At 49.7% G+C, this 51,994-nt stretch overlaps 1 protein-coding gene across 2 annotated transcripts; it reads right to left on the reverse strand.

Moving 5' to 3' along the window:
* Positions 1 to 6,331: 6,331 nt before the first annotated feature.
* BMF (Bcl2 modifying factor) lies at positions 6,332 to 26,337 on the reverse strand. 2 transcript variants are annotated; one of them, XM_045531502.1, is made up of 5 exons: positions 26,224 to 26,337; positions 25,715 to 25,842; positions 23,314 to 23,610; positions 21,677 to 21,837; positions 6,332 to 10,260 (listed from the first exon to the last, which is right to left on the reverse strand). In XM_045531502.1, exons 3-5 carry the CDS (start codon positions 23,603 to 23,605, stop codon positions 10,159 to 10,161), a joined length of 555 nt encoding a protein of 184 aa, XP_045387458.1. In that variant the 5' UTR covers positions 23,606 to 23,610; positions 25,715 to 25,842; positions 26,224 to 26,337; the 3' UTR covers positions 6,332 to 10,158. The 2 variants fall into 2 exon arrangements, with proteins under 2 accessions (XP_045387458.1, XP_045387538.1); XM_045531582.1 differs by lacking the exons at positions 25,715 to 25,842; positions 26,224 to 26,337 and adding an exon at positions 24,373 to 25,663.
* Between the last annotated feature and the right edge of the window lie 25,657 nt (positions 26,338 to 51,994).

The following is a 51,994-nucleotide window of genomic DNA, read 5'->3' on the forward strand; positions in this document are numbered from 1 at the left end:
AGGAAACTTGACTTCCTTCACAGCTAACATAGGCTACTACCCATAAACTGAAAGAAATCTTTAGGGTAAAAACAAAAACACGAGTCCTTCTCAACAAGGACACTGAAATGAATCAGCCCAGACCTCCTCTCCAGAAGCCTCCACGGTTTCACAGGTCATTCCCCTAAACGGAGAAAGGGAATCTTTCTTTCTTTCCCTCAATGACATGGAACAAACAGAATGTCCCTCATAAAAGTAAAAAATAAATTTTAAAAGAAAATTTCAGTTTCCTTTAGGGTTAAACAAAGTAGGATCTCAATAGGAAAATCCAGAATGTCCTTCCCCTCAGCCATTAACACTCTGCTCACGATTTTCTGTTTCTTGCAAGCTTTATCTGGAGCCCCTGGGGTCTCTGGTAAGAGATACTTTAGCAAATAGAGAAGTTGGGGCAGGCTGCTGGCTTCCTTGTGTTTTTTCCTCTGAGCCATTTCCCAAAACTTCTTAAAGTCCTCACGTTATACAAAGTGAAGATTTGTTCTCTCTGCACCAATAGTCGAGAAGTCTCTCCCAACAGGAGTTTTCACTACTGTTGCTGTTTGGAATTGGCTCAGCAGACGTAAACAGGGTCATCCGGGGCCAAAGAGGGTGGGTGTTTAGTTTTAAAGCTCGGGGTTAAGAGTGAAAGCATGTGACTCCAGCCTGGCCAGAAACAGAGAAGCCTTTGTGTGCAGCCAGCGAGCGAGTGGCAGTCCTGAGGCTAAACGCAGGGGGAGGGGAGAGAACGCTGACACAGGTTGCAGGGGCTGAGAGGATCCCACTGGAGGGAGATTAACTCTTTGTTTCAGGCTCCCGGGCTTCCACACGGACAACTTCTGTTTGTGGCTCACAGTAGAGGAAAAAAACCTTCAAAAAATAGAGTTTGCAAAGGGACACACATGCTCCTGCAGCAGAGTGGCGATGGGAGGCAGACCGAAGCAACTGGAAGCAAGAGCAATGTCCGAGGGGGAGTTTTCGGTAGTTTATCCATAGGACGTCCTTGGAGTCCTCCCATCTACATGCTGCAGGCTGTGCCTGGCCCAGCGCTCCCCACCCCCCAGCCCCCTTCTGAGAGCAGGCAGCCTGGACCACACCTCCCCTGGGTCCTCCTCCCCAGGAGAGGAGGGTGGCGGTTGGCAGGGCACTGCCGGAGGGAAGCTGGCAGGCTGCTGACTCAGCCCACCCTGGCTGTGCCCTCAGGCACCAGCAGCCTGTTGGCAGTGTCCTCTACCAAGGTGCTCGGGACCCACAGACACTTGGTGAGCTTGGGCTCTGCTCACAGCTGACACTGAGCAAGGCAGGGGTGGCCCTCAGTCTGGGCCCCCTGCACCCCTGCCAGTGTGCCCTTTCCCCAACCCCAGCTCAGCCCAGAAATTGCTGCATTGAACCTTACTGAAATGAACAAGTCAGATTTCCTGAAAGTCTGCAGAATGTGACTTCCAGACTTTGGCAGGGGGAGGAAAGGAAACAAGGCTCATTTTGCCACTTGAAGCTGGTCCTGTGGGAGTGCTCAGGAGTTGTTCAGAAGAGAATAAGGCAGTGGACGGCGCACCTTGCTGAGCGCCACACCGTCAGCACTCCATATTCCTCCACTGCGATTCTTCAGATTCTTCACGTCTTCCCCCATGCAGATTGCCGAGCTCCAGGCAAGTGTCAAGGTCTTTGCTGGATAGTGGGGCTACCGTGGTGGTGAATGACACAGACCAGCGCCTGCCCACAAGGGGCCTTCAGTCCATTCAGATGGTCAAAGAGCCACACACACAATAATGTCCTTTAGTGGTCAAGAAAATGGTGGCTGCTGGTGGTGAGAGGTGATGAGGGCATTTGCTGGTCTCTAATGGTATGAAGTCCAGTCTTACAGTTGGATTTCAGTTTCCCCAGCTGGTGAAATGTCATCAGCTCTTCTCTACATTTCATGGAGGAAGCACCAAAATGATATATCTGGAATGGCCAAAAGCTGCAGAACACTGCGGCAGTACCCAGCGCTGGTGCTCAGGCAAAAGGCTCGCTGACCCCAGCCTCGATCTATCGGACTCAGGGGCTAATGGATTTTTCTGTGGTTGCTGTTTAGAACAGTCCCCAGCCCTCTCAATGTGTGTTTTCAGTACCTATGAAATTGGTGCCCAGGGCTCAGGGGCACTTGGCAAATGAAATGGTGTGTTAGAGATGACATTGCCACCACGCACTGAACCCTCTCCACTTCAAAGGTAGAATCACTGGGCAGAACCCTGGGCTCACTCAGGTGCAAAACAAGAAGCTTTTATCAGGGTTGCCCAGAGCTCCTGGGCCTTTGCTGTGTCAGCTCCTGGGCCTCCCACAGCCAAGGCCACATTCTCCTACACCTCCAACGTCTGACTGCTCCCCACCAGCTCATTCTGCATGAACCTCTGAGACGCCTTGATCAGAAGCCCCTTTCTGAGTTTATGGAAAGGCATCCCACGTTCATTGCTCCTCTTCGAGCTGGGGCAATGAAGAGTTGCAAAGACAACTATGGCCACAAATGCCCTCTCTGGGCTGGGGTTCATTGCTCCTCTTCGAGCTGGGGCAATGAAGAGTTGCAAAGACAACTATGGCCACAAATGCCCTCTCTGGGCTGGGGTTGTAGCCTCCAAAAGGGCCAGACCATTTTCATAGCTTTGGTCTCCAAGTGTGCAGACAGGAAGTGCACATCTCTGAAATCAAGAATGCAGTGCGATAAACACAAGAACCTCTAGAGATTGCACCATCCTCTTTCACAGAACACAGGGTGAAACGTACAGGAGGTAGAAGTCATTCCTTGCAACACGAGGAAAGTCAGGAGTAGAATGAGGAAAGAGCTTGCTTTGGTTTCTAAGTTTTTGCAGTACTTGTTCTTTTGCTTTTTCCTCTGCAATAAAGCCAATAATCTTTAAGCCCAGGGACGAAGTGACAGGTTCAGAGCCTCAATAATTTGCTTGAAATGTTAGCCTAACACAAAATGTTAGCCTTATACAAAAATTCTTGAGTCTGTGCATATTATGTGCCTTTCCCAAAGAGAGGATCCCTCTATTATTTTAGAAGAATCTCAAAAGAGTTTTAAGACCTGACAAAAAAACAGCTGAATACAATGCTGGGTAAGTCACAGACATGGTCTGGTCCTATCCCATTGACAGATGAGGACACCAAGGACCAGAAAGGTGAAACCAACTTCCTTGCCCAAAATCATTCAGCCAGTAATTGAGAGTCAGCTTAAAAAACCCATCTCCTCAATCTTAGTTGGGTGGGTTTTCCACTGTTCCATACCACCTAGATTTCTTGTGGGCCATAATTTGAGGGCAGGGACCACATGGCCCGTTCTTTCGAATCTCTGCACTGAGCTTAGGGCGGTGCCATTGATCCATTCAGTGGATCTCATCTTCTCAGGGACGGGGGCAACATTCAAATGCTGGTGACAGATCCACCTGCAGGGTGGCATGGAGGCAGGGGACCTTTGAATGGCAGCAAAAGCAGCGGCCAGACGAGACATCACTTACTTTCACACTCCCTTTAGGGCAATTCCAATTCCAATTCTAATTCCACCCTGAGTCTTCCCTGTTAGGAGAGCAAAAATTTCTCCTGGGAAGCAGGGGATTTAGGGCAGAGTGGTTGGCTTTGTGGTCCAAAGGAGTGTCATTTTACTCAAGGACTGGTTCCAAGACCTCCTATAAGGCAAAAGTCACATGAAGTGAAAATTGCCCTGGAAAATCCTTTAAACCACCCATGAAGTACAACAAGCAGACATTATCACTTCACAGGAAATCCCAGCCAGCCAGCTCTTCTGTCAGGTTGGAAGGGAGTTCTGTTGCCCCAGTCGAGCAGCTGGATAGCATTTAGGGCCATACTGGACCGGAGAAACGTACTTATCTTTGAGTGTGATGAGATGTTCGTGTGCTATGAGGCCAGGGAAGGGCTGTCATGTGTGTTCCTACATCACGCTCCCTCCAGGCACTGCACACTCATCAAGTGGAAGGGCAGGAGACCGGCGGCTGCACTGTGTCACTGTATGTCAGTATGTCACTATATGTGTTCCCCTTCTCTTTCTCTCTGTCAGCTGAGCTTGTACAGTTGACTTCGTGTAAATTAAATGGGTGCTTCAGGAATCTGCCCCTTAATACTAGCACCTCAACATGCTGCCACCTTGGGCTGCCACTCCCGAATTCCTGACCCACAGAGTCTGCAAGATGATAAATGTTTGTTGTTTTAAGCTGCTAAATTGGGGGGTAATTTGTTACGCAGAAGGGTAGCTGGAGAGGCAGGCTAAGGAATGATCTGGTAGGGCAGGTTTTCCAGTGGGAGCAATGGGTTTGGGTCTGCCACTTAGGTCCCCTGGCAGCGCAGAAGACTGTGCTATGGGAGAGGCAAGGCTGGCTAGGAGGCTTTGCAGGCGTCCAGGCAAAAGGACTTACGTGAAGATGATGAGAAGAGACAGATAGAGAAAAGATAGGTACAAGAGACATTTCCAAGTAAGAATGGTCAGCGCTTATTGATCAACTGCCTATAAATGATAAAAGTAATATTATCAATAGCTAACATTTATTGAAAACTTACTATATCCCAAGCATTATTCTAAGCACATTACACATATTCACACATTCAATCCTCGTAACAACCTTATGGGTAGGTACTATTATCTCATTTTACAAATGAGGAAACTGAGGCACAGAAAGATTATGTGACGTGCCCAGTGCCACACTGGGTTCAAACTTAGGTAACTGTGCCTTTAACTTCTCACTGTACTTCCTCTGGAGGGGATCAGGGAGAAGAAGGGGGGATAGAGGTAGGACAAAGGGGAGTTCCTGGGGTTTCCAGCCTGGGCAGCTGAGTGCAGCCTTAGCAAGCTAGGAGCAGAGGACTGGAAAGGAGACGTTACTATCAACAATCACCTGCTAACTCCCTGTGTCTCTCGTAGGAACTGCTTAATGGCTCAACTACAACCCAGCAAGTGAAATGCAGAATCACATCCGGACGTGGCACTAGGCCCCACTTCTACCACACTCCAGTAAAAATAAACCTCTGTCCAAATACAGAGTGGTTAGAAGTGCCGTGTTTTACAGGAGAAGAGGCAGTTATTTGGCATTAAAAATAGATAGGTTTTGGCTTCCTTGAAGATCTGGACAAGAGCAGTGCAATTTCTAAATAGAAACACGCATGGATTGGGTGAGCCCCCCTCAGACTGACTCAGCTATTTTAAAAAGCCCAAAGGGAAAATTATGTCCCCTTTCTGGGCCTCAGTTTACTCATCCATAAGACAGAGAGATCAGGCAAGACGATCCAGCATCAAGTCGAGCTCCAACCCATTATGAGGGTAGGAACTGGAGTCCAAGGCTGGACCTCAGAGAGTTGACAACTCCCTAGATCACAGGGAGCCCAGCACAGGTGAAGTGGGTTGGCCCTTTAGTTCACAACTCACTGCTGATAGGATCAGGAATAGTTTTGTTTTGATTTTTTTTTTTTTTTTTTTTTGAGACAGGGTCTTGCTCTGTCACCTGGGTTAGAGTGCAGTGGCGTCATTACAGCTCACAGCAACCTCCAGCTCCTGGGCTCCAGTGATCCTCCTGCCTCAGCCTCCCAAGTAGCTGGGACTACAGGACTACAGGCATGTGCCACCACGTCCAGCTAGTTTTTCTATTTTTTGTAGAGACAGGGTCTCGCTCTTGCTCAGGCTGGTCTTGAACTCCTGGCCTCAAGTGATCCTCCTGCCTCAGCCTCCCAGAGTGCCCAGCCAGGCGTGAGCCACTGTGCCCAGCCAGGAATAGTTTTTCCTGAGGATTTTCAGAACTCTGTTGAGAGCTTTAAATTACCCTTTAGAGTCAGACACATTGTTAACCTACAAAGAACTGCAAGTGAGGCAGTCCCCTACAACTAACACGTCTCCTAAGCTGCTACCTTGACAGAAGGAAGGGGTAGCCGGGTGTGCGGGAAGGGGCCCTTTCCATCACTGAGCACCAGTGTTGGGCAGGTCCTTTGACACATCCCCTTTAATCCTGCAAAGCAGGCATAGCTGTATTTTCCATGTGGAAGAATGAAGGCTCAGAGAGGTTACATAACTTGCCCACCAAGATCATTCAGCTGGTAGAGGCTGGAACTGGGATCCCATGGATTCCAAAGTCCACATCTTTCCACCTCATGGGGCCTCTGCTGCTCGTTGTGTCATCAGAGTCACACTTCTCAACCCCAAGAGGGAAAAAGAAGTCATGGCAAAAGCCAAGAGCCTCCAGGGTAACTCAAGACAGCAGCCGAGAAACAAGTCAGGGGTCTTTAATTTCCTAACTGATCCTCCTCGCTTTTTTTACTATCCCTTGACAAAGAAAAGATCAGCTTTGCTTTAAATGGTTTTATTAAAAATTGTACCAATCGATGGGGGCAAAGATATGTACACACACATATATGCAGGTGCAGAACATAAACATAAAGCCGAAGACTCTGTACAGGTTAAGAAAAAAAAAAGTGGGTCCCCACTCCTCTCCCTCTCCCAGAGGCAGAGTGCTCGGGTCCCAGGGGAGCTGATCTGGGGATGAACGAAATGCTACATTCTCACTGGGTCTCCCCCGACAGCTCCTGAGGATCCAGGGACAGGGGAGAAGGCTGGGCAATGCCCCCAGAGCAGGGAGAGGCGCTGGCCACCTGCACAGAGAGACATAGTATAGGCCCAGGACCACGTGTGGCTCGAGCACCTTCAGCTCAGCGGGGAGGTGGGGAGGCTGGCACATCGGTGGAAGAGCTCAGCTTTACCTGCTGTTCCCTCAAGTCCCCACCAGCCTTAAGGCTGCCTAAGGGTGGCAGGTTAACCCCTTCCAGCCAGGATGGCCTGCTTCCAAGAGTCCTCACCCACACAGAGGGACCTTGCAGATTTTTCCAGCCTGGCCTAGCACTGACTTACAGAAGCCCTGCAGCCACGGCCACTGAAGTCCTCCCACTTCTGCTACTTTCCCGTCTCCCTATCCACCCCCCATCATGTCCCCCCAAAAGATGACAAGTGCTCCTTGCTGAACAGGACAGTCACAGTGGCTCCATAGCATCCTTCCCTGGAGGCTTTGAGCTGATGGTGGCCCTGGCTAGACTGTCCCAAACAACCCCCTCCTGGACATGTGCAGGTGGGAGCTGCCTGTGGATGGGGCTGGGCCACCTGGGGCAGTGAGACAGGTCAGCTGGGCCCCCTGGCCCTCGATAGAAGCCTGTCACCTAGCTTTGGACACAGACCCACTCCCCTGGGGGCTGAGGGAGGTCACTGGGAGGTGATCTTTTTCCATTGCGGATTGAACAAGAGAAGGTCCCAGGGGCAGGTCTCCTGTGGCCCAGACTTTGAAACAGGCCAATGCAGAGGGGCCAGGCTGAGTCCTCCAACCTCACTGGGGGAGTCAGCTGTCTGGCTGGGGGAGTTCCCTCCCCAGATCTGTCTACTAACTTCTAGAAACCCCTACTCTAGGGTTCTGAATTAGAAGGGCTGTTTTGACCCTTCCCTTCCTCCAGGGCATTTCTAGGATGAGGAGGGAGGTTTCCAGTCTCTCTCCCAACCCCCACCCTCAGCAAGCCACAAAACCCCACATCTTCAGCTGGTGAGAGGTCAGGACACAGGTCAGACTCTCCCTCCCTCTAAATCTGATTGTCCACCCCTCACCAGAGACAGCCAGCTCCTGGGGGTGGGGGAGGGGACCTGAGGGGCCAGGGGGAGGGGCACATCTCCCGAGGCTGGACTTGAGGAATGTTGAGGCCAACTCCCCAGGCAGAGGGGGAAGGGGCCAGCCAGGAAGAACTTCTCCTTCTTAGGGCTACTTTGCCTGTTATCTCCTGGGTGTTTGGAGGGGAGGAAGGAGAATCTAGGGGGCTTAAATTTTGTCCTGGCTCACCTAAGATTGTGGGTTCCTCGCTTTACATAAGATGGAGACAGTGCAGTTGGGCTACCTTCCACCTAGCCCCAGGCTTGTCAGACTCTGGGCTCAGCTCTTGGGATAGGCCACATCCAGCCTGGGCCTGGCAAGGTCTCAGAAGCTGATGGCTTTGCCTCAGCCCCAAGGTCTAGACCATTTTCTCTCTCACTCAGCTTAGGTGGAAAGTCTGCCAAAAGGGGTTAAAAGTGGCTGGTATAAACAAACCTGGTTTTTTGGTGTGTGCCACTCAAGCATACACCAGCAGCCTGCCTGTCACAGCCTTGATTCAGGAGAGGGGAAACAAGAGATGTCCTATACGCATCATAAAATGGGATGCAGACGCCGGGAAGGCTGGATTTCACCACGGTCAGTGTGTCCCGGAGCCAGTCCTCACGCCCGGTCCCTGGCTCCTCCTCCTTGTAAGCAGGAACCCATCTTAGCAGACAGACCATGGCACACACCCTGAGAATAGAACTCTGGCCAAGAAGAGGTAATATCTCCAGAACATCTGAGCAGAACAAAACAAAGGCTTATGCGCTTAGTTTAAGGTCCTTCCCCTGGAGGCTACTGTAAGCCCATAGGGCACCTCTGTGCAAATTAGGAAAGGCACCCCTTCCTCTGGGCACAAGCAGCCCCACATGGGGACACACAACTTAGTGAGCAGAGCACAGGCTAGATTTCAGCCCCCATTAGCTCCCTCTGCAGATGCCCATGTGCAGTGAACAACCTGCCCAACAGCACATCCAGAAGATCAAGGTCTCCTTCGACAGCACTGAAGACCTCCTCTCCGCAGAACTGGAGGAGCTTGGGCTTGTTCAGATGTGAGAGTCTACTCTGGACTCCTCCAATTTCCTTGGGTGGCCCCAGGGCCTTCTCTGCCCAGAGAAGCCATCTTTTCTTTGGGCCTTGCTTCACCTTTAGCACCAATGTTATTATCTTTTCTCACATATGCAAATGTTATAATTTAATTTCTAGGGGTCTGGTTAACAGATTCCTTTTGTCTGCTATCAGAGCTGCTTTGAGTCTCTCCGTGAGTGCCACGGCAGGGAGAGAAGGGACGAAGTCAGAGGCAGCTGTGGTCCTGCTGGGTTCCAGAGCATGCCCTGCCCTCCTGGCCTAGCCGGGAGCTGAAGGAAGACAGGAAATGTGTACCCAGCTTTGATGGTTCTGCACTCTAATCATTATCTTTTACTCTAAAAGTCACTTTTCAGCTGGCAAAGCCACTGTCCTGGCTTCTTCCTGTATCCCACTAGGTGTGAAAAAGGAATGGGGATATGGGGGAGGAGGTATGTTGTTTCCAAGGAAACCAAGGGGTCTGGGGTCCTCTAGGGCTGACTCCTATTGGTGGGGTGGCGGCCACATCTCCCAGCCCTGCCCCTTTATGTCCTACGGTGCTGTTGCTGGGGGTGGAATGCAGTCTGTTGCCTAGGGCTTTTGAAAGAAGAGCTGACAAAGGCACAAGCTGCTGGCTATGGCACGTTGACTGGCTATTTGGCTCATTCGTGCTTGACACCCAGCCAGTCCCAGACAGCCAGAGGTGGTGGTGGCTCTGCACCTTGGACCAATCCTGGGGCCTCCAAGTGGGACCAAGTCAGATCTGAGGCCTATCCAGAAGTTTGGTTCATTTTTCGGCATATTTGAGGGGTCCTTGGAGAAACCCAACCCTCCCTGAGGTCTGCTGGAGGTGACAGGGGCTGGGCAAGAATCCCTGAGCCCTTGGGGCAGCACTGGCTGGGCCAAGTGAGAACCCAGACAGATGAGGAGCTGGCTGGCCACCCTGGTAAAGCTGCCATCCTCAGCCGGAAAGGCCGTGACCGAGGCCCTGGTGGCTTAAAGCAGTGTGACCGTCAGGATCATCGCCCCATCCACAATGGATGGCTGACAGGTTTGGTGGAACTGGGAGACTAATCCAGTTCATTTCTTAACTAAGTTCCCGTGGAAAAACTATAGTCCACTCCCAGGAGAACATTGTTAACTGGTCATCTTCGACAGCTGGAGACTGAAGAATCTACTTGTCAGAGCCCTTGGGAGTTCCCACCGTCACAGACACATCAGCCTCTCCTTCAACAGTGTTTGACAAAGGCCCCCATTCCTGGTTGAGGCCCTGAACAGGGAAAGGAAGTCCCACTTGGGTATGTCGTATGTACACAAAAGAAATTTTAAAAATACAAAACAACAACAAAAAACAACTCCACAAGACACAGTGTCAGTCCTGCCCGTCGTCCTTCCTGTTCCAGACCGTGTTCCTGGTGCCCCACGTGAAGAGGGCAGCCCAGCCTCACCTGGGACCTGCCCCGTTCCTGTTCTCTTCTCCGTTCAAAGCAAGGTTGTGTAGGAAGAGGAGGATCTGCCACCACACGCGATTTTGGTTCTGCTGGTGCTGAAAGAAAGAAGAAAACAAAAAACTCCCAAATACATCCTTGGAGGACTCCTTATCATTTCCAATAAAAGTTGCGATCTACAGGCTCTTTAATCCTATCAGTTTGGCAAACTCTGGGGAGAAAGGGGGAGGCAAAAGAGAAGTGGCGTGTGGAGGAGATAGTTGAGTTCTCCAAAAACAATTGCAGTTTTAACATTAAAAAGAAAAGACCAGGCTCTGTGTGCACTATGCACAAGAGGATTAAACTTTTTCCCCTGCTTGCAGGATTTTCCAGAGTTTAGCCAAGTGCTGCTTTTAATCAGATTGGCTCCCGAGCCCCTCGAACCTCAGCTGCATGAACAACAAACTTGCTTCAGAGAGAAAGAGAAGTACCCCCCTCTCTCCCCCCACTGCAAAGTAACAGAGAGAACAAGGGGAAAAGGGGGGGGCCTCCATCTGCAAGTGATTTGACACTGTGAAGGTCAAAGGGTTAATCTTCAATTTAAACCACACTGCTGAGGCAGCAAAAATCTGATTTCATCCAGTGCAAGCACGCGCACGCACACACGCACACACACACACACGCACATGCACGCACACCCGTGTGCCTGCCCGCTCTCCCTTCCCAGCGTCTCCAGCTCTGTGCTGCCCTTTTTATAGCTGCTCTTGACAGTAAGCCATAAATAATCCCTCTTGGAGCGCTCTCCTACTGACTGGAGCCAATTAAACGTTAAGCAAGAACATACTTGAAAACAAAACAAAAACAAAGATACACACTACGCTCTGGAGGTTATTCCAGGTCCTGCCGGCAGGCTGGGAAGCCGGGGGCAAAGTTCAGGGGTCTGTGGCTCGCAGGCTGCTGGCTGGTGCCCTGCCCACACAGGTACCATTTCCCGGGGGCCGGCAGAGGCCGGGAGGGGACTAGGGGGTGCTGGAAGAGGCCGTCTTTGTTCTCTCTTTGTCTGCCAGGGCAGAAGAACTGGGCTGGGGCCTCTCCACAGGGTTCTCAGTGGACAGGGGAATAAAAACCTAGTGTGCAGAGAGGAGCCAGCACAAGCTGGACTTGGATTACTTCAGCGGCCCGGGCAGCAAGCGAGTTTATGTGAGGTGTCCGGGGGAGCAGGAGCCCTCTCTTAAACTGCCTTTAACCACGGCCCAGCCCCCGCCAGGCAACTACTCCTGGTCACACGGGAAGAGGACAGAGTAAGTCGGTGGCACAACCGGACAGTGAGCCCAGGTTTCCTGACTCCCAGAGCTTTGAAGTGACACCCAGCCTGGCCTCCCTGACCTGGCCCCAGGGAACCTGCCCTGGGCCACAGAGAAGAGTGGTGCCCACTGAGGCTGACCTCGGGGCCTGACAACCCAGGTGAACACAGATTGCCCCCCATCCACGGCAAGAGCATTCCTCTTTCCCCTGCGGAAGAGACTGGAAAATAACCCAGCAAGCTGGAGGCACAGCTCCTGCTAGGAGGGGAAGGGAAATCGGGCGTGCCACAGAAGAGGCCTGGCAGACACAGGCTGGGGAGACTGATGGCTTCCTCATGTTTTGTAAACAAAGATGAGTAAAAAGAGGAAACACACCCGGCTTAACAAAATCTGGTTAGAGTAAAGCCGCGTGAAAATGGACTCAGCTGCAAACCCGAAGACTTTCAGGCTTGTAGCAGCTGGGCAGAGGACCCCCTCCCTCCTCCTCCTCCCCTCCCCAGCTGCTGCCCAGGACAGGTGCAAAGGTCATATGGCAGAACAGAAGGAGAATCCAGGAAAAGACTGATCCCTGGAGAGGCCAGTCTGCTGGAATCCCAAATCTCCTCAGGTGCTTGTTTGAAAAGGCCAAGTAGCAATAATACTCATGAGCATAACAATAGCAGCAACACGGAGCGTGCAGCCAGGCTCTGTTCTGCGAGCTCCACAACTTTGCTGCTCAGCGTGGTCCACGGGCCAGCAACCTTGGCGTCACCTCAAAGCTTCCTAGAAATGTAGGCCCACCGACTCAGAAGATTGCCCAGGTGACTTTGAGTTATGCTAGAGTCTGGGAAGCACTGCTCTATACGTATTCAACTCCCTTGGTCCTCTCAACAACCCTAAGAAGTAGGCATATATTACCAGGCCCATTAAGATGACATAACTGAAAGCCTTAGATAACAGCCACCACAGAGCTAGTAAATGGCAGGGACTAGAGTGAACCGAGGCAATCTGGCCCTAGAGCAGCATCCCTTCCCATTTTCACTACGCTCCCAGTGCTACCATGCACCTTTTTTTATACCAAAGTGGACCTTCTAGCCTCTCCTTACTAAATCATCTCAAAACAGCTCAGTGGCCAAGGAAGGGAGATTACAATTCTGTGATTTGGGGCCTGGGCCAATCCCATCTCTGTATGCCTCAATTTCCCCCAAACTCCACTAACGGAGGCCACCTGCTGCCTGCGTAACTTCCTGGGCCCTCAGGTCTCTAGCGATGAGGCAAGGCAGCACTCTCACCTCCATCAGTTGAGGACGCTGGGGGACCCAGAGCAGCTGTGGGCTGGAGAGTGCTGTCAGAGCGAAGGCCTCGATGCAGGAGGCAGGCACATGGCCGGCCCTCAGGAAGAACCTGGCCTCCATGCCTCTGCCTGTGACGTCCTTAGGGCTCATGAATTGGCGAGGAAGGCATTAAGGGTGGTGGATAGATCCCCATACCAGGGATAAGAGGACCCTGCTTTAGGCTGGGATTTCCCACCAACCTGTTAGTGAGTCCTCACTTGACTTATAAGGAAAATGCAGGTATTGAATTAGATCAGTGGTTTTCACACCCAGTTGTGTCACTAAACCACTGAGGGGTTTGTGTCCATAGTCTCTGGGCCCCACCCAGACCAACTGAGTCAGAATCTCCAGGGAAGGGTCCCAGGAATTTGCATATTGAACAAGCTCTTTGGGTGACATTGTAAAAATCAGAAATCATTTACTGTGTATTTTAATCGCCAAAGCAATACATGTTAATTGTAGAAAGCTTGGAAAATATAAGAAATTACAATGGAGGAGATAAAATCACTTATGATTCTGTAGCCTAGAAGAAATGATTTGGTGTATTCTTCAATCCCTTTTGATCTCGTCCCACAGAGTTACACGCCTTACCCCAGCGGCCACGCCAGAGGTGAATCCTGACCCGGTGGTTCTGCGGCAGCCAGGCCACAGATCGGCTTTTAGAAACCACTGAGGTGCTTTTCCAACCCCAAGGAGCTCGTCATCTACGATTGCCTTCAGGACTACAACTCAGAGCTCCCAAAACTGAATCCTGTCAGCCTAGAGTAGGGGCGGGGAGCCCATTCACAGCCCCGTGAACCTCTCTGGGCACAAGCAGCTGCCACACATACTCCACTCCGCCTTTCCCTGCCACGGGGCAGCCCCCAAAGGCCATTTTCCAAAAGGAAACCAAGCTGCCTCGTACCAAGAGAATCAAAGAATGCCCTGATTAGGAGGAACTACAATAAATAAAATACTTTCTAAAAGTTAAACAAAAGGGCCTGACTAGAAAGGAAAGAAAAAGGACTTGAAGGGAGGCCAGTGGGAGAAACAGTAAGGAGGAAGGAAGTCAGCATTCACCCAACAGGATGAAGTACACAAAGACACCAAAACACCAGACAACATGGGTCCTTCCAGAAGAGGGTGTGGAGGAGCCGGGGAGAAGGAAGGGGGAACCAGGAAAGAGTAGGCTTGGCCTCTGACCCTTAGACACCTGGCAGCACCCAACCTGAGATCAATGAGGGCAGACCCCAGAGCAAGACCCAGCTCTCCTAGACTTGGCTTGATCTCCCCCCACAGGATGGGGGTTCCTAGAATGCAGGCAGGCTGGGCTATGGGGGATACAAAGCTTACCCTAGAGCCTAGAGCTCTCGGATTCACAGAGCCTGCAGGGTAGAACCAAGGCATGGAGGGAAAGAATAGAGGTGAATGCCCCAAGGGAAGGAGGCCTAACATGGTGGATCAAAGTGTTCCCTTCAGTTAAGAGAGCACAGGCAGGCATCAGAGACCTGAGGGTCTCCTTTGGCTCAGCCTCACTTCCTTGCTATGGTCAGGGGATGAAGGCAGTCGGTCGGTAAGTGTCTAAATCCCCACTGTGTGCAAGGCACTGCCTGTAAGCGCTGTGGCTCGTCCTGGGTAACCGGGAGCACGGAGGCACACTGTGGGCACTCAGCAAGTGCACGCTGGACTGACTACAGAAGAGCCAGCCCTGCAAGATAACCCACTTGTCTGAGGCCAGAACAACTGATGTCTGGTCAGGTCTAAAGATGTACTTTATGTGATAGTATCAGCCTCTCGCCTGAGGAGAGGCCCAACTGGTAAAAGCCTTTCTTTTTTTTTTTTTTTTTAAAGAGCTGGCTGTGGTGTCTGACAAGGTTGGGTTACATAAATCAAACTCTGTTTCATCCCACAGGGCCTCTGCCTTGAGCACAAAGCTTGTCCCTGCCCTCCCTGGATAAGAATCTCCCTCTGCCTCTCCGCTCTGCAGATCCAATTCACACCCTCTGGGGGCTGTGTGTGCCACAATGGGCCAGACGCTCCAGCCAGAGCACATTCACCCCTGGAGACAGAGGAGGAAGCCAAGCCAAGCAGCGCAAGGCTGTAAAAGAACCTAACACACGAAATGCAGATCTACCAGACGGCAATTTACACTATCTCACACTTAGAACAGGGTGCTTTCCTGTCTTCTCATTTGATCCTCACCAAGATCTGGGCCATAGGAATGGCAGGCAGTATCAATCCCGTGGCACGGACAGGGAACCAGGGCTCAGAAAAGTCATCTCGAGTAAGTCAGCTGGGAGGGAGTTATTTCAACCCTCGCCTTCTGACTCCAAAGGTATGTCCTTTCACTAAACTATTAAAGCATGTCCGCTTTTTATAATAAAAAAAATTACAGTATTTATTCACATTGTGAAAACAGTATTACCTTTTCAAAGCGAATCACCACTGGACTGCTCCCCTAGTATGTTTAAAGACATTGTTTCCAGATCATTAACTATTTAGGAACAATGCTGTGGACCAGAAAAAACAAACCTTTCAGAGGCGGAGCTAACTGAAGATCAAACAGAAATAAAGCTAAAACTGGTCTGAAATTATAACTTCAGACCATGTTCTGAGCCACGCTCAGTTCTTTAAAATGCAGAATTGCATATACTCAAGTCTACAGGGTGATCCACACTCCATAACGTGCCACTTTCCTGCCTCTTCCCTGTCCCCTGTCACACTCCAAACCTACCCAGGCCAAGGCCGAAGGAAAGAGCCTTGCAGTTGAGAACAGGAATAGAGATAAGAGAGACTTTCGGAAAATTCCACTTGAAAGAAGTTGGGAAGATGTTTTTGTTGAATTCAGCAAGCTTTTATCAAGCACCTAGCTGAGCTGAGAGTTATGAGGGATACAAAGATGATTAAAATATAAACCCCGTACTCAATTATATTACAATAGAATGTGGAGAAAAGCAAGAACATGGAACTGAGTATTACACGAGGCAGAACCAGGCGGGGCAATAGACGGCAGCTGCGTTGTACCTGCTTTCTGGAACGTGTTTGCTGCGCAGCAGGGATGAGGCAGTGAGAAGATCATGGTTTTATAATCAATCAAATCTGTAAGACTCCCAGCTCAGCCGATTACAGTGTGATTTGGGCATGTTACCTCACCTGTCTGAGCCTCAGTGTCCTACAGAACAGGGCCATGGGGTCTAAAGGTACAAGGCTGCCGTGGTGATTAAATGAGTACACATGCAAAGCACCGGCCGGGTGGCGGCACTGAGCAGGTTCGCCCTTCCCGGTGAGGCTGGGGAAACCAGGAGCCACCTCCGCACACTCTGTACGCAGGGCCTGCCCTAGGAGCACCGTCTCCCGAGCAGACTCGTGAAGTCCTGGGGAGATCCCTGACTTTCTACGCTGAGATTGGCCACAGCTGCCAGAGGCAACTGGGCTCAGGATCCCAGGCTGCCAGGCGGGGGCAACTCCTGGGCCCAGTGGGTCCACCGCCTCACATGCTCACACTGCTTCTGACCCAGATGCCCAAGTAGTGAGCAATGTGGCAAAAAAGAAAAGGGGAAAAAAAAAAAAACACTGCTAGCCAAGAGCTTCCTCAGACCAGCCAGCGGTGCTAACAGGACATTGAAGCCACCGCGGCAACACCAATCACTTCTCCAAGGAAGAAAGGGGAGCCTGGAGACGGCCAGTTCTCCGTTGAAGACATCAGGACTTCCTCTAACACAACTGGAGGGCACCGGGGCTGAGGGTGAGGGTGGAGGACAGGGTTGTGCAGTGTCACCATGCCCCCAGACCTTTGTTCTGCACCTCCAGAGTCTGGGGGCAGGAACTACTGAGAACTTTACCCAGTTTCCCCAGGGATCACTCTGTGTTTCAGGTTCCCTCAACCTGAGAACAGTTCCATCAAAGCACTGGGCAACTTCTTGAGGCTCACTGGTGTGTGCCCTGGTTAAAGCCAGCGGAGGCCACGGAGGAGGAGCGGGCCTGTGGCGCTTATGCAGAAGGAACCCAAAGTCTCTGACTCTCAATTTGGGGCCCTTTGCAGTTGGCTGTTCTTGTCCCATCCTGGGCCAGTTTCCCGGACAGGACAAGGCAAACTGGGCAAGGAAGAAGGTTAGAACCCTCCCCTCCACACATGGGCTGACTGTCCGTGTTCTGGACATGAAACATGCCTTCCTGGCTGCCGGATGTGGATCAAAAGGCAAACCAGACATTTTTCTTTATCCTTTTTTCTTTGTGCTTCCCCCAATTCCCTCCTCTCATCACCCACCCTCTAAAAAAAAAAACAAAACCCAGCTCCCATCCCTATGGCCTGCCTTAGTGGGGAGGGAATGAACTGTCTGGAACTACAAGGCCCTTCTCCTGGAAGAGAGAGTAGTCAGGTGCAGAGTGTGTGGGGAACTCGGCCTCTAGTCTGCCACGCTGATGACTCAGAAGCTAAATATAGCGAGCGATATAAACAGAGCCAGCCACAGAGCAAACACAGGGCCCCCAAGCCCCAGTGCTGGCTCTCACGCACACCGCTCTCCACGGCCCCTCCCCCAGCCTCACTCTTCCCCTGGCACTAGGCTAGGTCGACCTCCCACTCCTGGGACAGAGGCTGGCTCCCCAGAGACCTTTCTCACTCTAGGGCAAATCTCTGGGGCCCTGCCCAAGGCTGCCCCATTTAGAGCCTGAGCAACCTCACTAGCCAGGGTCTGAGATCCAAGAAACCCACTCACCAGCAAGGAGTGCATCCTGAGGGTCAGGAAGCAGTCAGGGGCTCTCTGAACCGGCTGCTGGGTAGAGAAGCTGCTAGTTAATAAACCATGTGAACACTAACTTGGGTACAACTTTCAGAAGAGCTCCCTAAGAACTATAAAGTCAGGTCCAAGTGAAATCCTAAAGTCATCTTTTAACACATTTCCAAAAGTAGTCAACTGTCCCTACCTTAATAGCTATTTGTATTATAATTCCCAAAGGCCTTTCCCATCAACTCTGCAAGGTTAAGTATTGGAAACCAAGGCTTGGAGAGATTAAATGATTTGTCCATGGATATAGAGAACCTGTAAGTGGCAGAGGTGGGATTTTAACCCAGATCTGCCTACAAGTCCAGGATCCTTTTTATGATATTACAATGAAGGATGGTTTCAACTGAGTTGCTGAAAGTTTTCTCAGGTTTCAGTTTCCAAAAAGTCTAATTCAGGGAATTTCTAAACCCAACTTTTCTGAATGGAGACACTCTGGTCCAAGTGAAAAGGCTATTGACAACATGAAGAATTCCAATCCTCTTATAGCTTTACTCACTCAACGGTCTACAGTAGCTACCTTTTTTGAGGATCCTTGGTTCCTTATCATTGCCCAGAAATACCCCAACAAATGTCACGATGGGCCATTGGGACAGGAGACTTTCCCAAGGGGAGGGGACACCAGTTTCTGCCCCTCCTTAGGCCCATGCTGAAGGAGACCATGGCACAGGCAAAGGAAAGAAGCTGGGACTCAGATCTTCTGGCCAGGGCAGCCTGTGAGCTCAGTGAGGAAGCAAATCTGCCCCTCACTCTTCTCTGCAGAGGCTGATGGACGTGGAAACACCATGGCACTACCCTCACAGAACCCAAGTCAAAGTAAGTCACAGTCAGCAGACCATTAGGGTCCTTGCTACAGTTTGTCAGCTCAAGAAGGAGCAAAGAGGGGAACTTCATTCCTGAACCAGCCAAAGGAGAGTGGGATGTGTGGCGCGGTTCAGACAGGCTTTTACCTCCACTTACTCTGCCTCTGCCTCTCTTGCCGCTCTGCAGACCCAAAGAGCTGACAGTGAGCACTCTGACCCTCTGGTGGATCTGGAGAAGCCACCAGAATTGATCACTGGGGTAACCAGGCTAGTCCTCCACCTGACAACACTCCCTGGAAATATACTGAAAGAGAACATGGCCTGCATAAACTGACACCCAGGGGAACTTGGAACCTGTTGCACCTTGGGTCATGTTGATAAGCTCAATTTGCTGCAATGCCATCCTTTCCCATCATCACACCTCCTCCCTCTGCTCCACACCTCCAAGGGAGAAGGTTCCTCCAGTGCAGAGAGATGAACAACTGAGGTCTGTAATTGGGCCAAAATGAGGGACCCCACATTCCCTACAGGACTATGCACCAATGGCCATTGTCTGCCACAGGACGCTGTCCTAGATCCGGGGGAGAGGAGGTGGTCAGGCTTACTCAAGCTCCTTACTGGGTTGCCTCTCTCAGCTCTCTAAACTCAACCTACAATGGTGAGGAATGACTATCATTCTCTGAGGAGACATGGATAAGGCCAAGGTTTACAACTGACCAGAGCCTGGATGCTGATTTATCTGGACAGGGCAGGTGGAGGGAAGTTGGGGGAGGCAGCTCTGTCAGGCATCAGACTGATAGGTGGACTGGGAAATGAACTGTGAACAAGAACAAATGTGTGGGACAATCAGGATTATAAACACACAGAAGGAAACAAGCATTCAAGAATATCTACTATGGGCCAAGAATATCTACTATAGGCTCATGCCTATAATCCAGCACTCTGGAAGACTGAGGTGAGAAGATCGCTTGAGGCCAGGAGTTCGAGACCAGCCTGAGCAAGAGCCAGACCTCGTTTCTATTAAAAATAGAAAAAAAAAAAAGTATCTACTATGTGCCCTCAATATTCATAGGTATTTTTTCACTTATTCATCACAATAAAATTCTGTGGCATTAACTCTAATTTGCAGAAGAGGAAACAGGCTCAGCAAGGTCAAGTGACTTCCCGGTGGCTAGCAGGTGGCAGAGCTGGTATTCAAATTTGGGCCTTCTGACTCTGTACCTGAATCCTAGAGACTTAATCCTAGATAACTTCCTTCCCAGTGCCTCAGTTTCTCTGCCTACAAAAATGAGGGAAGGGAATAGGGAAAGAAAATAAAGGATAAGAATGGAGGCGTGACAACAGTACTTTCTAGAAATGAAATATTAGACTATAGTTTATATAAGAATTAAGTTCAGAAAATGACTCACTTCTTAAAACCAGCTGCCAAAACGTCCCAGGAGGGCTAATCCTCCACCTGCCTGAAGCTATCAGCCTAGCCCTTCCCACAGAATGAGTTCCTAGTGAAGATCTGTGAGCAGGGCCAGTGAGGAGGGGATTAAAAGCAAGAGGACTCCAGGGAGAAATGATGCCAACCAGCAAAAAGCAGGGCCAGACCTTAGGATAAGGGCCTCCTTCCCCTCCTGTTCAGGCCTGAGGCAGGAAGAAGGCCCCCAGGAATGTGTCACAGTCCTATGCCAGGGCACAGCTGGGCAAGGGATGCCTCCCAGCCTGCTCCCAAGCCTACAGGGGCTCACCAATGGATGGGGGAATATTCTGGGAAACAACTGCTGAAGGAGATCAGATTATTGTAAATGAAGCAAGCTGCCTTCCAGATAGTCTTCTAGATGAGTTCAGGAGACCCACAGCCACTGTGTCCTCCCATCCTCTGCAGCCCCAGGACTGGAAACTGTGAGCTGCGTTCAGCCCTAGGCCTGTACAACCAGGGGAGGAAGGAGGCCAAGAGACTGAAAACCAGAATCTGAGTCCACACATGGACTGAAGGGGAAACACTAAGCCAAGTCTCCACCAAACGATCAAAGGAGGGAATAGCGACTAGAGCTTGGGCCTATTATCTAGGCATAGGGCCACCCTCCCCTCCTGACCATTAAGGGACTGGAAGAGCCAAGTCCAGGTCTAGTCCCAAATTTCCCTCAGAACTCCTTGGCAGGGGCACTAACCATATCTAACCTGATGGCCTGTTCTCAGGAAACCCAAGGTCAATTCCTCTTCCCCTGGCACTGGTAATGGCTTGGCCCTTCAGTCAAACCCACTACAACCAATAACTCTCCCCTGGTCACCTGAAGTTACCCATCTAACCTCACGGTCTGCCCAATCGTGGTTATTTATTCTCTTGATTTCCTGACAGACAGACAGACAGACAGAGACACACATGCACCCACAGGCACATGCACACTGAGCCAGCTGGGCCAGGGACACAGTCCCAGAGGTAGGGAATGTGTTCCCTTCCAGGTGGCATGCCTTTGGCTTCAGCTGTGGCTGTACTAGGGCGGATCCGGCCTCAGGCTCCTCTCCCTGTCTTGGCAGCCGTCCAGAAAGCCAGCCTAGAGAGGAAGGGTTAAGTGCCTGGGGGCCCAGCCCAGACAGAGGCTGCCGGGGCAGGGCAGCCTCCAGTCAGTGGCACGGAGGGCTCCTCCAGCACGAGCCTGCCAGCCGCCTCCTTTGTTGATGGACTCTGCCACATGCTCCACTGACACGCGATGCTCCGCCCTGGCGGGGCTGGTGCCAGGCTGCCGGCCAAGCACCCGGCCGAGCGCCCGGCTGGCCGCCAGTCTGGGGAGACGCTCCGAGGTACACTCTCCACAGTCCCAGGCCTCGGTTCCCAGACAGACAGTGAGGAGCGGCCTCCCCAGCTGGAAAGTGTCAGGTTTCAACCGGTTCTACCACTTTCCCCCACTCAGGCCCCATCCCTTGGCCTGGTTACCGGGTTCCCACTGTACCTCAGCCAGGCACCCCCCAACTGTCCAGACTCACTGCAGCACCCTGAAAATCTTGCCCTTAGTTCTGTAAGGGACAATCTCCTGATCTTGGTCTCGGGAAGGGACAGTCTGTCAAGCAAGGCTGCAGAAAGCCATTCCATTCACAGGGAGCGACTGTAGCATCTCCTGACACCACTCTTATGTAGCATGAGCTGGGAGTGGGCAGATAACCAAAGTGGAGCTCAGAGATGAGGGCAAGATGCTCATCCAGTTGGGCCCATCCCGTCCATGGGAATTGTAATAGCCAAGGCCAAAACTCTGGGACCACATCCTTGAGGCCTGGCAGAGATAGAGTTGCTGAAAAGATGAGAGCAGCAGGCCCTGGCCCCCAGCCCCAGCAGACACACCCGCCCCCCCCAAGCTCCCATGCCTACTTGCTGCACATGAAGCCGGTGGAACTGGTCTGCAATGCGCTGAAGCTTTCGGGCAATCTGTACCTCTGCTCGATGCTGCCACTGCCCTTCAGCAGGCTGTTCCCCAAGGGGCAAGCCTGCAGGGAAACTGGCAGGGAGAGGAAGCCGGTAGCCAGCATTGCCTGCAAAGACAGAGGATGCACATCTCAGCATTCTCCACAACTGCCCCAACCTCCCATGCCTGCCCCACCTGGCCGAGACTTGAGGCCAAGGGTAAACCCTAGTATGATAAGGGAGAGGAACCAGCCTGCCTTTATCAGGGCACTCGGCCAAGCGTGGACAGCCTGCCTTGCCTGCTGCCCAAGTGTGGAAAGTTGATGCTGGGAGGACAGAAGGGAACGGTCCCAGCCATCCTTTTGGTTCTCTGCTCACTGTCAGTGCCATGGCAAAGGGCAGGGTGGTAATGTGTTGTGGGTGAACAAGCCAACCTTCTGTTCTTATTTACCAAGCTACACTGACCACAATTGATTATTCATGTAGTAGCAGGTTGAAGCCCTTCTCTGGAAAAGCACTGGAGGCAGCTCTCCAGAGTTTCTGGGTTGAGCAAACAAGGGACAGAGAAAAAGAAAACCAAAAAATGTCATCATTTTCTTAGTGCAGTAGAAGAAGGCTGGTCTCAGCTCTTGAAGCTCTGGGCAGCAGCACAAAAACAAGGGAGAGAAAACTCCTGAGAGCCACAAAACTGCCAAGTTCCTCTCCAGAGACAGCCCCCAGCCAGACCTCTAGATCAGTCCACACTTCCCAAGTGCTGGCATTAGAGCCACCGCTAGGGGCGCCAGCCCGCCTGCCTGCTGGCCCTATCCAACTTCTCAGACTCCCGCCAAAACTGCTTTGCCACAACTGCCCCATGGGGCAGTTCCCTCTGGGAATAACTGGAGCATCTCCTCAATCTGCTCTGTCAGACATAGCAAGGCCTGACACCTTTGGCCTCCCCCATAAGCTATTGTGCTAAAAGAAGAGAACAGCCTGTCTAACCCTGCCCATTTGCCAGAGGAGGGCATATTTCTCATAAAACAAACCACTAAAGTCTACAAATGAAGGGGTCTTGTCTGATTTTGCCTTGGAAACATCCCCTTTGCTGGCACCGAGCCCAGACAGGCCCAACCTCTTTCTCCAGTTCCCCTTCCAAGTCCAGAAAGTCCCAAGTGACAAGTGGGGGCCACCTTCTGCCTTAGGAACCTTCCCTCCCAGAACAGGCTGGGTTTTCCCCTTCCATGTCAATAGCGAGTCACAGAGCCCTCAGCCTTCTCCAGGGCAACGTGAGCTACTTTATGGAAGGCAAATCATTAGCAGGACATAAAAGGCTGGACCACTCAAGGAGCACAGGATGTAAAAGGAGATCCCATGGGCCCAAGGATCCCTCCAGGGAGGGACAAAACGGCAGAAAGAAGTGCAAGGCAGTCTGCCCCTTGGGGGGCCCGAGGAGCACAGGTGAGCCACAGTAATAAGCAGAGAAGCAGGAGGTTGAGAGCGGAGGAGCCAACAGCCCCTATTGCTCAGTTTGGGGGAGGAAATAGCAAAGGGCAGGTTTGGGGAGGGAAAGTCCCCTCTTTTCCCCCAATCTCTGTGGGAAGAGTCTTGAGGCTAAAAGCACTCACCATAAAAGAGTCTCTGGGGTTCCTCGGTCACCCCACAAGGCAGCATGACACCCTGGCTCGGGGAGGCTGGGCTGAGGGTCTGGGTGGCCTTGTCTTCCTGGCTGGTGGGGCGAAGCCCAGGGCCACAGCAGTGGGTGAGAGGGAAGAGCTGAAGCCGGCTGAGGGGGCAGTCCAGCTGGCTCTGGGCAAACAGGTCAGCAGAAAGCACACTCCCGGGCTGGGTCCCCGACTCCCCATCCTCTGGTTGGAACACGTCATCCTCCAGCTCCTCCACACACTGGGATGGCTCCATCTCCCCTGTTAGGGAGCAATGCAGGCATATAGGATGCTGCCCCCCCCCACCTTCTTATTTGAGAGAGCAGGGCCTGTACATATGACATACAACCCTGGTAATAAAGCACAGCCAAGGGTGACACCCACTCCCCAAATGTGGACTGCCTCAATGCTGAGGGACTCTTTACACCTCTTCCTTGGGGCCACCCAGCACCACCCTTTACACCTCCTCCCCTTTCTAAACTAGGCTGGTCATGAAGTTTGACTCTGAGGGTTGTGAGCAACAGCAGAGGCAGGATCAGCTGCTACAAGCATGCAGGGTACTTGGGAAGCGTAAACCAGACTAGCCTCTGTAAGTGGCTTTGGGAGGGCAGAAGGGGGCCGTGGCTGGCTATACACACAGTGCTCACAACACACACACACAAACACCACCCTAAGGCGTAATCTCCAAGCTCTCATCTCAGTCTGAGCTGAGCTCCAGACTCAGCAGCAAAAACAAAAGCCAGCAATCCTAGGGCAGCCAGGTTCCCTCCAAACCTGCTAAGCCCCGCCCTACTGCCCATTTACTCTAGTCTCCACCCCCTGCTTGCACAACACAACAAACAGGCTCTGCAGTGTGGTAAGAGTATGTCCTGGGAGAGGAGATAAAGACCCAAGTTAGCCATTGCAGCTGCCCTCTCAGCTTGCCTCGAGCAGAGTAAAGCTGTCTTGCCCACTACAGGTTGGCCTAGAGGGTAGGTCCAGCCTCCAGCAAAGTTCCAGCCTCCCCCAGCGCAGTCTACTCACTAGTCTCCAGGACTTCAAATCTTCATCCCCAGTCTACCATTCCTGCCAGAGCTTAACCTGAGATTGGTGGAACCTGTCTCACAGAAGGAAGTAAAATTCAGCCTTCTCTCTATGACCTCACTCACTGCCTATACTATTCAGGTTGTTGATGTGAGTTTCTTGGTGACAAAGAAGTTCCTCTTTGCTCTACCTGATGGCTCTTGGAAGTCTGAGCTTGGAGCCACTCAGCATCTTGAGCTTCCAACCCAGCCCCCGACACACACATACCATGAACCCCTTAAGGCCCCCAGAGCAACCAGAAGCAGCAACCACTTGAATGGTTAAGGATACAGAGAGACAACGTTCATCTTTGTCAGACTCAATTAGAGATCTCCAGGAGTTCTGTCCCGCAGTCTCTTGCCTTTGAAGAACAAGCCAAATGGTCTGTGGCTTGGGAAGTACTTAAAGGAATCTGAGTAAAACTCAGAAATCCTGCCTTTCCCATATGCAAGCTCTCTCTGAGGTGTCTGCTTTAATTCTCCCTCGAACCCACCCAGTCCCCAAGCTATCTATAGTATTGTCTCTGCCCTCTTGCCTGGAGAGTGAGGAGATGCCTGCTAGGATGGCAAAGCAAACACATGGTGTTATTTGGATAGTGTTTCCAAAGGGGCAGGTGGGGGGGCGGCTGTATTCCAGCTTATCAGTAACAGGAAACAAAGTTTCCTGATGAAGGGACCAAGTGCTGTCCTGCCAGTCACCTGGCAGGGGCTCCCCTCCTGCCTTCCAACCTCCTCTCTGCAGGCTGGCAATCCCAACCTAAGAAGGGGCCCTCCAAAGCCAATCACAAGCAGGAGTCATTGTCTTGGTTTTTCCTTTGAAGCCTATCACCTCCCCCTCCTCCTCCCAGCAAAGCCCCAAAGTTCAACCCTTGCCTGGACTGGGCAGTGGGGGAGGTGCAGCCAGAGGGTGTGGCTCTGTGAGCCCTGGGGACCCTCCCACTCTCCACAGGAACTACAGGTGGCTTTCCTGTGGGTGGGAGCCCCTGAAGGGGTGCTGGGCAAGGCCAAGTGTCAGCTGGGAAAGGGTGAAGAGATCCCTTCCTCCCTCACCCCTGAGCTGAAGTGGTGATGTCCAGACTGGTAGGAGGGGGACACTTCTCGAGAACACTGCCAAGGAATGCTTTATTCCTAGCAAGGGGAACTAAAACCTGCTGGAGCCATCCCAGCCCTTAAGGGCTCAAAGAGGGATGCTGAACTTAGACTCTTCCTCCTTTCTGAAGGCACCAGCCAGACACCCTGAGCCTCAACAGTGGTTAAAACCTAGAAACACACACACACACACCCACACACCCCGCCCCCCAGACCTGGGTGACTCCAGGAGAGAGTCTCGGCCTCCGAGTCGTGATGCCAGGGCTCCGCGCCAGGGTCCAGCGTGATGAGCACTCTGGGGCTTGGCGCCCAGACTCGATTGGGAAGGAGGGAAAAAGCCCAGCTGTTAAGGAGAGGAGCCTTCAAACTCCGCCGGGAGGCAGGACGCCCCACAACTCCCGCACCTACCCCCAAATCAGACCCAGAGGCCGGCGGCGCTCGGGCGCCCCGGTCGGCTCAGCAGTGCACCCCGGGTCCCCTGCCCACATGGACCCAACTTCTTCGAGTCCCAAAGGCTACACTCAAGTTCTCTCTTGGAACAGCGCGCCCAGGGGCTCCGCACCCCGTTCCCTCACCCCAGCACCCCAGTTCGGCATGGTCACCCCAGACGTCCGCCGCCCAAACCCCTCCCGGGCCCCCACGCGCAGCGCGACTCTGCCCCCCACTTCCCCGAGGAGGTGCGATCCAACTCCGCCCGGCCCCCGGCCGCCGCCCGGGCGCTCACCGGGCTGCGGCGGGCGGCGGGCGGCGGGCGGCGCGGGCAGGGGCGGCGGCGGCAGCGGGCGCGGGCCGGCGCGGGAGGAGGCCACTCCGCACGGAGCGGTATTGTTTCCAAAATACGCCCGCTCGGGGCATCCCGCAAACAGCTGATGAGGCTCCGCCTCCCTGCGCGTCACGCGGATGACTGGCCAATGGCGAGTGGAGCCCCAGGTCCCGGGCTGGGCGGCTGCCAGGGACGGTCACGAATGTGCGAACCTTCCCTTGGAAACATGACAAGGGGCCGAGCAAAATTCCGACCCCTGCCAGAAAGCGCTGTTGGAGCGCCGTCGCCCGCGCGGATTCTGTTCCTGACGCAGGCTCTGGAAGCGCCAGAGAGTCCCTGAGTCTGAGTCGTGTCAATTAGGTGAGGGAGAGGGGGCGCCAGAGTGACTTTTGTCTTCTTTTCCTCGGCAATGGACAGAATAATTGCTGCGCATTCAGAAAGGAAGGGGAGGAGGAGGCGGGGAGCTTTTAGACGCGGCCAGAGCGTCTAGAGGGTGCAAGGTGCGGATCCCAGTGGATCCCAGCCTAGTGGCAAAGCTCCTCCCGCCTGTCGGGCGGGTCAGAGGAAAAGTCCAGCCCCAAAGCTGTAGGAAGCAGGAGAACACGTGTGCTGGCACTATTACTGAGTGACATTCGAGTCAAACGCATCCAAAGGGGCCCGCCCTCACATCCTCTTCTTGACTGAATGTGGACACTGGCAAAATTAGCATCTGGCCAAGGAGAGGAGAGCTCAGGAATGCAGGGCGCTGCTTAGACAGTTGGCCTCACATCCCGTTTATGGCAACAGCTAGAAACTGCTGGGGCTGCCAGGACAGGAACAGGTACTGCAGATCGCCCAAGGGAGTACATGGGCTACTTCACAAACATTTTTGGGGTACCTACTTTGTGTCAGGTATTGGGCTACGTGTCAAAAACAACCTAGTGCCTGCCCTCAGAGAGCTTACAATCTACTATGAGAGGTAGTCCTGGAACTGATGAAAGTGTCGGGAATAATGACTGCTGAGGGATGCAGAAAAATTCCCAATGCAAAGACTGGCGAAGGCTCCAGGGAGACGGCTTTTGAGTTGAATGGGAAATTTTTTCAATAAGGAAAATCAGGTAGAGCAGTCCAGGCCTAGGGGCAGCAGAATAAAGTACTGAGCTGGAAGGCCTGCCTGTCCAGGGAGGAGGGGCAGGCTGGATGGCTGGATCATTGGGGGCACACTGGCATTTAGAAAGGGTCAGCATGGGCAGGGAGGTTCAGGTCAGATTACAGAAGTGTCCCTGGAATGCTGGGCTAAGGGATCTGCATTTTATAAAGGAGAGGCAGCAAAGATTTTATTGAAGATGAGTGACTGGACCAAGCCTGAACTTTAGGAACGATAAATGATGAGTTCAGAAATCAGTGAGAGGAAGCCAGTCCCTGCAACAGTCTAGGTGACAGAAGATGGAAGCCTGACCCACCAGGGTCAGTGGGACTGGGCAGTGCTGTCACCCAGCAAGTTGCTCTCCTGGGTTGTAAACTCACACAAATTTAAGTGGAGCTGGGACACTCAACCCAGCGGAGCCTGCAGTTTCCTTGTACCTTTTTCCTACCCATTCTTTCCCTAGCTCCCTCAGAGTGTACCTGAAAAAGAGTGAATCAGGCATACTGAGGGCTGTGGTTGCTAGAGTAGGAAAATACGACCCCCACAGGACGAAGAAGAGGGAAAAGGGAAAGAGGGGAGATTCAAGGTTGGCCAGCAGCCTACTTCCCCCAGGAGTTGACAGATGTCCAGCAAGAGATGCTGGAGCAAAAAGGACGTATATTATTTTACCAGGACACTTGGCCAAGCAGGAATGTCAGAGCTGGTCAGGGTGACCTTGTACTCGTGCCACATGTGGGAATATGAGGAGACCAAGCCCAGCCTCCGTGAAGGGAACTGGGAGCCCTCCATGGTTTCCCAAACACAGAACTCCTTCCTCACCTTGTTTCCATCCTTCTCTTGTCATTGGCTTTCCTCCTGGGCCAGTATCTCAGGCTGGCCAGTGGTGCCATGGGAAGTCCTTAGGGTCAAGAGTGGAACTGAAGGACAAAGCAGCTCTGAATCTGCCCTCTAGGACAGCACAGGCCCTGAGGGGAGGGGTCATCCTAGCTCTCCTGACCCACTCGAGATGCTAAAGCTCTGCTTCATCACAGCCCTGCATGCTGAATTTGGGTCCACAAGGCAAGGAAACCGGGAGAGCAGGGGTTTTACCTGGGATCACCAGCTTATCAGGGTCATGAGCTTTAGGGTCTATGGACCTCTAAAGCTGGCTAAACTGTGTTTGTGGCTACATACAAACGTTGTGGGTGGGGTGGCTCCTTAGCTTACGACAGTTTCTTGAAGGGGTCTGTGGATCTATAAAAGGTATTTGGTTTTGTTTTTGTTTTTTGAGACAGAGTCTCATTCTGTTGCCTGGACTAGAGTGCCATGGTGTCAGCCTAGCTCACAGCAATCTCAAACCCCTGGGCTCAAGCCATCCTCCTGCCTCAGCCTCCCGAGTAACTGGGGCAACAAGCATGCACCACGACACACGGCTAATTTTTGTATTTTTAGTAGAGACAGCGTCTCACCCTTGCTCAGGATGGTCTCGAACTTCTGACCTTAAGCAATCCTCCTGCCTCGGCCTCCCAGAGTGCTAGGATTACAGGCCTGAGCCACCACACCCAACCTATAAAAGGTATTAAAAATCACCATTGTAGAGAAATGGGGCTGGGGAGCAGCAGGAGGTTATCTTAGTGGGTCTGGGCAGTTTGCAAGTAACAGGGAGGATCCTACCCACTAGTGTTATTTATTTTAAGCCCTCTCATAGGCCTTCCCAGCCTGCTCCCTCAGGCTGGTTCTGAAGGACACCTGTGGCTTGGCCTCCTGTGCTCTCAGCCTCTTAGGTCAAGCAGCAAGGGGCCCAGCTTTCTGAGTCAGAGGGACTAGAGAAGGACGTCAGGGATAAAGGGGTCAGGGAGGTCAGGAGCCTCACCCCCACCTCCCATCACTGTCAAAGCAGGCCCCTCCCTCTATGTCCTTTCTCCCTTCCCAGCAGCATGGACTCAGCAGTGTCAGGACCCGCTGGGCTGCAGATCTGGGCTCTGAGCTCCCTGACCAATAGCAGCACCCTGGGAACAAATGACCCCTGGGCTTTTAACTGGGCTCACAGCAAATGCACATTGCAGCCCCAGCAAGCTCTCTCTCTTTCTCTTCCCGCTTCTCTCCCTGCTGACTGATGCTGGCTCTGGAAGGAGGGTCTCCAGAGAAAGAAGGCAAAGTTTCTCTGAAAGGCATGAGCGTGGAGGCTGACAGAGAGGTGCACCTCCCCTGACAATCTGGGAGGGATGCAAACAGTTAAGGGAGGCTGCTCTCAACTGGAGAGAAAACCCAGCTCCCTGTAGACAGTGGGCAGGAGCCCTCTCCATTGTTTCACCTGGCTATAGGATTTCTCTCCAAGACAAGGAATGGGCTCTAAAACTCTAGTAACTGGATCGCTGGGAAGGGAGGTTTTTAAAAAAACAGCTGACAGCTGAATAATAGGAATTACCAGGCAGGCTGCCCTGGGGTTACTGAGGTTTGTAACTCAACCCCCCAGGGAGGGGCTAGATTGGAAACTGATTTATGGGTAAAGGGGGTTCTTGCTGGGGGAGTTCATGGTGCCTGACCCGCTTACCTCTTAACTCCCTCCAGAAGGGCTCATCTATGTATGAAAGACCAGGGACCTGGAAGACTTGGGTGTCCTTCCCTGGCTGGACTTGTCCTAATGGAGGGAATTTATATCTCTGTGCATCATTTCAACTGTCTGCAAAGGATAGTTACTCTATTCTGAGTTGTACTGTGTGTGTGTGTGTACGTGAGAGAGACAGAAAGAGAGAAAGAGAGAGGGGCAGAGAGACGAAATATACCAGAACAGATTGGCTTCTGCTGGTTGGACAAGTGGGGAGACTAGATTTCCTAGTCAATGAGCCCACCGCTTGCCAATCACTGATTCAGTGAGATTCAAATAGAAAAGGCACCATACTAACGAGAAAGCATCTGGGGATTCAGAGACCTGAAGGGAAACACAGATGAAGGACTAAGGCTAACATGCTCAAGTCCAGGAGAACCCAAAAGATAAGGCAAGAATTATGACATTCAGAATATATTCAGTTTTGTTTGGAGGACTACTCAGTAAAAATTTGTGGAATGAGTGAATGAATGTACATTTCCACATTTAAAAAGTATGAAGAGCTCTGTGTTAGGAAGGGGGAAGAAAGCTGCCGTGGAGGATTTCCAGTAAATGTCTGGTCCGCTTTGTGTTTGCCACTTGGGATTCCTGGTCTTACCTTTGTTTCTTCTCACCAGCAGAGAGAACCCCCCCAGAAGGCTAGGGTGCTGCCATCTACTCGCTGGGACCTAAGACCACTCTCACTCAGGCTTGGCACATGCCAGCACTCGCTAAGTCTGTGGAGATGAATTTACAGAAAAGCTAGGAGCCAGGCCCTTTAGGGCAGTGTCCTCAGCTCCCCTGTCCACCACTCGATGCCCAGCCCATGGAAAAGAAGTTGGCTTTATCCTGCCGAGGAATGAAGAAATCCAACCAAAATACATTTTCTTTCACTCTACTTCCCTCAGGATGACACCCTCTTTCCTGGGCAAGCGTACATCATTATGTCAGTACATACTTCTCTTTAGGATTGGCAGGAAAATCTCAGAAATTTCCAGCTGAAGCCAGAGAACAATCGCTTGCTATCAAGGAAACCTGCCACCTGGAAGAACTGGGGACCAGTCTCTTGCTGGCTTAAGGTCTCCCAGGTTTTGAACTTGGTGCTCAAGAGGATCTTGGCTGAGATGAGTTAGATCGCCTGTTTCCCAAACAACCCCTCAGCCCTCACTGTCCTGGAGTTGGAGAGGGTCTTTCTCTGGGAGGGGCTCAATCACCCAGGTGTGAGTTTATCGAACACTTACAGAGCACCTGCCCTGTGGCAGACTCCGTGCTAGGGGCTGGAGGTACAGACAGAATCCTAGGGGAATCCTTAAGCATATCAGCACTCTTTCTTCCCAAACATGAACTCTCATGTACATACCTACACGCAAGCTCAAGGAGACACTGGGTAGAGGAGGAGGGTATGGCAGGAAGAGCTGAAACTAGACAAGCTAAAGAAGAACAGCCTTCCTTGGAAGGCTAAGTCTCCTCCCAGATGGTCTTGCCTTTCCTTGCACAGAAGCATCCGGAAATGTCTGATGCCCTGCTTCTTCCCTGCCCTCAAAGCCCACCTGTCATCAGGGAGAGTAGAAGGAGCTCTAGGCTAGACAACAGAGGTCTAGGTTCAGCTCTTGCTTTCCTACCAACACGTGACCTTCCAACACTTACATTTATATCTTGCCCTTATGGATTCAGAGGTGGCATAACTTGGGTAAACAGTCTGGTTCAGCAGGGGCTAGGATTTGGGGCTGACATCAGCCTCTTATCCCAATCCTTCCCAGGTCCCTGGGCTATAATCAAAACAACTCCCATCTGCTGAGCACCTACTATGGGCCCCATTTTACACTTAAGGAGACTAAGGTCACATCTCCAAGGACAAATAGCAGCAGAAGCATGATTTGAAGCCACATCTGCCTAGCATGAAACCCAGTGCTCACATCCCCTACACCTACAGCCTTAAGGGCACACCCAGTCCCTCCCCACAGACCGGATTCTCTCCTCTTCCCCTTCCCCCATCAATAACACACTGTCCCCGCTGCCCCCAGAACAGGAAGGCCAAGCCTGAGGCAGCCTAGCGAGGTGAATTCCAACCTCTCTCAGCTGCAAACACTCCCACCACCACCACCGCCACCACCTGCAGCAGAAGCTATTGCATCACCCGCAGGAAGCGGTCCAGCCGCCTAGCACCAGCTCTAGGGCACATTTTCAGTTCCTACTTTTATCCTTGCCTACATTCAGTACACTGCCCTACCTCCCAGCCCTGCCCTGGCCCTGTGGCCTTAGGCTAATGTGCATGATGGGGCTGGATTTGCACAGGTCCCTTGTCTGAACTCTGCCAAAAGGGTGGAGGAGGATCTGGCTCAAGGGGCTTTCCCAGCTAAGGACCATTCAGAGGTCCTGTGGGCTCAGAAAAGTACTCCCGGATGCAGGAGACAAGCAAGGGAAGGGAGTCCCAGGCAGTGCCATTACCTCACACCTCCCTTTCAAGGATGAATGTCCCTCATGCCTGGCTCATGTCCCGCTGTCAGGCGGGCCAGCGAGAGGAAGACCCTCAAGAGACTGCCAACACATCCATGATGTCTCTGTGTGGGGTCTGGGCCCATCAGGATGGCAGACATGCAGCACTGGGCTTTGCTATCCTCCCTCTATTGCTATGGAATCTTCTGGAACTGAGGATAGATCTTCAGCCCTGCAGATCCTCTTCTGCCCATCCTGCATTTTCTTTCCCTCTCTGCCAACTTCCATCTCTCTCCCACATGTAGCACAATTTCTTTATCTCTTAATCTCTCTTCCTACCCTGGTTTCCTCCTGCATCCACCACCTCTCTCTGGCCTCATCTTGGGGCATGGCAACAACAGTCAGCGCTTTATCAACACATAAAATACTCCACATTTGAGGAAGACGTCCTGTGTGGAGAGGCTGCTTCCTTCAATGTTATCATCCCTATGAGAAAATGGTTTGCTTGAGTCCAAGTGACATTTTAAATGGCTCTAGGAGTGGGGTTACCACTGTCTCTTCACCCAGAGGGAGACCTACACAAAACCAGTGACCGCTGTACGGGTTTCTCAGCTCTCAGATTACTCTTGGCACGCCTAACCTGACTCACTGCTTGGCAGGGGTTAGGGCACCTGAATCAGTGATTTGAATAAATGTCAAGTTGTTCTTTAGCAGCAATGCAGTCTTAAATCACCAATACTGCTTTACTTTGTTTAAAGAAGTGTCAAAATGCAATGTGAAACTGGATATGACAGGGCCACTTCAGGCTTACTCCTACGGCTTCGAGGTCACTAAGCTTGTACAGATGTAATAACTCTCTAAGAAATGAAGGGGGACCCAAGGACTCTGAATTCTTCCCTAAAATCAGACCAGGTATGGGGCCTATCCCAGGTTTTGTGAACTCCCAGACATCAACTGAGGCTACGTTAACTTGTGACAAAGAAGCTAAGTATCAGGATCAATCCTGGATTTTATAACTGGAGAAAAATATCGAAAATTCACAGATGCTTCAGAAAAGAATAATTATTTTTCAATCCTGACTCCTCTCACAATAAAGGCATAAAATATATAAAACTGATCCCTGCATAAGTTCCTGGCATAAACTTGTATTGACTTTAGGGAGAAAATACTTCCTTAGCTTATATCAGCTCCAAGACAGGATCATAGACTATAACCTTTTTTTTTTTTTTTTTTAATTTTAAATAGAGACAAGGTCTCACTCTTGCTCAGGCTGGTCTCGAACTCCTGAGCTCAAGAGATCCTCCCGCCTTGGCCTCCCAGAGTGCTAGGATTACAGGTGTGAGCCACCACGTCCAGCCTAGACTATAACTTTACTGTGGTTTTGGGGTAAGTTCTCAGAGGTGAGAAGAAAAAAGAATCTTGATGCTGCTTTGGGTTTAGAATGTAGTTCCTCAAAAAGCATTCCTGAAGTTTACTACTTTCTTGTCTACAGGAAGGAAGTTTTTGCTTAAATATTTATTGCTCAAATATTCCCTGCAGGCAGAGAGCTTCTGCATTCCATTTCTTCGGTACTTACAACAAAATTTCTGTCACTGTCTTTGAAATGTGAATTTTTGTTTTTTTAGATGGGGTCTTGCTCTTGTTGCCCAGGCTCAAGCAATCCTCCTGCCTCAGCCTCCCGAGTAGCTAGAACTCCAGGGATGCACCACCATGCCTGGCTATGTTGTCCAGGCTAGTCTTGAACTCCTGGCCTCAAGCAGTCCTCTCACCTCAGCCTCCCAAAGTGCTGGGATTATAGGTGTGAGCCACTGCACCTGGTCTGAAATGTAATTTTATTTTTTATTTTTTTTTTTATTTTTTGAGACAGAGTCTTACTCTGTCGCCTGGGCTAGAGTGCAGTGGCATGTCAGCCTAGTTCACAGCAACCTCAAACTCCTGGGCTCAAGTGATCCTCCTGCTTCAGTCTCCCAAGTAGCTGGGACAATAGGTGCACACTACCATGCTCGGCTAATTTTTTCAATTTTTAGTAGAGACAGGGTCTCATTCTTGCTCAAGCTGGTTTCAGACTCCTGACCCCAAGCAATCTTCCCACCTCGGCCTCCGAGAGTGCTAGGATTACAGGTGTGAGCCACTGTGGCTGGCCTGAAATGTGATTTTTAAAAATAATTTAATATTATGTTTTGGAGATATTGTTTCATTTGATCTCTTTCTGTTCCTCGGCAATGGGGTCCCTTGCTCTTTCTACACATTCCTCGTAGGTTTAACTGAAATAATTATTACTTCCTCTCTGAAAAGAAACTATTTTCTTTACATTAAGTGTTTATAGAGCACATACTATATGTCCCAAACCACATTATGAGTTTGAGGGAGGCCACAGGTATAAGAAATCTCCTGCCTGCCTTCTCACTCACCTGCCCCACCCTTCTTCCACTTCCATCACGCCCAGGGGCCATTAAGGAAGAAGCCAGGACTCCTCAAGGATTGAATTAGGCAGCCACAGATCGCTCTGTGAGATAAGGCTGTGAGTCAGTTAAGAAGCCAGTATAACAGGTAGGAACAAGGCTTTGGAGTCAGACAAACCGATATTCAAATCCCAGCCTTGGCACCTGCTAGTGATTTGAGAAAATCACCTCTAAAATTAACCTCTCTGAATTTAGTTATATTACCTATCAGAAGGAGATAATTACGGCATCCTCATGTGGTTGTTGGGGAATAGAAATTGTAATAAACTATACAAAACACCTAGTAGAGTGCTTTTGTACATAATAGATGCTCAACAAATAGTAGATATTACCATGTGTTCAGCACTGTGCAACAACCATAAGATAAGGAAAGAAAGTCAGGAGAAAAAAATGAAAAAACCTGTTTTCATTGGCCCTGTTTTCAGAAGATGTGTATTCTAGTTGTAGGGTCAAACCTAGCACATACAAAATAACTGTAGTGCCGGGCACGGTGGCTCACGCTTGTAATCCGAGCACTTTGGCAGGCCAATGCAGGAGGATTGCTTGAGACCGGGAGTTGGAGACCAGCCTGAGCAAGAGTGAGACCCCATGTCTACAAAAAATAGAAAAATTAGCTGGGCATGGTGGTGCATAACTGTAGTCCCAGCTACTGGGGAGGCTGAGGCAGGAAGATACATTGAGCCCAGGAGTTTTGCAGTGAGCTACGATGACACCACTGTTCTCTAGCCCGGGTGACAGAGTAAGACCCTATCTCAAAAGAAAAAAAAAATCAAAATAACTGTAGCATGTTAAAAACAGCTTACAATTTACCTCAAAAATTATATTATAGTCAGCCCTCTGTATCCATGAATTCAACCAACCTTGGTTCAAATATATTTAGCAAAAAAGAAATTGTGTTTGTACATGTACAGACTTTTTTGTGTCATAATTCCCTAAACATTACAGTACAATAACTACATAGCATTGACATTGTATTAGGTCTTATAAGTGATCTAAAGATGATTTAAAGTATACAGGCAAATGTGTATAAGTTATACACAAATACTATACCTTTATAAATTAACAGTGAACCTACCACTCGGTGTCTTTCAGAGTGATTGCTAATTACATTGAGTATTGGTAGATTTTGGTATCTGAGGGGGGGTCTTGGGACCAATCACTCATGGATATTGAGGGACGACTATAGACAGAATATAATTACTATGGAAATAAATGAGACTATATATATAAAATGCTTGATCCCAAAGTGCCTGACACATAGTAAGCACTCCATAAATGGTAGTGCAGTAGTTGTTATTATGAACAATGGCCTTCTCCTTAAGATTCTCTCTAGAACAATGGTTTTCACAGTGTGATCCCTGGTCCAGCAGCATCAGCATCAGCATCACCTGGAACTTGTTCGAAATGCAAATTCTTGATTTCCCTCCCAGAATCACTGACTCAAAAACTCTGACAGCGGGGCAAACAATCTGTGTTTTACTAGCCCTCCAGGTGATTCAGATGCAGTGGTTCCCAACATTGGCTGCACACTGGAATTACTTGGGGTGTTTAAAAAATCCTGGTCCCCATCCTCCACCCAGACCAATTAGAATCTCCAGGGATGGGATCCAGGCATTAGAATTTTTTTAAACTTCCCAGGTTATTCAAATATAATACATCTGGAGTTTAGAAATATAGCTCTAGGTAGAGTTTTACATTTACAAAAAGAATAGAAGAAGATTCAAACTTTAAAATTAGTAAATTTTCTAATGCAAATTACAGAAGAGGCTGGAAAATACCTCTTCTCTATCATTTCACCCCTCCTCCCAAATTGGCCCTATAATAAAAGAGGCCCAAGAAGAAGACAGAGGTTCTTCCCTAACCTGAGGTTGAGCCGGGGTCATGGAACAATGAATCCTGCTCCCTCCTCTTAGAGGGACTGCCATCCCAGGAAAAGGCACACAAAGCTTGAGCCTGATAATTCATTTTTAATCACTCAGTTGTAAATCCCCTGAGAGGACAAGGAAGTGTCTGTCTTCTTGAAGACAAGAAGGTCTGTGTCACCCAAATCTTTTGCTTATTCTTGCAACAAGGAAGATCCTTTATCAGCCCCAATCACACACCCCAGAAGCCTGAGCCAGTTATCACAAGATGCATCCTGCCCACTGTGTGCTGGCCATGCCCTGCCCAACCTGGCTTATTGTTGGTGCCTCCAAAGTCCAGGATGGTATCTCAGGAAGAGAACTTGGCATGGAGCTTAGCAGAGTCTGGAAGTGAAATGGAAGCCAGGGTAACCTAGAGCCCATGTGCTGTCCTATACAAGTGATTGTGCAAGATGAGGTCTCTGGAAGCAGTGGATTCTCACCCCCAGCCTTCTGCAATTAGAGGGAATAGCCACTCTGCCTCAACTGTGCTTGCCAGTAAAGCAGAAGTAGTTTTTTGTTTGTTTGTTTGTGACAGGCTGTTTCTGGAAAGTAGCTAGTAGTGAAAGAAGGGTGGGGTCTGGAATCTTCAGACACAGCTAGAAGTCCTGCTGTGCACCTTGTAACTTACTTAAACTTCTTTCAGTCCCAATTTCTCCATCTGTTTATAAAAAATGGGGATTAAACGAGATGACAAATGTACAAGTCCTTAGCCTGATGCCAACCACGTAAATGCTTAGGAAATGTTAGTTTCCCTTCCCTTTGCCAGAAAAGGGAAGGAGCAGCAGGGGTGTGATCAGTCAGCTGCCTGAGTCTCCTCTGTGACCCTCCCCCCATCCCAAACCACCAGTGAACCTGCCTCTCAGTCTTTCAGAGCTATTGCTAATTAAAAATAGGATAAGATTTTCATGTTAAATACTTCTCTGATAATTCCCCCACCACGGCTGCAGCAAAGTTGTGGTTTAATCCACTTTCAGTTACAATCTACATTCCCGTGCAGAAACTCAAATGGCAGGACATAAAGTTTATTTTAATTCTAAAATTATTATTATAAAAACGAATAGGACAATCTTGTGCCCCCTGTTTCTACACAGGGAAGACAATGTCTCACAGGCTGTAGCTGTTTCTATGAAGGACTGGGGCTTTCTTCTAAGCTTTCATTTTTGAGTTGGGGTTCACATTTCTCCATTCTCTCACACAAGATCTAGGGCTAAATTTCTAAAATAAAGAAGAAAGGGAAGTAGGGGAAAAATGGGCTGTTCTCTTTACAAAGGAATTGGTCCCACCCTTTTAATGCCCTGGGCTCTCTAGAATGCTCATGGAAAAGAAAGCCCACACTCCCAGTCTGGGAATCTGAATAAAAATAACATCAGGCCTCTTGGGGTAGCCACAGTTGTGCTTATCTGCTTACATTTGCATATATGTAGAAGCTAACATAAACAGTGGATTAACTGGAGAGCCCAGTAGTGATTGCAATCAACCCCAGTATTACAAGCTGGCCTGTGGGAGGCAGGTGGCAGGGCTACAGGGCAGGACAGTGCTACAGCCCAGAAGCAGCTACTGCTCTGGGACCTCCCCGTAGTGAGGGCCAGAGGCCCAGTGCCTCCTAGACATAATGCCTCCCTTGATCTCTCTGCCCTCCCAACTCCCAGCTTCTTTCTCCTGTTATCTAGAGAGGCCGTGGCTCATTGGCTCCCTGCCCAAGCCCCAGAGGATCTTCAGGCTGCAGAGAGCTCCCCAGCCTGGGAGAAGAGGGAGCCTGCTGGGCGCATACAACTTCAGCAGTGCCCACCTCCCCAAGAGAATCCCCCCAGCAGCGGGCAGACATGCAGGAGCATGCTAGCAGCATGGAGCCTTGTAAGGAAATCTCTGAGAGAACAGGAAGAGGGGCAGACCTGGGAGTGTAGGGGAACTTGGCCTCAATCCATTACACCTGCTTTTAAAGTGCACCATCAAAGTTTCATGCTGGTTTCTTCCCATGTCTGCAGAGCCCTTTGTTCTCTGGCCACTGCTGACCAGCCTGGCTCCCAGACAAAGCTAGACAGATTGTACTGAAGTGTGGATTTCCACCGGCTCTCTGCATCTAATGAGCTGTCACTCAGAGCTCTGCCCCAGAAGCCAGGGAGTACCTGGAGGAAGCGGGAGGGGACGGTGTTTGGCAGCATCCACAGCTGGGCCTGAGCGGCACCTGGCTAGAGGGAAGTCTGGACTGTTCTAACTTCTGGCCCCAAATCCCACTCTCAGGGAGCTCTTTAGCCTTTAAATCATTTGGTCTCCTGCTGGCAGACCCCAGCTGTGGGCAAGGTCTCTGAATCCTCCATGACCTTCAGGCCAGAGCCACCCAGATGACATTGTTACCAGTACCTTCTCTCTTCACAGCACTGTCCATTGGAACAGCTTGAGAAGGGGGCCCAAACCTCAGGGCTCCCACAGCCTGCGTGGGGTCTGCAGATCCCGCACTGGAATCCCTTCTTTGGAGTATCGAGAAGGCCCTCTTAAGATGCAGCTGTTCCTAGAGGAAAGCCACCAAGAAAGAGCCTGTGGCCTCCCCTCGGAGGCTGCTCCAGCTTCTCTGGGGTCATGTTCAGCCACAACCTCCCCCGAGGATCAAGGGGTATTTTGTCCTGTGACCAAAGCCATGGACCTTTACTTCCCTCCATTCCCCTCTCCTGCGGGAGGATTTCACACAGATATACGACTGGCCATGGGACAGACTGCTTTAGTGCAGTGTGTCTCAAGTGATTAAGTAGATTCTACTTCATCACTTACGAGACATGTACGAGGGAAAGGCCGTGGGAGGCCACAGAGAGTAGTTGAATCAAAATTATCTGAATCTGTCCCTACCCCCCTCTCAGCTCAAATACTGACAACATAAGAAAAAGACAGGAGCTTGAGACTGGATTAATTACAGGTGAACACGATTTAATTAAAGCTGCAGTCCAGTCGCAACTGAACTCTATGAGGAATCTGAATGATCAGCTTCTTAATCTTTAATGACCAGACAGAAAAAGGATTGAACTTTCTGGGAAATAAAAATGTACCTCTCAGACCCTGCTGCTCTATTATACAAAATTTCTGGAGTACTATTTTTTAAAAAGCATCAGATGATTAAAGAAGAAAAATTTGTGATCCATAATCAAGAGAAAATGTTGCAGCAGATCCACAGGTGATCCAGTTATTGGAGTTAGCGGGCAAGAGCTTAAAAACAATCATTAATATAAATATGTTAAGGTTCACAGGAAAAGATGGCATAATGGTTGAATAGAAGGGTTATTTTAATAGAAAATGTAAACTCTAAAAGAGAAACCGACAGAAATTCTAGACTAAAAATTATATTTAAAAATTCATTGGATTAGCTTAATAGCACATAGGACACCAGAGAGAAAGGATCAATGAACTTGAAGACAGGTCATTCAAAAGAATCCAAACTAGCCGGGCATGGTGGCGCATGCCTGTAGTCCCAGCTACTTGGGAGGCTGAGGCAGAAGGATCACTTGAGCCCAGGAGTTTGAGGTTGCTGTGAGCTAGGCTGACACCATGGCACTCTAGCTCAGGCAACAGAGTAAGACTCTGTCTCAAAAAAAAAAAAAAAAAGAATCCAAACTGAAACAAAGAGAGAAAACAGAGTATCAGTGACCTATGGGATAGTGGCCTAACATGTGTGTAACTGGAGTCTCAGAAAGGGAGGCGAACAAATAGTTTTTCTATTGGAAGAAATAATCACCAAAATTTTAAAATTTGATGAAAAGTCTCAACTTACAAATTCAAAAAGCTCATCAAACCCCAAGTAAGAAAAACATATCTAGGCACATAGTAGTTAAATTGTTGAAAACCAAAGGTAAAATGAAAATCTTAAAAGCACCCAGAGGAAAAAACGAAAATCATAATGAAAAGAATGATGGCTAACTTCTATTTAAAAGCAATGGTGGGGCCGGGTGCGGTGGCTCACGCCTGTAATCCTAGCACTCTGGGAGGCCGAGGCGGGAGGATCGTTTGAGCTCAGGAGTTCGAGACCAGCCAGAGCAAGAGCGAGACCCCCGTCTCCACTAAAAATAGAAAGAAATTAGCTGTATAAAAAACAAACAAACAAATGAAAATGATGGGGCCGGGCACAATGGCTCACACTTGTAATCCTAGCACTTTGGAAGGCTGGGAAGGGAGGATCACTTGAGGCCAAGTGTCTGAGACCAGCCTGAGGAAGAGAGCCCATCTCTACAAAAAAATAGAAAAATTAGCTGGGCTAAACATGCCAAATAAAAGGCAGAACTTGTCAAATAAGTCTAACTATGTTTAGAAAGAGATGCACATTAAATATTAAAACAAAGTAAAGGATGTGAAAGCAAAAGGATGAAAAGAGGCATACCACACAAACACTAACCATGAGAACGCTGATGGGACTGTATCAATAGCAAACAAAACAGGCTTCAGGACAAGGAGTACTGCCAAAGGTAAAAGGGAACATTTTGTAAAGATAAAAGTTTCAATTCTTCAAAAGCAAAAACTATCCTAAATGTGTAATACACAGAGCTTCAAAATGTATTAATAACAGAGCTTCAAAATACTTGAAGCAAAAGTTGACAGAACTAAAGGGAGAAATAAATCTACAGTTATATTTGGAGATTTTAACACTTCTCTCTCAGCAACTGGTAGACCCAATAGACAAAAAAATCAGTAAGGATATAGAAAATTTAAACAATGCTATCAACCAGCCAAACCTAATTGACATTTATTGATGACTGTGCCAACGACTGCAGAAAGCACATTCTTTCCAAGGACACATGGCACATTCATCAAGATAAAACGTATGCTAGGTCTCTAATAACTGGACCTGTCCTACCTCAGGATCTTTGTACTTGCTGCTCCTATCCCTGGAACAATTTTCCCTCAGCTACCCACGTGGCTCATTCCCTCACCACCTTTTTATGTCTCTGAACAAATGTCACCATCTCAGGGGGACCTTCCCTCACTATTTTATTTTGTTTTGTACCTCCTCCCCAGAGCAACTCCCTATTTTTCTTTCTGCAGCTTCCAGGCAACTGGCTATCTCTGGAGTGCCAGATCTGGGATGTACTCACTCTTCTCTGGCTCGAGCCTGAGGTCTGAGACATCTGAAAGGGAATTGCCCAAACACTGCAGCTTGTCGTGAGCAACAACAAAACCAGGTGCCAGATGCCTCATCATGGCCCTTCCTGGTTGCTAGAAAGCCACAGCTGATGTGGAATGTGGAATGAAGGGCTCAGGTGTCCCTGAGGACTTGACCATGCAACCAAAAGGGCTGGAGAGTAAAAGAGGAGAAGGTAGCTGATGAACAGGGGCTGGAAAAGGGAGGAGAAGGAGCTACCATCACTGTTAGTTATTTTGCTTCCGCATGTGAACTAATTAAAGCCAAAACCCTAGCTCACGTTGTCATAAACACTCGTCCTGTGCCGAGGTCCCCTACTACTGGGGGTGCCTGGCCCTCCATGTCACCTGCTGGCATCTACTCATCAGAGGCAGAAGACAAGATGACTGGGATCAAACAGATTCTCAAGGTAACATGCCAGGCCCTGTCTGCCCTAGGCAACGGCAACTGGATATGAGCTGGGGAGAAATGTATTAGAGCCACATAGTCCCTACCCTGAGGAGTTTGTGGTTTCACAAGGATGGGAAAAACAGACCCACAAACATGTCATTTCAAAAGCGCATTGCCTGTAACCATCTGCATTGCTTTTAACCACACCACTTCCCTGGTTTGGTCAAACACTCCGGGAGCTGTGCTGAACGTTGGAGGACAGTGCTACTCAAACCCTAATGAATCGCCTGGAGATCTTGTTACTGTGCAAACCACGCTTTGATTAGCAAGGCTGTAGGGGACTCAAAGATGACCAAAGATAAGGTCCCTGTCTTCATTTTGCATAAAATCCAGACAATACCGCATACGAAGAAGGTGAGAAGTGCCCAGAGTCCTGTGAAAGGACAGCAGAGAAAGGATTTCATTGGTTTCAATCAAGAAGCACACGATTTTGGTAGATTTCAAACCTCAAGCCACTTGACAGATTTAGTGTCTAAGGGCATTTGGCAAGAGGGAGAGCTGGGGTGGGGCTGGGGGAACAAAAACTCAAGGAAGTGTAAATGAAGCCAGTGCCCATACCACCCAGCAGGATATGCTACTAGAATCCTTACTTATCTTCTATCCATTCTGGTGGAAATTGCTGGAGGGGAAGAGACTGCAGTCCTGGCCCGGCAGTGTGGAGGTTTTCCCATAGGCAAAGGAGGCCAGGGATTGTCTGTGGGGAGCCTCAGAGAAATGAGCCATGAGGACAAGTTCAGGAGTGGACCCTTCTTGGAAAGGGCAATGAAAGCAGAGAGGGCCAAGAGCATGACTCCTTGTGAGTTAGTCTTGAATTCTTGTCATTCCTAAGCAGGGAAACCTGCTTGCTTCTTTTGAATCAGGTCTGCTTTGGTGGGTACAGATTTGGGTACCGTCTGAAATCTAACACCCTCCCTGATGCGGGGCTAAGTCAGGCTCATCCCTCAGTATTAGTATAGGGCAGGAATCCTCAGAGAATCATGGGATTTTAGAGCTAGAAGGCCCTTTCTGTGGCCCAACATCTTCTCTTGATGATAAAGAAACACCCCAAACTCAAACTCTAGACCTGTGCTCTCTAAAATAGCCCGCAGTGCTCCCCTGTCCCTGGAGCTGAGATCCCCGATGGAGATTGCTCCCCAGTCCTCCTAGAAATCTGCCTGTAATCCCTCAGTAAGGCAGCAGGGATATTGAGAAGGGAGGCATGGCTCCTGCTAGGGCAGAGGGTAGAATATGAGGAAGGCTGGTTTATCAGCTTTCCGGCCACCCTCAGAGGCCGGTAGGCAGGGCTGTGTGCCCACTGATTCAGTCCCCTCTGAAGCAGAACCAGAGGGAAGTCCAGGGCATTTGGACGCTGAGAATGGTGGAAGTTAACCTGGAGTCTGACCCCCATGCCCAGAGTGATGGAGGGCCAGAGGAGTGGGGTCCAATGGTATCACCCCAAAGTTAGGAAGGCCATGTGTCTGGGTTTGCCTAGGATAGTCACATTATATAATATATGACTTTTATCCAAGCATAATTATTAAAAGTGCCCCCTTTCCTTACTCAAAGTATCCTGTTTTGGACAATATTTCTATGGTGACCCTGGCATAGCTCCAAGTCTTTGACTGCAAAGGCTAAGGAGTGGTGTCGCTGAGCCCATGCCCAGGGCCTGTGGGGCTTTGCTTCTCTGCCACTCACTACTCTGAATCATTCTGGATATACCTCCAGGATCCCGCATGGACAGAAGTAGGACTCCTGTGGTTAGATCACTCCTCTCAGAAGCCCTAGGAGGTCAGCCTGGCCTCAGGACAGCTCCAGAAGGGTAGAGAAGGGACCTGGAGACACTTGGGGGCTGGCTCAAGATCTGAGATGGCTGGAGATGGCCCTTGACTGCACCCCAATCCCTGCTCTAAAGCTTACTCAAAGTCTTCCACTGGGGAGGAGCGAAGCTTGGGACAGGGCATACACTAGCAGGATATTTGCACCCTGATGTTAGAATTTCCCCTCAAGAGGTGGAGTTGGGGAAATAGTAGGGACTATATAGTGGTGACTCTGGACCCAGGAAGGCCAGGACACTACCCCAAGGCAAGATAAATAATTAATTATAATTAAAACTACAATAACACTATTCATTGACTACTTATATTGTTGCAAGCTGCCTTCCTATACCAGGGTGTTGGCTCTAGCACAATTCAGCTATAAGCATCTGAGGAGGTCACATTCCAAGGAATTACACACCAGAGTTGCCTTTCCATGGAACCCCAATTGTGATGGTATGTAGAGGTGGGACCTTTAAAAGGTTATTGGGTCATGAGGGCTTTGGTCTCATGAATGGATTAATGCTGTTACTGTGGGAGTGGGTTAGTTATTATGGGAGTGGTTTCCTGATAAGAGGATAAGTTTGGCCCCATCTTCTCTGTCTCATGTGCTTGCTTCCATTTTCTACCATGGGATGACATAGCACAAAAGCCTTTGCCAGATGCCACCACTATGCTCTTGGACTTCTTAGCCTCCAGAACCATGAGCCAAATAAATTTCTTTTCTTTATAAATTACTCAGTCTGTGAAATTCTGTTGTAGCAGCAGAAAACAGACTAAGACACTTCTGGAGAAGCCACGTGTTCCTCCTTCCATGGAGGCTGATTGGGACCTCAACTTCCCTGTCTTTCCCCACCATCAAACACTGCTCCCCAAGGTGGGAGGCAAATTTTATTCCAAGCCTGAAATGTTCCTGGGATCCAAGTATCCAGAGGGTCCCTGGACCCCAGGGAGGGATCTTACTGCAGCAGGTGTGACAATGCCCAGGTCAATGGGGTTAGTGGTGGGTGAGGCCTGGGGCTGGTGCCTCTGCTTAGCTGAAGAGCCCTCCACATAGCTCCTGGTGAGGGTCTTGGAAAATAATTAATAAGAAGGCCAAATTATAGCTGGCACCCTCAAGCCTGTGCTCCTGCAGACTTTGTAGAGCCAAGCCACCATGCTAGGCAGGGCCTGCCTACCTGCAGACATCACTTAAGAGAGAATTAGCCTCTATCTTACTGAAGCCATGGTTATTTTGTGTATCTGTCACCCACAACCAAGGCTCATCCCAACTGATATGAGTATATTAAGACTTATTATTTATATCCCACTTATTTCCAAAAATAATTTGAGATGATTTACAGTCAATAACAAATAAATGATAGAATCAAACAAGGATAAACAAATAAGAAGCATATAATAAAAACAGGGTGACAGTTATTCCAGAAAATGTGGATTAGGGCTAATTATTATAACTGTGTACAGTATTTCACATCTAACTTCCTGGCAGCCAAGTCAAATATGGGACACTTGGTGACTTACATACTTTTCATTATCAGTGTGGGTGGTTAAGAGAAGGTTCTAATCCCAGGGCTACCACTGGCATCTTACAAGGCAAACTCATTGTTATCAACAGCATTACCCCACAGCAAGGAAGTAAACTGGAAACCTACATTGGACAGTGTGCTCCAAGTTCCCCACCTACCTCCCGATTCACTCTCTACTCTTCTCCCAACAGTGTCCTGGAAGGATTGTGTCAGTCAGTTCTTTTGCCCTCTGACTCCCAGTTGGTTTGGCCAGTGGGAGGCTGTGGGAAGAGATCAGAAGGTGGGAGGAGGAGAGACTGCATATTCGTTCTTCCGTGGTGCTATGCTTGTCTGTGGCTGCATTCCTCACGCAGCTCTGGTCAGGCTCTCTCATTGCTAGTTTCTCAATGGGCTCCAAGAAAAACTCTCAACTCTTGCCCCATTGGAATTAGGGGTAACAACTTCCCATGATTGCCAGTCCCTCAGTACTTCACTGTCCATATTGGCTCCCTTTACCCTGTCCCTTCCACAGCGCATTTTCCCTTCATTTATCTCCCTAACACTGTGTCACTCATTTCCTGCTAGACGGTGACTGACACAGATGGTGTCTCCATTGGGAATGAATTTGGCTTCAATAGCAGAAAGCCTGGCAAACAGTGGCTTAAACAATAGGATATTTTCATCCACATAATGAGAAGTCTGGGGGTAGCAGTTCCAGGCTGGTGCAAAAGCTCCATGATGCTGCCTTGTGCTGCCTTTATAGCCAAGCTCTACCCTTCACTCTGCTTTCCCTTAACATTTTGGCTTTTATCTCCTGCTTTCACCTCAGGGTCACAAGATGCTGCCTAGCACCAGACATCCCACCTATCTCTAAGGTAGGAAGAAGAGCAAAAGGGCCATGCTATGTCAACTGTGTCTCTTCTGCCCCAATCTTCTCCAGACTTCTATTTGGGTCACAGATGGATCATTGAGCCACTCCTAGATGCAAGGGAGGCTGAGAAATTGTGGAACAGAATTGTCATGACTGGGTTAGGCAAATTATGATTTATTGCTTGGGGCAGGGCACATTGCATCATCCCTTTAACAAAGGAGAACAGGGAGCACTGGCACTTGGTGGGCTATGAATACTAACAGCAGCAGTGAACTTCCTAAGGCTGGGGATGTTGCCTGTGCCCAGCGTAAGGGTGAGCAGATAACTGAGACAAGCAGGTGGAGAAGAGTGTCTGCAGCCAATGATAGGTTTTAGGGACTGACTCATGTCCAGTTCCCTGCTTTGGTGAGAATTATCGAGACCACAGGTAGAGACAAATCCTAGACACAGCCAGAAGAAGCCTTTGCAAAATCTTCCACTGTGGCCTTGGAATTTCTCTCTCCTTCCTCCATGTGCCAAAGCTTCATATGATACTTCTGCTAAATCCCTGACCCCACTGTATTGCAATTATCTTTCCACACTAGGCTGTCTTCACCCACTAGACTGGGGGTTACTTGGGGATAGGAATCTTGTCCGTTTGTGTTTGGGGCCCCTTGCCCAATTAGTGCCTGACATATAATAACAAATGCTCCATAAGGGTTTGTTGACTACATGACTGATTAACTAAATAAAGGAATGGGAGTTGGATTGTGCTACCTACCCTAATATGCTGTGTGACCTTGGGCAAATAACCTCTCTGAACCCAGTACCTTGTCTGTCAATTTGAGAGAGTAGCACTAGAAGATCTCTAAGATGTCTTCTCACTCTGACATTTGGTGATTGTTAACTCCCACCATGAACCACAGAACTTCCACCACTGGAGTTATTTATTTGGATTGAGACATCACTATCCAGATATCTCTTATTAAAATGCACACACACCATATGAGGAAGTTATCATAGTAAAAAATCCAACAGCATCAGAGGAAAAATCTCCAGTGTTTGTGATTAGCTGGTTTGAGGGAGAAGTGTCTTGAGAGAATGAAGCACAGGAAAGGTAAGTTTTGATATAGGAAAGAAAGAACATCTGAAGCAAGGTATACTGTCCAGGTACTTTGGGACTAGTTGAGATTCCGCAAGAAATAGAGAGGAGACAGGGAGCCTGGCTAACTAGAACACAGGGGACATAATTATGGACAGCGGGGAATTGTGGGTCCACAGACAGGTACCAAAGAAAATGCCATCAGTTTGCTCATATCTGTCTAGCAGAATAGCTAAACACAAATGAACCAGGCTGTGTGTTGCAGAGGGGCAGTGGGACACGGATGCAGCAAGAGCTGATGCTTTGCTCCAAGTAGGGTGGTCAAAGGACTGATGGGAGACCCCTCTGGGCAGCAGGTTGTCAGGATGTGTCCTGCAGCCATCAGTCTTCCACTGTGACCCCCCGTGGGATGGTCCTTCGGCTCCTGTTTGGCTGATTGAACTGGAGAGGAAGAGCCTGTCCCCCACACCTTCCAGATCCTGCCCTCAGCATGGCATGCACACGGGGAAAGTCATACCCAAGGCAACTGGCACTCTTCTCAAGGTGCCTACTTTTGTCTTTTTGCATAACTTGTCATATTCTCTCCCCCTCACAGATATTTTTACCTTGACTATAATGCCATTAATTTATTATTAGTCACTTGCCATGGGTAATCCAAATTTTTTAACCATAGGTACATTGGATTAATCATAATCTTTGATCTATAACACTCTCTTTTTATTGGTCCAGGCATGGCCTGTCTTTGTGTTTGTTTAATTATTTATTTATTTCAAAATGACATAAGAAACATTCACGAAGTACTCCCCAGCACTAGAACCAAAATACAGAGCATACCCACATCTACTTGTGTGCCCTTCCTTTGTCCCATCCCTCCACCTGCTGCTCTGCTACCCCACGTAGATTATTTTTAAAATTTGATCTCTTAAATCGTACAAGGTAGGAGGCTATGAGCGGGTGTGGGGCTTACGAAGGATCACAAACTACCACCGTTTATTCACCAGGACCCGAGTCAGCACTGCCACATCCTAACTGGCTGAATTTACTCGTGTCCAAAGGGACCTGTGAACAAAAATAAAATTTTATTTTTATTTATTTTTTTTTTTTTGAGACAGAGTCTCACTTTGTTGCCCGGGCTAGAGTGAGTGCCGTGGCATCAGCCTAGCTCACAGCAACCTCAGACTCCTGGGCTTAAGCGATCCTACTGCCTCAGCCTCCCGAGTAGCTGGGACTACAGGCATGAGCCACCATGCCCAGCTAATTTTTTTTGTATATATATTTTTAGTTGGCCAGATAATTTCTTTCTATTTTTAGTAGAGACAGGGTCTCACTCTTGCTCAGGCTGGTCTCGAACTCCTGACCTCGAGCGATCCACCCGCCTCGGCCTCCCAGAGCTAGGATTACAGGCGTGAGCCACTGCGCCCGGCCAAAAATAAAATTTTAAAGCTCACCCCCACACCAGCTGACTAAATGGACCCCCTCATGGCCAAAAGGAATATCCTAAAACTAAATTGTGTGCCAGAAGGAGAGAGGTCAGACATGCCTCATCATGCTCCCCTCCCTTCTTGGGGACATCCTTTGTAACCCATTAACAAGCCTAAGGGTATGCAAGACAAACCTATAGGCCCTCAATTTACACAACAAGTCTATGTCCAGTGGCTTATCTCTGATAAACAGCAACTATGTTAAAACATTCCAAGCCCTTAGACAAAGCCTCATGTCTTTAACCAATTACAAGCCGAAGAATCTTTAAACCCACCTATAACCTGCAAGCTCCCCCCTCCCCCCCTTTAAGATGGCCCACCTTTTTGGGCCAAACCAATGTATGAGTCCCACATATTGATTTATGACTTTACCTGTAACCCCTGTCTCCCTGAAATGTATAAAACCAAACTGTAACCCAGCCACAGCAAGTCCACTTCCTGAAGGCCTCTTGGGCGTGGCTCTGGGTCATGATCCTCAAATTTGGCTCAGAATAAATCTCTTTAAAATTATTTTACAGAGTTTGGTTTCTTTTCCGTTGACAGACCTGAGCCTCAGTCAACGACACATGTTCACGGCACTGTGGCTGGAGTCGCCAACTTGCAGTGAAGAAAGGTTGTCCACAAAAATATTTCATATTGTTTTAAAATTTCATCTAAGCCAAGGTTTCCTCACTTTGGCATTGCTGACACAATGGGCTGGATAATTCTTCATTCTGAGGGCTGACCCGTCCATTGCACGATGGTTAGCAGAACACCTGGCCTCTACCCAGCAGATGCCAGTAGCACCCCCCAGTTCAGCAAATTCTGCAAAAATGTCCCCAAAATACGATGCCTCTCCCTAAAAGAAAATACACACACATCTGTGCTGTCGAGCCTTGCCACACAGTGTGGTCCTCAAACTAGCAGCCTGAAGAACATCTGGAAACTCACTAGAAATGTAGAATCTCAGGTCCCACCCCAGATCTATGAACCAGGATCTGCATTTTAACAAGATCCCCAGGAAATTCATCTACACAATGAGATTACACAAATTGCACTTCCGTGAATAAGTGGGCCCAGATGCAGTATTCCTCAATGGGTGGGGCGGGGAGGGGACACAACCTGGGGGGGATTATTGCCATTTTGGGTGAGATAATCTGTTGTTATGAAGGGTTGTCCCTACTTTGCAGAACATCCTGTCCCATCCCCATTAAATGCTCACAGTGCTCCACCGTACCCAAGACAACCAGAAATACCCACCAACGCCTTCTGAGGAGCAGAACAACCTTGGGGTGTGAACCCCTGGAGAGGAGTGTTTCTTGCAGCAAGGTGGGTCCATCCACTCATAAGACCTTGGGTGAATGCAACTTGCCTGAAAACACGGCTGTCTGTCTGCAGATGGGTCCAGGTGGTGAGGAAAGGTGCCGGAATTAACAGACACAGTTTCATCATGTCCTCAAGGGGTAGGGGGTGCAGGGAGATGCCAGGTGATAAGGCAGGGCCATGAGCCTGGCATACCCCAGCCAATGTCTGAGCTGGGGGCAGCAAGGAGTGAAACAGAGGAGATATAGGAGCCTTGGGGGAGAGGCAGGAGTCCTGGGGGGAGAGGCAGGAGCTGGGAAGTGCAGCCCAACCAGTCTGACCAGCTGGGCCAGTTCAGCCTGGTCCTGGCAGCCTCAATGGTCTAGTCAGGATAAACTGAATAAATGGAGAGTTGTGTCTGGGGTGAGGAGAGGAATGCATACACGTGGGCAAGGTGGCCATTGTGTGCCTCATCCCCTTACCTGGGATGAGGGCAAGGGATCTGCAGGCTCTTCCCAGAAGTGGGAGGAGTAGATGGTTCCACAGCTAGAAAACTTGAGAGCTCAGGGGGAAGAGCCCCTGCTTCCAGACTGCAGCTGGATGCCCGCCCTAGACTGGGAACAGAAGGAGCTCTGACCTTGCTGTTTGCCAGGCTGGTGAGCCAGGGCTACCTCCTGCCAGGTGCTCAGAGGCCCAGTACACTTTCATTCCTTTGTCTCCTGAGTTCTTTCTGTGCTGTTCCTTCTGCCTGGAAAGCCCTTCCTCCTCCTTTTTCCAAGCCCCTTTCCCAGTGGCAGCACTTTCTAACCTCCTCTTCTCTCAGCCCCCAGCCCAGCTGGTGGAGGGACCTCATCCTCTTTTGAGTTCCTCTAACTCCAGGAACATACCAGGGTTACAGTTCATATGCTGTTATGTCACAGATTGTTTTTGTCACAGATAGGACTGGTGCTTTTTCATATTTATATCCTTGGTGTCTGGCACAGCATTTGATACAAGATATTTAATAAATGTTTGTTGAATGAATAAAGGACATCCTAGAGTGCTTGGTCTAACAAGATCATGTGCTAGCTATTCTCTTCTGTTCATTTCTGTTAGTCAGTCAGTCAGTTAACCAATGTTTATTGAACACCTACTTTGGACCAGGTCCTAGAAAGGAAGAGTCAGAACTGACACACCCTGCCCCGTGACTCTTACTCTCCAGTAAAGAAAACTCTGTGAAACCCCAGAGCCTCTGACAGCTAGAATGAGGTAAGCCGGTCCAGTTTCTCTGTTTACAGTTGAGGAGGAAACTGTAGCTTGTGAGTGGGAGGGATGAGCCTCTCTCATACTTGTCTGTGTAGTGGGGTCTTCCCCATGACAGCTGCCACAGGTAATCCATGTTCAGGGTTGAAGTCAGGTCTAGACACACATCTCACAGTTGGGAGAAGCCAGCCTCTCAAACACAACAGTTCCCCTGCTGAAAACACGGGGGACCAGAGCTAGCTGACATCCCTGTCTCTTCTGTTGGATGCCCATTGCCTCCCGTAACAGCTTGCAGTGGGGCTGGATGGAAAATCAGAAACAGGCTCAGATTCATTCAGAGAGGTTTGTAGCCCTCCACTTTTTCTTTGGCTGTTAGGAAATGACATGTTTCTAACTCTGCTTGTCACTGGATTCT

The sequence above is a fragment of the Lemur catta genome, chromosome 1, assembly GCF_020740605.2.
Source record: "Lemur catta isolate mLemCat1 chromosome 1, mLemCat1.pri, whole genome shotgun sequence".
Taxonomy (NCBI): Eukaryota; Metazoa; Chordata; class Mammalia; order Primates; family Lemuridae; genus Lemur; species Lemur catta.

Coding starts and splice junctions, on each gene's coding strand:
- BMF (XM_045531502.1), bottom strand. CDS start 23,605: ATGGAGCCATCCCAGTGTGTGGAGGAGCTGGAGGATGACGTGTTCCAA. Junction 21,838..23,313: donor ACCCCAGAGACTCTTTTATG/GTGAGTGCTTTT, acceptor CTGTCTTTGCAG/GCAATGCTGGCTACCGGCTT. Junction 10,261..21,676: donor ACCGGCTTCATGTGCAGCAA/GTAGGCATGGGA, acceptor TCTTTCTTTCAG/CACCAGCAGAACCAAAATCG.